Source organism: Phascolarctos cinereus, unplaced genomic scaffold (genome assembly GCF_003287225.1).
Source record: "Phascolarctos cinereus isolate Bilbo 61053 unplaced genomic scaffold, phaCin_HiC Scaffold_7;HRSCAF=346, whole genome shotgun sequence".
NCBI classification, from domain to species: Eukaryota; Metazoa; Chordata; class Mammalia; order Diprotodontia; family Phascolarctidae; genus Phascolarctos; species Phascolarctos cinereus.
Genome location: NW_027556180.1, coordinates 199,781,332 through 199,853,420, shown reverse-complemented (window position 1 = coordinate 199,853,420; position 72,089 = coordinate 199,781,332). Strand labels below are relative to the sequence as shown.

Sequence of the window (72,089 nt, the reverse complement as noted above, 5' to 3'; positions counted from 1 at the left end):
CCCCCACCAAACAAAAGATTCTGACTTCGGGTGGAGAGCAGCAAGGGGAGGGACAAAGAAAGGAAGAAAGGAAGGAAGGAAGGGAACAAAGGAAAGAAAAAGAAGAAAGGGAGGGAGGGAGAAGGGAAGGAAGGAAATTTACAAATATTTCTTTCTAGTTAGAAGAATTAATTTTGCTACTAAAATATAAAAGAGTTAGAGATTATTTTTTTTCTTTGTTAGTTCAGAATCAAACAATTACCAAAGTATTAAAAAAGACTGATTAGTCTGAATAGGTTTGGAAAGTGGAAAACATGGCAGGAAATGACAAAAGCAAGAAGAGTGGGAGGGAGCAGCTGAAAAAAAAAACTTGTTTAGGTAGCTTTAATAATACATACTGGTATCTTGCTTTTATTTTATTAGTTAAAGCAGAAAAAAATTCATATGGAATGTTCTGTAATAAAGCTTCTAAAATCCCCATAGTTCTACTTGATAGGAACCAGAAGGAAAATTTCTTTATAAATATTTTACATTGTTAATATTGTTTAAATGCAGTGTCTTGAGTTTGCCATCTTGAATGAAATTAAGAAAAAAATTATTTGTTATCTAATCTCAAAAACTATGAATGATGTGAAATAAAGCACACCATTAAAATATTCTTTCTAATGCCATCTGGAAGAGATGGTTTTTCTAGCGCCATACCCTAAAATGTAAACTTTCGAGAATGCCAATTATACTAATTTCATAGCCACTATAAAGTCAAGAATCAGCTAAGATGCTGAGAATTGCCTGTAAGCAATATTATGCTTCTCTGTCATCTTAAACTATGCTAAGTTTTATTTTCAGCCTGGGGATTTGAGTAGTCCACAGGTTAATAGGAGAACTCCCTTATGTTTTGACATTTTGGTGGTTTCACAATCAGTACTAGTTTCCTGTAGCAAAAACATAAATTTGTCATGACTCTGAGTCCATGAAAACAAATCAAGATAAATCATCCATGACCACTTAAGGCCAATTGTGACCTTTAGAAGGGGTAATGGAACACTGTAATTAGTTGCTGTTACATGGATCCACGCCTGAAATTTTCACTAATCTGGACTGAGTGGATTGCTTAAGTAAGTATTTGCACGCAAACTAGAGATAGCTGATACCCTTCTGTGCCAAGTGTCACCATAACTTTAAAAATTAAAGATGTAGAGAGCCTCAAGTGGGTTTCACTAGGCAGTCTGATTCAGATTTTATTATCAAAATGGTTTCATAATAAGCATGAAGTGTCCTTTCAGATTAGTCATGCTTCAATAGTTCCCTGCTCTATTTCATTCTGCACCCTTCCTTCCCTCCCCCACCTTTCTCCTTCTGCTGCCTCTAGCCCAATCTCCCTCCTCCTTGTCCTGACACAGAATCATCTCATAGTGTGGACTGAACAAAACAATCTATAAGGGGTTGTTGGTTATAAGCCAGTTCTGAGGTTTGAAAATTACCTGTCAGTTCAGAACTTGTTCAAAATATGGTAATAGGTAGATAAAAATGAAAACACGTCAAATAGGAAGTTCTTTGTTTAAAAAAAAACAAAACCAAAATATAGCCTGCCTCCCCTCACTTCTCATATTGTATGTGTGTGTGTATATATATATATATATATATATTTCATCTATTGTTAGACTACACAAAATCTAGCTTTTTAAAAACTGAGGTACCAAAAAAAATATGCTGTACAGTAGTTTAAGGCAGCTGGGTGGTATGGTGGATAGAGAGGTGTCCTTGGAGTAGGGAAGGGATGAAATGAAATCCTAACTCAGATACTTACTAGCTATGTGACCCTGGGCAAGTTACTTCTTACCCTCTCTCAACCTCAATTTTTCCATTTGTAAAATCTGGATAATTATAGCACCTTCCACTTAGGGTTGTTGTCTTAAGGGTCAAATAAGGGGCATGTGTGTGTGTGTGTGTGTGTGTGTGTGTGTGTGTGTAAAAGATAGATAGATAGATAGATAGACAGACAGACAGACATAGTTGTTGAGTCATTTAAATTGTGTCCAATTCTTATGACCCCATTTGAGGTTTTCTTGGCAAAGGTACTGGAAGGATTTGACATTTCTATAACTCATTATCAACAAGGTAACTGAGGCAAACAGGGGTAGGTGACTTGCTCATGGTCATACAGCTAGTAAGTGTCTGAGGTTGGATTTGAACTTAGGTCTACCTGACTCCAGGCTCAGTGCTCTATCCACTGCCACCTAGCTGACCCTAGGTACTTGTATGTCACTTATAAAATGAACCAATAAAACCTCAAATTATTCAAAATATATCAGAAAAGATATAAAAGTAGTGACAGTATTCAACTTCCTTAACAACTCTGATACGTTTTAGCTATCCTACGGCTAATGTCTTTTCTTTAAATTGGGGCCCTCATGTTAACAGAGGAGAATTTCCAAACAGCAATGGCTGAGAAATCCTATTTGGATTGAATAAATAGATCTATCTGGAAACACAAAGTTTGCAAAAGGAAGAAACACGTTTTGTTACAGCATAACTAAAAAAAAAATACAGGAAATCAGTATTCTTCACAGGAAAATGTGACTCACTGATCTCAAAACAGAAGAAATGTTTCAGTGCATGAGATGAACACAGTTGTGCTGTTAAAATTAATAGAACCCCATATTTTAGGTACCCTGATGAAAAAGAAGAGAGGGGAGGCACGTGTTGATGTCAGACTTTGTGATGACACCAGATTAGCACAAAACACCCAAATTCAGTCCACCATTCTTTGCCTTCTCCAGTGGCAGAGACTGCAGGCAGGAGCCACTATTTCTAGCTATCACATTTTAAAATTTTAACCAGGCAAGGTGAGAAATCCCACAGCCTCCCACCATAGCCCATTCCAGCTTGCTGAATGACCCTCACAAGTCAAGTTCTGTCTTCACTAAACTTCCTTTTAATGCAAATGTTTCACGCACAGTGGAGATGAGAAACCACATTTTTTAGCATTTCTTCATGTACTAGAAAATGATAATTATTCACTTTCAGTCTTCTCCAGAATGAAGAGATTTCTTTTATTTCCTTATAAGACTATTTCCCACCCTGTTCTCCATTTTTTGTTCTTCTTTCTAGTTCCTTCCCATTTTGAACCGTTGGTGTCCAAAACTGAATTTAGCTATAACCACAGAAGCCTATTGTAAAAAACTTGGTGAATTTTTTTTTTAAATATGTGCCCACATTTTTCTCATCTGTGCACAGTGTTGTTTTGGTGTTGCCAAGGAGATAAGGATGTGCGGGGATTCTACTCCTGTACCTCTTCTTTGGAGATTTTTGCTCTAAGAGACCCTAACTATAACTGATCAGCTAGCCCTTGTGAGGGTTTGGTCCTTGTGAGGAACAGAAACTGAGAAACCAGGAGAGTTCTTGAGAGCCAGAGACTGGAGCAGCAGTGTGGTTTTTTCCCAGGATTGGTTGGAGAGGAAAACTGCTCCTAGTGGGGACAAGCACTGTATAGACGTCTGGATAGAACATCGCGCTCAAGCAGAGAAGCTGCCTGGTCGGTTAAAAGATATGTGCGTGTACTGGGGTGCATGGAGGGTGTTTTTAAGAGGGTCTGACACCACTGTTTGCCAGCACAGCATCACTGTTATACTTTAAGGAGCCAAGATTAGTAGTATTTAGCATAGCTTACATATATACTTACTGGCTGTGTGATGCTGGGCAAACCACTTGACATCTTGGTATTCGAGCTTTGAGCCTTGTCAAGGATGGACAAAGATAACCACTTTTTTATTTTTTTTGGAAGCAATCAGGTTTAAGTGACTTGACCAGGGTCACACAGCTAGTAAGTGTCTGATGCTGGATTTGAACTCAGTCCTCCTGACTCCAAAGCCGATGCTTTATACACAGTACCACCTAACTACCCCTGATACCACTCTTAATGAAAAGACATTCCTGCTCTGAGGTTGATCACCACAAACAACACAAACTATCTCTCTAATAATCTTAATTCCTCCCTGGATTCCTCCCTAAACCTGACTGAATTGTATTTAAAGAGGACTAACTGTAAAGGTCTTTTGTTCAGATGAGAGCAGACTTCAGACTCCAGTACTATCAAAATACTATAGCTTAATGTTTCATAACAAAACTGAAGTTTTAGTGCTATATACTAACACAAAATACTTGCGCAGACACATTCTGGCCATGTTATTCTGAATAAGTCATTTAAGTTTTCAGTGCTCTGGGCATATAAGAGAGAGGTTCTTAAATTGTTTTTGTGCCACAGACTCCTTTGGCAGTCTGGTGAAGCTTATGGACCACTTCTCTGAATAATACTTTTGAATGCATAAAATAAAATACATAGCATTGCAAAGAAAATCAATTAATTGTACAAATATTTTAAAAAAAGCTCATGAGACCTCAGGTTAAAAATCCCTGATGTGAAATTTTAGAGCAGATGCCAATCTCTATTAGTAGAGGGAATTTCCATGCCAGGAGTTTCCTATATCATTGAAATCACAAGTTGGTCCAGTCCAAATAAATATGTATCAGGTACGATGCTAGGTACTGGGAATACAAAATAAATAAATAAATCAAATAAAACTAAAATAGTTCCTGCCTTCCAGAAAACTACCTTCTGTCAGAGGAAGACAACATGTACTCATATAAGTATATTCAAAATACAAGTTAATTATAGGGGAAGACACAGGGGGAATCAGGAAAGGCCTTATGTAAAATATAGCATTTGATATGAATATCTCTGATTCCAATTAGTAGTGGTGAGGAGAGAATATATTCCATGCCTGTGCCCAAACACAGAAATGGGAATGATAGGTAGTTTGAGAAGAACAACAAATAGGCCAGTTTGGCTAGGCCTTAGAAGTGATTTCTGACCTTGTGAGTGGCCTTGGGAAAATCTTAGAGCAAAAGACATCAGACTCTCAGAGGTTCAAATACTTTCTTTCAGAGTTCCCAACTTCAGAGTTGGAAGGGATGTAAAATATCTAGATCTATGGTCCTGTGATACCCTATTATATAAACATTCCAAATTTCAGGGACATTGAAGCTACACATGAGCTATTTCTTCAATTAGGTATTTATCTCTCATTGGGTGAAATAAAAATAATTTACTAGTCAACAGGCAATATGTGAAGGGAGATGCCCTGTGTACTCTCTCTTTGGTTTTTATTTACAACTTTTCTTTCCAGTCAAGAGTGATATATATCACCTGAGTTCTTAAAACTTAGGGGAACTCAATGGAATTTTAGCATCCTTAGATAACCAAATCCAGATATTTCTCTTCCTCCATTAGAATGTAAGCTTCTTGCAAGCAGTGACTGTCTTTTTTGCTTGTTTTTGCTTCTTCAGTGCTTAGTACAGTCCCTGGTATGTGCAAAGTGTTTAATAAATCCTTGTGGCCTTGTTTTGCCATAGAGTGTTAAAATGAAGAGGCAGCAAAAATGGCAATATATTCATGACTGGCTAGGAATTCTTTTTTTTTTTCTTTTTGCTCCTAAGAGATTTTCTGTTCTAGACTACTGAATCATTGGATATTTATCTCCCTTAATACAGCTAGATGATGTCAGTCAGCATGAATGTGATAATGTTGCATTTAAAATAACATAACTATAAATCATATCCTATCAATTTACATTTACAAAACTTTTTCTTGCTGTTAAAAATCCCTGAACAGAAATGTTATTTCACCATTTAGAATACACCTTGCTACTTTGTTTTTACCAAATTTCCAAATTAGATGTAGAGCTGTATTATTTGTGGCAGGAGATGCAAAATTTAGATAAGACTCATTTCCTGCTCTCAAGGAACTTAGAGTTTAGTAGAGAGCTAAGAAACCAGGAAAAGATATAATTACCTGATAAGTATATTAGAGAATAATAAAAAAAGAATGAAATAAAGTTTAGTAAGTAATTTTCACGTGCCAAACACTGTGCTAAGGACTAGGGATAAAAATTTAGTAGACGGCTCCTATTCTCAAGGAGCTCACAATCTTATTAGGGAAGATTATACAATAAACTTCATTCATAGGGCAATGAAAAAGCCCCCAAATCTTGAGGATTTATTGGAGAGAAGGGGCAAGACCATAAGTAAGTAGGTCAGATGACAGTGCCAGAGTGCCCTTCAAATGAAGAAATTACAGGAAGGGCAGATGGTAGATAAGAACCCTTCAAATTAAACATGTAAGAAAAGGTAGAACCAATAGGATTTCACAATCTGTGAGGTGAAGGAAAGGGAAGAATAAAAAATGACTTTGATTTAGCAGTTAATTAGAAGTGTGTACTAGAGCTCTGAGAAGTAAAGAGTGAAGATAAGGAATTGGGAGTAACAAGCAAAATTAAATAAAACTGTTCTCTTCAAAGTTACCAGTGTTGCCAAATCTGATGGCTTTTTTTCAGTCTTCATCTTTCTTGACATGTCTGTAGCCTTTGACACTGTTAATTACACTTTTCTCTTTGATCTTTTCTTTCTGGCTTTTCATGATATTGCTGCTTTTAACTGATTCTTCTCCACTGTCTGCTTTGCTGGATTTTTATCCAACTCACACCCACTGATCCTTGGTCCCTTAGAGTTCTGTCTTGGTTCCTTTTTCCTTCTCATTCTATACTATTCCATTTGTTGATCACATCAGCTTCCCTCAATTCAATTAGCATTTCTATTCAGGATTATTTTTAGATCTATTTATCCAGTCCTAACTTCTCTCCTGACCTCTAGTTTTTTTTTCTTTAATTGTCTGTTAAACATCTTGAACTGGATGTCCCATAGATATTTTGAACTGAATATATCCACAACTGAACTCATTATCTTTTCCCCAAAAACCTTTCCTTAATCATAACTTGGGGCAGTTAAGACCTGCGTACAATTCCAGCCTTAGACATTTACTAGCTGTGTGACCCTGGGCAAGTCATTTTAACATCTGTTTGCCTCAGTTTCCTCATCTGTTAAAAAGGTGATGATAATAATAATAATAATATCATCTACTTCCCAGGGTTGTTGTGAGAATCAAAGGAGGTAATATTTGTTAAGGACTTAGCACAGTGCCTGGCACAGAGTAGATGATATATAAATGTTATTATTATTACTATCCTTCCATTCACCCAGGCTTACAACCAAAGTTTCGTTTTTGACTTATCACTTTCTCTCACCTCTATATCCAGTCTGTTGACAAGTTCTGTCAATTTTACCTTCACAATATTTCTTATATGTGCTCCCTTCTTTTCACTAACATTGCCACCATCCTGGTACACCCTCATCACCTCATACCTGAACTATTGCGATAGCTTTCTGGTTGGTCATCCTGCTTCAAGTCTCTTTCTATTCCAATTCATCCTCCATTCATCTGTAAAAGTGATCTTCCTAAAGAACAGATCTGACCACTTTGCCTTACTAGCTGATAAACTCCAATGACTCTGTAATGCCACCAGGATAAAATATAAAATGCTCTGACTTCTAAAGTCCTTCATAACCTGGGTCCTTACTACCTTTCCAATCTTCTTATACCTTACTTTCCTTAATTGTACTCTAAGTTCCAATGACACTCTTTTATGTTCATTATACAAGATACTACATCTCCTGACTCCATGCTTTACTGGCTGTCTCCTATGCCTGGAATTCCCTCTCTCTACTTTTTTGCCTCCTGGCTTCCCTGTCCTTCAAATCTCAGTTAAAATCTCATCTTTTTTCAAGAAGGCTTTATCAGCCTCCCTTAATACTAGTGACTTCCCTCTGAGATTTTCCCTAATTTATCCTATAGTTATCTTGTTTGTACACGATTTTTTTTTTGCATATTAGATTGTGAGCTCCTTGAAGGCAGAGACTGCTTTATCTTTCTTCATATACCAAGAGCTTAGCACAGTGCCTGGGGTATGTGCCTCACAGTGGAATGTCTGACTTCGGGCATTTTAGCCACATTTGCCACATAGTCATATCAGTTCATAGCTCCACCAAAAACAGATCAGTGTGTTTCCTTTTCAACACTGAATATTTCTATCTTTTAACATTGCTGGCTTTCTGGTGTGAGGTGAAACCATAGAATTGTTTTCATTTTGAATTTATCTTAGAGATTTGTAGTAATTTTTCATATGTCTAATTCTTTTGAGAAGTTTGTGTTTATTTCCTTTGGCTTCTTATCTATTATTTATTGGGGAACAGCTCTTGGTCTTATATATTTGGGTCAATTTCTTATACTGGATATTAGATCTTTGTCTGAGATATTTGATACAAAGATTTTTTTTCCCCAATTGATGCTTCATTCTCCTAGCTGCCTCGTTTTTATTCATACAGAACCTTTTCAATTTCACATAACTGAAATAGTTTTTTTTACCTTTAATTAATTCCTCTATGTCTTGTTTGATTAAAAATTCTCCCCCTAGTTCCTAAGGCACACAGAATATTCAAGAGTTTCATGTTGAAATGGATGGTATAAAATTAAAAAATATATATCTAACTATGAAGAAGAAGGAAGTGGAGGAGGAGAAGGAGGAGGAATAAGATAAAAAAAGAGGGGAAAGAGGGAAAAGGAGCAAGAGAAGGTGGGGGGGAGAGGAGGAGGTGGAGGAGAAATGATGAGGCAATGGAGAAAACAAAAGAAAATGTACTTTAGGTGGGAACAACTTAAGATGTGAACTTTGGAGAAACAGTGCTCCCAGGGAGAACGTAACAAGACAAGTGAGCACTCAACAAAAAGCATGGAAGTAAACATTACTGGCATCTTAGGCTCTCTCTTTCTCCATCTCTTTCTGTCTCTGTGTGTGTGTGTGTGTGTGTGTGTGTGTGTGTGTGTGTGTGTGAGAGAGAGAGAGAGAGAGAGAGAGAGAGAGAGAGAGAGAGAGAGAGAGAGAGATCTCATAAACTGTATGAGGCAGAGTTGAACAATTGCTTGGTCCCTTTCCTCAGTCACCCTGGTGTTACCCTCCCTTCCCTTTTTGACTACATGATTAAATAGTTATTTTTAAAAAGAATTCTCTCCATATCCATTCTGAAAAGTTCTGAGAAGTGCCTCCACTCATTTTTCATTATATCTTTATTATTTTTAAATCATATTTAGGTCTCTTAAGTCAAAACTTATCATGTCATATGTGTGATATGCTGGTCTAAACCTTTTTTTTTTTTGCCAAACCATTTTTAATTTTCCCAATTGTTCTTATTACTACTTCCCCCCCACTACTTCTTTCAATATTTTCTTTCTCCAAATTAAATTTATTTTGCCTAACTCTGTAAAGAAAATCCTCAGTAGTATGATTATTATAGTCCTAAGTCTATAAAGTATTTTCTGTAGAATCATTTTTATTTTATTGCTGTGACCCAACCATGAGCAATCAATATCCCTCCAATTATTTAAGTCTTAATTTAATATTATTTACATGTCTCGAAGAATATGCAAACAGAAAAAGAATCCCACCTTAATGATGTCAGGGGAGCTGAAGGCACAAACCAAGAAGAAAATTACTCCAAAGCATCTACAAGCAAAACCTCAGAGGAAAATACATCTTAGGCACAAATTCAATAAGAATTTCTGAGTGAGGTGAAGCAAAATGAAATAAAATAAAATAAACAGTTTAAAATGCATTTATACATGAAATGAGAGCACTTGAGGGAAAAAAATTGAGAGCTGTGGAAGAAAGAATTGGAAAAGAAATTAATAGTGTGGCACAAGAAGTGCCCCAGCAAGAAATACCCTGAAATTAGAATTCATCAAATAGAAACCAATGACTGTATGAGAAAAGAATAAATATTAGAGTCCAAAGGCTGAAAATATAGAAGAAAATGTAAAGTACTTCATAATAATGTAACTGACTTGTTAAAAAAAAAAGGAGAAAAAAATTAAGAATTTTTTGACTCTGAATAGCATGATCTATAGATACAATATTTCAAGAAATCTTAAAAGAAAACTATTTAGATCTCTTAGAATCAGAGAGGGAAAGTGGAAATAGAAAGAATCTACTCCTGAAAGAAACTCTAAACTGAAAACTTCCAGGAACCTTATAGTCAAAATCCAGAGTTTCTAGGTCAAAGAAAAAAGAATATGACAAGCATCCAAGAAAAGAAAGAATTTAAAGACCAACATGCCACAATAATGATCACACACGATTTAGCAACCACAACTATAAAGCAGAGAAGAATTTGGAATATGATATTCCATAAGGTAAAAGATTTAGACTTATTGACAAGAATAAGTTATTCAGCAGAACTGAGTATAATGCTATAGGAGGAAAATATGGATATTTAAGGAAATGAAAGATTTCTAAGCATTCCTGGTGAAAAGACCAGAGCTGTGTAGAAACTTTGAAGTTCAGACACAAATGTTTAGAGAAACATTTTTAAAAGTACACATGAATGAACAATGATAAGGATCTAAGCAAGAATAAGCTTTGTTGTTATTGAGTCATGTCCATGAACCATAGCATGCTAATACTTTTCTTGGCAAAGATGGTGGAGTAGTTTGCCATTTCCTTCTCCAGTGGATTAAGGCAAATAAAGGTTAAGTGACTTGCCCAGGGTCACACAGCTAGTGTCTGAGGCCAGATTTGAACTCAGGTCTCCCTGACTCTCTCTCCATTGATAGATAGATAGAATGATAGATAAAGCCTAGGAGTGGTTCTCTTATATCTTTATTATTTTAAGAGATGAATAGGAAGAGATGGGAAGAGGAATATACCAGGAGAGGAAAGGAGGGAAGAGAAAGTAAGGTTAGTAAAAATGATCTCACATAATCAGAGTACACAAGTCACATCTACACAAACGAGGCATGTGTATGTGTTTGTATGTATATATATGTATATACATATATGTGTGTGCGTGTGTGTGTGTGTGTACACACGCACACACATATGTCCAACTTAATTGTAGCCTTCTAGGGGGAGAGGAAGGGGAAAAAAGAACAAAGTAGAAAATGCACAGCAGAAAACAAAAGTAAACTTATGAGGAAACAAAGAAAAGATGGACAGCTTGGAACACCACATGTAGTATTTATTAAATAGGCTTTCTTAAAATGGAAATTTATTGCTGTATATTTTGAATCCTCTCTTATGTTCTGTGGTACACATGGCAATGCTTTTTTATTTTTTTTTTAATTTTGTATATAAGTTCATAATGTGTTTCTTTTTCTTTTCTTGTGTATTTAAGTTTAAAATAAATTAATAAAAAAGAAAAAAAAAACATACAAGGCAGAAGGGGTTAGGAAACCAGCTGACACGTCAACTTCATTTTCGTCTAAACTGCTTAAAGGAAGGAAAAATGCACATACAAAGTTGGGTATAGATATATTCAACAGGAGAAAAGGAAGGAAAAGGAGAAAGAGAAGAGGGGATTAAAGGAAGGACAAAATAACGCAGGGATTATTCTAAGAAGACTGAAGGTAGAACTCTGAGGGACACTTATGGTTAGAGGGTGTCATCTGAATGGGGATCCAGCAAAAGGGACAGAGGAAAAGCAGTCATATATGACCATAGGAAGAGAACCAGGAGAGAGTGGTATTCCAAAAACCTAGAGAGAATAGAGTATTAAGAAGAGGGTGATTAATAGTGTCAAAGACTGCAGAGAGGTCAAGGAGAATGAAGATTGAGAAAAGACTATTGGATTTGGCAACTAAGAGATCATTGGTAACTTTGGAGAGAACAGAAATGCAACTATAGACCAATATTCCTAATTATTAATTATCAATATTATTGATGCAAGAATTTAAATACAATATTAGCAAGGAACCTACATCATTATATCACAAAGATCATAAACTATGACCATGCTGGATTTATATCTGGAATGCTAGGCTGGTTCAATATTAAGAAAACTATAAACAAAACTGATCATATTTTAAAAAATTGTATGTTTATTTCAATAGATGCAGATAAAGCTTTTGACAAAATAAAACATACATATTTCAGTCAAATGGAGCTTTTCCTAAAATAATAAGTAGCATCTATATAAAAACAAGAGCCAGCATTATCTGTAACATAATTCTAAAAACTAGAAGCTTTTTCAATAAGATTAGGGATAAAGCAAGAGTGTCCATTATCACCATTACTGTTTAATATGGTGCCAGAAATTCTAGTTATAATAATAAGCAAGAAAAACAAGTTGAAGCATAGGCAAAAAGTAAACAGAACTATCACTTTTTGCAGGTCGTTATTCTTTCCAATATACTCAACTATTTCTCATGTTCTTATCATTCCTCATAATAAGTTGGTAACACCTTGCTTTGTGACCTTATTCTTGTCAATCTCTTCATTTACCACTTTTCCAGACAATCCATAACTATCCTCTCCTCACTCCAGAATCATTTCTCAACTAAAGTGATGTGCTGTGGTGGAATGTGAGCAATACTTGGAACGAGGAGTGATCTGGGTTCAGGTCTTATTAGCTACTTGACATTGAACAATGCATCTGACCTCTCAGCTTCAGTTTCCTTATCTATAAAATGCGCATAATAACTACAGTTCTTACCTTATAAACTTGTTGTGAAGATCAGATGAAATAATATGAAGTGATATAGGAAAATCAACTATCAGTGCTTTAAAACACCCTGTAGTCCTTTTAGCTACTTACCATACTCTACTTTTCATATCGTTATTTTTGTGCATTTATTATCTAATAGATGGTAGTCTCCTTGATGAGAGAAATGTTCACCCTGCCTTAGTGCCTTCCACAGCTCAATAAAGATTTTTGGATTTGGATTAGTGAATTGAATTCCACAAACTTTTGTCATTCTATCAATTGCTTAATAATCAATTTGTACTGTTTGTTGTAAGCATGTGTTTTATCACCCCCAACTACTATATATCCTAAGTTCCTTGAAGGAAGGTCTTTTTCTTTTGTTTCTTATTTCTTCCTCCCTCAGAATCTAGTACAGTGCTCTACCCATAATGATATTCAATAAATTCTTACCTATCCACTTGCAAAGTATCATTTTGGGATAACCAAATGTGAATTTTGAGTTTAATAAGACTTTATATTATAAATTTAATTTATTCTTGAATAAATTCAGAAAGATAAGTAGAAACTCATCATGGCAATTTATATACACAAAAGATAACTCATTAACTTTTCATTTCAGGCATCCTGCTCTAGCTATTTTCACAATTATCTCTCTAAATAACCTTAAAATATTGTGTCCAATTAAAAGAATATTGTATAGTGTACATCTATAATCAGAAAAATCACATTTAAAAGAAATTAAGAACCACTGTACTACAACATGAATGATTAGGTTGATTCAGTTTTAGAGTACTTTATAAATGTTATTCAAATCTAATGTAATTAGGATGCGGCTGTATTTAATATTCAGAATATTCCATGCCTTTTTTTTGTTTCTAATCATGATGAATTAAAAGCAACCCAGAGTATGTTCTTCTTTCCTTCCAAATGCTAGAACCTTAATCCAGTTTTAAATAACACCAGCAGTAATGATGTTTGGAGTTAGTGAATGTGTACTTTGATTGAAAAAAACAAACCACCTCTTTGATTTTAGGAATTGATATCACATTACTGTTCTTTCCTGAAAATGACTTACAGGTGAATGAAGCTAATTTATTCCTTTTACTTATTGAGATTAGGTTTTTGTTTTGTTTTGTTTTGTTTTTTAAAGAAACTTCTTATTTTTATTGTTAGGATCCAGGCTACTTGAGAGGGATGAAACGAGAGGAGTAGGTGGCTCCAACACGTTGCTGGCTGTGTTGCACAGGCTTGTAGGTGACAGAGAATTCGCCCAGGTAGTGTGCAGTCATCTCGGGCTTAATTTCTACCTGATTGAAGGTCTTGCCGTTATAGATGCCCACCATACTTCCTACCATCTCTGGCAGGATGATCATGTCCTAAAGCTGTGTCTTTACTACCTCGGGCTTTTCCATGGGTAGGTGCCTCCTTGTTGGCCTTCCTCAGGTGTTTCAGGAGGGAATGCTGTTTACACCACAGACCCCTGTTGAGTGGCTACCACTGTCGGGCACTGTACAACCGCATGAGCTGTTCGTAGGACATATCCAGCAGCCGGTCCAGGTCCACGCCATGGTAGGTGAACTTCTGGAAGGTTCACTTCTTCTTCTGCTCCACTTCCGCCATCATGTCTGCCATCAGGAAAAGCCTGAGGTTAGTTTTCAAACCAGTCTCATAAACTGAATCATAAACTTGCCTGTAAATTAATGATGAAACTCTCGAAATACCACAGGGATAGCTAGGTTTCAAAATCGGTAAATCACTGGGCCTTGAGTCGGGAAGATCTGAGTTCAAACCCAACCTCAAACATTTACTAACTGTATGACTCTTGGTAAGTCACTTAACTGCTATTTACCTCAGTTTCCTCAACTGTAAAACAAGGATAATAACAGCACCAGTCTTGTAGAGTTGTGAGGATCAAATGAGATAATATTTGAAAAGCACTTAGCACAGTGCCTAGTGCGTAGCCAGCACTATATAAATGCTTATTCCCTCACCCCCTTCCTGTTGTAGGCAATTAGTGGCTTGCTAGTGCCAGAAAGCATTCCTCTTGTTTGTCAAAAATTAAAAATTATGAACAAAAATACCCCATATTTTAAAGTATTTTCTCCCTTTTTTATGTCATTGTAATACCACACACCTGTGGGGTGGGCAGGACAGGTAGCATTGCATATATATTACAGCTTTAGAAACTGAGGATCAACAACTGACCCACTTAATATTCAAAGTATTAAATGTAGTATATTCCTTATTATAAATAATTAATAAATGCTTTTAAATTTGTTTTTGTTCATTCTTCATTTATGAGGAGGACCGATGACATCACAGGTGATGTCTTGACTTGTGTTGTGAATTGGATTTAAGTGAGGCAGAGTTGCACAAAGTTGTCAGAGATTCGCTCTCTCTTCCAGAGTCATGAAAGTCCAGTGGGAAGACAAAAGTCAAGACTATTGGCAATAGCGCAGGAAGCAGTGGGTGACCTTGGCATTTTTGATGTCTGACCAAGGTCTAAGGGCTCCACGGCACCCGCTACAAATTGTTCTCATCTGCCCATTCTGCCAGGGGAAGTTTCCGTGTACTTGGGGTAGACACCTCCTAACTCATTGACAGGTGTGAGGCCCGTTGGCTACTCTCAACCTGGTTAAGCCCATCTGCCAAGACGATTTATTGGGATGTGGCTGCTGTACATGCTACAGCTTCTTGGAGCCACAGGTGAGAACTGAGTGCCAGGTAGACACCAAAGATGTATGAGCAGCCCAGAAAAGGGCTTAGCAGTCCCTCTCACTGGAAGTGCTAGTCCTCCCTGAACCTCCCATACGCCCCTGTGTGAGTAAACAGTCTACTCACATCCACCATGAATCTTTCCAGGTTACACGACTCTAATTCTTTGAAGACTGCGATATTACATGTCTTATAGGCACACAGCATCACAAGAAGAATATGTATGTTAAATATATATTGTTTTGAAGCTAAGTTCATGGTTTGGTATGAAATAAGACTGATAAAATATCATTAGAGAATACAGATAGGTTAAATGACCAGGAAATACATATGCCTTGATTTAAGTACTTTGAAAATTGAGGGCTATATAAAGATAAAGTAGAGTAATAATTTTATGTTATTTGGTATGTCCTGCTGTGTTATAATTATTTCACTACTTCAAGGATGTGGGTACCCATAGTTAGATTGGTACTTAGACACCAGACACCCCACCAGCCCTGAAACTGCAGACTTTTCTAGCTTCCTAGGAATGGAAGCGTTTATATTGCTCTAGTATATCCCTCCAAAACTCAGAATCACCAACTCATCACCAAGAAGAGTTGGAGAAAGACTTTTGTAGAGGGTGGTATGATTACTGAAATACATAGATTTGTAATCTTATCAGTTTGTGAGCTCACTCTAATGATGTAGATTGCAATATATCCATACCCGACCATTTTTGTGCAACTCTTATCCATGACCTCCTGTAAGTTTCCACAGGGCTCAATATATTAGAGGCCTTCTTTACTTCCTCTTGACACCCTGAGGGTAACAAAGGAGTACTTTGGCAAGTCACCTGTTGTCCTTGTTGTCTTGCTTTATGACTAGTCCAGTTTTTTATTATCCAATTCCTTGATGACATTGTTTGTATTTGTTCTTTGTTAAAGTCTCTTGCTAGTAATATATGGTAGCCACCTCACACCTTCAATCTGCCTCTGAGTTGTATGATAATGATTTTTAGATTTTCAGAGGTGGGCATATCTTCTGACTTACTGCCATATACAACTAGAAATACCACTATTTTGGCACTTCTCTGATTTTTCCACTTGGAAACTTATTATTGGGAAAACCTTATCATCCTTCAAGATATCATTAGCCTTGGTGTTCTGTCTCATCACCACCATCTGATTGGAGGATGCAACTGTCTTCTTTCACATTATTCCCCTCCACAAGTTCTATAGTCCAGTCTTATTGGCTTACTTGCTATTGCTGACACATGATGGTCCATTTTCAAGACATATATGAGTGGTTCCCCCATACCTGGAATTCTATCTCCCCTTTCCTCTGCCTTTTAGAATCTCTGACTCCCCTTAAGTCTCAGATCAAATGCCATCTCCAGCAGTAGTCTCTTCTTTATTTCCATAGATGCTGGTAGCTTTACTTCAGATGGGACCTTTCATCTACTTTATATGTTGTACTGATTTATTCAAATAAATGTGGTCTCCCCATTAGAATGCAAACTCCTTGAAAGCAAGGATAATTTTTTTTGTTTTTTCTTTGTATTCCAGTGCTTGGCACAATACCTGGAACACAGTAAATGCTTAATAAATGCTTTCTTAATTGATTGATAGAGGGTCATTTAATTTTTTCTTTGTTTCATTATTTTCTAGGCCACACACTCACTCTCTCTCTCTCTCTCTCTCTCTCTCACACACACACACACACACACACACACACAAAATCATCACCAGGTAGCCAGCCTACTGGTGATGTGCCTTTCTAAAATAAGCTAGACTGTTCCTGACAAAGCATTTAGTTTCCTATGGGCACTGTACTTGAAGTGTTCCTAACATAATAGAACCTGCAAAATTTTATATTTCTCTAGAATAACCTTTGAAGATCTAGGTTCATTTCCATTCCATGATGAGATACCATTATAGAAAATTTTGATGATGATGATGATGATATAATTACTTTTCCCCTAATGCCTAGATTTTTACTATAGAGTAGCAAGGATTTTGAGGAGCATTAACATTCTGTAAGGATTAATGGGCTGAAGTAAAGGATTTAAGTCACATGTTAAAAGCACTGGTCTAGAAGCTCTGGTTCCAGTAGCTCTGATTTAGTTTTGTGATCTGTAAAATAGGGATAAAAATACTTTGCGTGCCTTATCTTATAAGAGATTGTTGCTAGGAAAATATTTTAGAAATCCTAAAGTGCCATAGAAATATGAGATTATCATGATTTCTCTTATAGTCTACAATTTTCTAAATTCATTGGAAATAAGAAATCATGTTTACATAAAGCTCTTCTCATTTGTGGAAAGGAGAATGATTCCATGCTTGATACTTGTGTGAGAGCTTGCGAGCAGAGAGACACTTTAAAACATGTGGTTCCAGAACCTCTATGGGGAGAAATACATAAGAAAAGATAATAGACTTTGGAAGGCAAACATATACCTCAGCATATCTTTGATTTCCAGCTTGCCTTCTTGAGAATTTCTTCTTGGGTGAGAATGGGGACTCTCTCTTGAAGTATCATTTCCTCCCTGGAAGAATAAGTTCCCTGATTTCTGTTTTATCTGCTTAGACAAATGACTTTATTTACTATTCACTATTTGTGACAGTATTTTGTGTAACTAAAATTTAGTGGGAAAGAAACAAGCCTTCAATTATAAGTAGCACTCCTTCATCTTTAAAAGAAAATGACCAGGAAAATAGCTTAAACCTAAAAATAAATTCCTCTAGAATTTATTTAGAATATTCTAACAATATTTAAGAGAGTACATAAAGCAATTGTTCTCTCTGAGGAGAGTAGGGTGGTTAGTCTAATAGCTCCAGTCTCTTGCTCTCCTCCAAGTAAGAATCAAAGTCTTCCTTGAAGAGGGCCTTTCAAGATTCCAGAGATAACTTGCATAAAAGCTACATGAACAACACATTTCTTAGATTTATATACATTTGAATGATTTTTAAAAACGTTAAAGCCAAATGAGAGCACAAAATAGTCTATTTAAAGGGATCTTTTAATGGGGTAGAAAGCACTAAAAATAAATCGTCCTGAAACAAATTAAAACTATACAAACCATACACAGTACCATATATAATAATGCTAATAATAGTCATTCCTCCCGAGTGTTTTAAATCAGTGTCTGTGACTCCTGAGTATCATTTAACTAGAAATGCTTTTTAATAGGAAGAAACTAAGTGAATGAGGTTAATTGGAATATTTTACTCCACAATTTAGTTCTTGTCTTTGGTTATAGTTATTTTCACTGATGAATAGGTGAAATAATGTGATTTGTGTGATTTATTTCATCCTTTCTCTTTCTCAAAGCCCACTTCACAGTCAGTTCCTTTGATTGCTATTTGTCATTGACACAGTAACCAAGTGTGAAGTATCATACTAGGTGTTGAGAAGGGGTTTTAAAAAAAAGATCAGATAAACTTCTCAAGGACCAGGAAAATTCTGGTGAGAGTATAATGATATGCATACAAAATGCCACTGAAACTTTTGAAGGACATTGTGTAAGAAACTATATTTCATATATTTTCTCATCCCTTCCCATTTTTTCCCAGCAGGTTGTCCCTTTAATTCTTGCTGCTTAATTGTTTGTCAGTCATGTCCCATAAATGAACCCATTTGGGGTTTTCTTGGATATTGGAGTGGAAATGTCCTTCTCCAGCTAATTTTACAGATGAAGAAGTGAGGCAAACAGGGTTAAATTACTTTCCCAGGGCCATGCAGCTAATAATCATCTGAGGTCAGATTTGAACTCAAGAAAAGTGAGTCTTCCTGACTTCAGACCTGGTCCTCTATTCTCTGCACCATCTAGCTGCCTGCTCCCTTGATTATCTCTTCTCAATATCTAATGTCCTACCACTATCCACTGCTTGCTTCCTTTCTGCTTGCAAATATGGCCAAATCTTTCCCATGCTAAATAAAAATAAAGCAAAAACAAAGCACAAAATTTCACTAGAATCTACCGTCCTCTCACACTATCAGCTTACATGTTTCTTTCTTAGCCAAATTCCTAGAGAAAGCTGCCGATATTCATTGCCTCTGGTTAAAGGAATCTTTTTTTAACTCACTCTTTGCAGTCTGGATTCTGATGTCATCACTGAAATGAATTGTCCTCTCTAAAGTTACCCATAGAGACATTGCAAATGTGATGATCTTTTCTCAGTCCTCATCCTACTTGACCTCTTTGCTCCACTTGATCACTTGATCATCCTCTCCTCCTACACACTTTTCTATCTGGGTTTTTTATAACACTACTATTCTCTCTTGCTTCTCTTCCTACTTGTCTGATGGACTCTCTTTGTCTCTTTTGATAGGTCTTCATTCATATCATGTTCCCTAACTGTAAGTATCCTTAAAGGTTCTGCATTTGAGCTCTTTTTTTATACTCTATCTCCATAATCTCATTAGCTTCCATGGGTTTAATTATCATTCCCTCAAGATAACTCTCAAGATTTAAGTAAACAGGCTCAGCCTATCCCCAGAATGTTACCTACTGACTATTGCACATTTCAAGCTGGATACCCTAGAGAGCTCTAAAATGCAACATCTCTCTGAAGAAATGCTCTAAATCATTATTGATTAGAGAAATATAAATTAAAACAACTTTGAGATACCATATCACACCTTTCAGATCAGCTAAAAAGAAGGAAGCAACAAATGTTGGAGGGGGTGTGGAAAAACTGGGACACTAATTGGGACACTAAATTGGTGGAACTATGAATTGATCCAACCATTTTGGAGAGCAACCTGGAATTATGCCCAATGTGTCACTGAACTGTCTGTACCTTTTGACTCAGCAATACCACCACCAGATCTGTTTCCAAAGATGGTTAGGGGGAAAAATCCTATATGTTCTAAGATATTTATAGCAGCTCTGTTCGTGGTGACAAAGAACTGGAAGTTGAGGGGATGACCATCAATTGGGGAATGGCTAAACAAGTTATGGTATACGAGTTATGGTATATGATCATGATGGAATATTACTGTGTTATAAGAAACGATGAGCTCGATGATCTTAGAAAGCCATGGATAGGTTTGCATGAAATAATGAAGAGTGAAATGAGGAGAACCAAGAGAACATTGTATTCAGTTACAGAACTATTGTTTAAGAACAGCTTTGAGCAACTAAGTCATTTTGACTATAATAAATACCCAAATTATCTACAAGGAACTTATGCAGAAAGATGCTGTCTACATCCAGAGAAAGAACTGATAAATAGAAGTATATATAGAATGATTTTACACACACATATACACACATTTATGTCTAATGGTAGCAGTCTCTGGGGGGAGGGAAGAAAAAAGGAAAAAAAAAGAAATTTTCATTATAATTTTATTATATATTTAAAAGTAATAGCAAGTTGTACATAACAGATTTGCAGTTTCATCTGCAATCTTTTTTTTTTCTTTCCTATTCTACTATGTTACAGAAATACTTGTTGTATTTCTTAAGTTCAGAATAAAATAAATAAAATTTTAAAATGTAATTGGGAAATAGAGAACAAAATAAAATAAAATATAATTAAAACATCTTTAAAAATGTAACTCAGGAAAATAAATTAAAAAGAAAATAAAATGCAGCATCTCCAAAACAGAAATTTTCTTCAAACCTACATTTTATAAACTTCTCTAATTCTCTCAAAAGCATCACCATTTTCTAGTCTACCAAGTTCAAAACTCATCATTATCTTCAACTCCTCACTCCCTCTCACCTCACATATCCAAATTACTTACCAAATCCTGCCATTTCTATAGCCATATCTCTTTTATCTAACCCGTTGTATTTGAAAATGCAGCCGCCACTTTAGTTCAGATCCCCATTATTTTTCACTAGACTAATTCAATAGCATTCTAAGTAGTCTCTCTGCCGCATCTCTCCCCACTCTAGTCCATCCTCCATGATTTCCAAAGTGACATTCTCCTCTACTCAATAAGCTCCAGTGGTTTCCTGTTGTTTCTAGGATAAAATATAAATTTTTCTGTTTTAGCTTTGACTACAAACTTGTCCTTAGCCCAACTTTCCAGCCTCATTGTACTTGATTCCTATTCCCATATTCTGTAATACCATCAAACTTTCTGTCTGTCTTTCACAATTAATAGTCCATCTCCAGTATCTGTGTCTTTGAATTGGCCATTTTCTATGCTGTCACAGGTGCTCTTCATAGTGAGCACCACTTTCTACGTGAAACATTTTCCAGTCCAACTAATTGCTAAAACCTCCTTTTCTTTACCTGTCTTGTGTTTAACTAGTTTGCATTTATTTGTATCCATTCTTTTTATATTTATTCTCTCTGTTTATATATGTGCTTGTTGCAAGCTCCCTGAGAGCAGGGACTGTTTAGTTCTTCATATTTGCCCTTGAGTGCCTAGTACAATATCTAGCATATAGTAGATTTTACATAAAAATTTGTTGATATATGTTTCGTATGCAGATTTATAAGCTATGAGAAGCAACACAATATATTGGGCTGGGGACTGGAAATGGAGTCAAGAAGATCCAAATTCAGCTCCTGCTTCTGCAATGTATCAACTATGTGACCATGGAAAAGACAATTAACCTTCCAGTGATCCAGCCAGTTTTCTAAGTCTAAGATGGTAGAGAGAATCTCCTTACTGAGAATTTTCTGTACCAACAAAATCAAATGTCCATCTTCTTCACAAAAAAAAGAATTTATATGAAATACATGCATAATGTATACTATGACCTATTGTCCAGATTATGATGAATTTTTGGATCTATAACCGATAGATTTATCTATTAGTTTCTTGAAAGGACAGTGCAAATGGACCCTAAATTGGGCCAGAATTAAACAAGCAGGAAAGAGCAAGATAGATTACCTTTAGGAAATTACAGAGCTAGTGACCTCAAACTTCTCTCAGAAACAGAAGTCCATTTTTTTAATCTCAATATTCTTGTACGTGTGAACAAGCTATGACATAAATCAAATGAAGAACTTCAAAGAAAATAACCCAAAGGTATTATCAATGAAGTGAATAATAGAAAAAAAAAGTAGGCTGGACACATGGCAAGGGACAATTGAGTGAACTCCTTGTGGTGCCTTTATGGAAGATAATAGATAAAAGAGTTGCATAGGGATAGGTAGGCATAAATAGTTGGAATCGATATTTGGGTAGTAGTGATTGGGGACATCAGATTGATGAAAATAGCTAGCATTTATATAGTGATTAGCAGTCTGTTACACGTACAAAGCACATATATATAGTATATTATTTATGTTATACATAATCATATATGATAAATACATATATTAGAAAATCTATACACAAATGTGTATATGTGTATATGTGTGTATATATACATATGTAAATAAAATCAAATGATGCTCAGATAATAAATTTCTAAACAATTTGTGAACTAAGATTTTCCTGCCCTGCTGACTCCAAGTGCAGAACTCTGTCCATCCACTTTTGTATTGTGAGTATTTATAGCAGGAGTGAGCTGGTGATTTTTTGCTAAGGGGTATTTGAGACAACAAATCTGGAATGGTCCTTATGAGTCCTTATACCTAGGAGCTTGTATTGAAGATGACTGGTGATTGAGTTGAGTAGAACCACCAACTGGTCTATAAGAGAGGAAAGGAGAAAGACTACCTGTCTCATTTGGGTCTTCTCTATTGGAATTCTTTGCTAGCACTATCTTGTTTTTTAGATCTCCAGGAATGGTGAAAGGAGATTTCTCTTTCCTGCCTCTCTTCCAATGACAATGGTAGCTATAAACTGGATTATTTGCTTGACTACATGAACTTGAGTCCCTGGTGATTTTCTTATGCCTTACTGTCCACCCCTGGATGCTCCCCATCCTCCACCCCCCGCCCCATCCCCAACAAACCAATATCTATCAATCCAGAGAAATACTTTTCCAGACTTTTCAGTAACTGATCAATGGTAAGTGATCTCAGTAACATCCTACTTCTTAAGAGTAGAACACCACTTCTTGAAAAAATGCAGCCATTTATTAAGCATATTCTATCCACCATACTTCACAAATATTATCTCATTTGATCTTCACAACAATCTTGTGAGATAGGTGCTATTATAACTTCCATTTTACAGATAAGAAAACTGAGGCAGACAAAGGTTAAGTAACTTACCCAGAGTCACAGAGCTAGTAAGTATTTGAGGCTGATTTGAATTTAAGTCTTCCTAACTCCAGGCCTACTTCTACCCTACCGCCAAGCTTCCTGTAAGAAATCAACCAAAAAAAGCCCCAGGCCATGACTTTGATCTGAAGCTCTCAAACCATTTTGGTCTCAAGACTCCTTTATGCACTCTTTTGTTTTTAGTATTTTGTTTTATAGCTTTTGTTTATAGTGTTGTAACTAGCAATATTTACCATATTAGAAATTGAACTTTTTAAAATCTGAATTTAAATTTCAAAATATATATACTTATTCATTCATTTAAAAATAATAACAATAAAGCCATTACATATTAATAGAAATAAAACATTTATTAAAAATAACTATCATTTCGCAAAACAAAATAAAATTAGTGAGGATGGTAGTCTTATTACATATTATTGCAGGTTTCCTTAATGTCTGGATTAATAGAAGACAAATTATCATATCTGCTTCTGCAATCAATTTGGCATGATAAGCCAACTTGGCGTGAAATAAATGAAGAAAATCCAACCTCACATAAATATGTAGTTGGAAAAAGGGAAGGGTATTTTCACTGCAAATAATATGAAAATAATTTTGACCTTGCCAATCTCCTGAAAGGATCTTGAGGTTTGTGTACTGTGCTGAGAACAACTGTCTTGGATTGGCCTCTAGAGACAATACTTTCAGTTGCTCTATAGTTGATCTAGATCTCATTAGTTACACAGATAGGGCAGATCTGGAGTGAAAGTGAAATACCTGTTTAGAAGTTCCATAAGAAACATTTACTTTTGGGGTGTGTGGAAGTGGGGAGGGAGTATAATGAATATAATGGGAATATTGACAATTTTCATATCATCTGCATTTATAGGTGTGAACTTTTGAATGCTTTTTTTCATCTTAAATATTTTCTATGGTAGAGGTGGTATCTTATGGTCAATATTCATTTTATAAGTGGATCGTTTTATACATGGAACTCTTTTTCTAGAAAAGACTCTGTTGCCTACTTTTAAAAAGAGCTTTTCCCAAGGGTAATGAGAGACAGAGACAGAGGGTGAGAGAGGGAAAAAGAGAGGAGGGAAAGGGGAGGGGGTGAAGAAAAGAGAGACAGACAGAGAGAGAGAGCTGTAATGTGTGAATAGTGAGGTAATATAGTGTAAAAAACTAGTGATTAGGATAGACTTTGATTAATAAAAGAAGGCTTCTTGGAAGAGGTTAGTTGGCCCTCAGTATTAATGAAGTGATAGACATAAGGTGAAATAAAAAAAAAAGTGGAGGCATTTTAGGAATATATTCTGTGAACAAGAATTTTGTATAGGAGGTAGGAAATAAATTAGTTTGATGACAGCAGAATATATCCTATTTATGGGAAATCTTTTTTTTTCTTTCTTTGGCTAGGCCATGGGGTTAAGTGACTTGCCCAGGGTCACACAACTAGTAAGTGTCAAAGGCTAGATTTGAACTCAGGTCCTCCTGACTGCAAGGCCGAAGCTCTATCCACTGCACCACCTAACTGCCCTGGAATTCTTTTTTCTAAAGTAATACTTTACAAAAACATTTCTTTGTTTTAAGATTTCCCCAAATTAATAATTTAACATGTTTTCAGATTAGTTTTTAAAATGAAGATCTACTCAATGCATTTTAATATACATTTTATTGATGTATATTTTTTTACATCACCATAGTTTCCCTCAGTATCTCTCTACTTGTGACCCTCCCCTGCTCCCCATAATCATATAATATAACAAATAATATTTTTAGGAGGCCAAAAAAGAGAAAAAATTTAAAAATCAGCATAATTGAGCAATATATTGAAAAAATCTGAAAATATACATATACTTATGGACCTCTCAAAGGGATTCTCATACCTCTTCTTTTGAACAATTACAAATACTTTTGTAACAATTTTTTTTGGTGAGGTTGTTTTTTCCACTTACATTGTTGTGGTCATTGTGTGTATTGTATTCTTGGCTCTGCTTACTTCATTTCACATCAATTCGTGTGGATCTTTCCATGTTTCTCTGTACTGGTCACATTTATCACTTCTTACAGTACAATAATATTCAATTACATTCATGTACCACAATTTATTTATCTACATGCCCAATTCATGGAATTGGTTTCTAGTTCTTTGCTATCACAAAAAGTGCTGCTGTAAATATTTTGGTGAATATAAGAACTTTCTTCTTGTCAGTGGTTTCTTTGGGGTATAAGACTAGTGAGGGTAATCTCTGGGTCAAAGTGTAGAGATATTTTAGTAATTTTATTTGCATAATTCTGAATTGCTTTTCAAAATGGCTGTAGTAATGTAATACTAACAAATGTACTAATGTGCGTATCTTCCCACAACCTCTGTAAGATTGATTAGTCCCATTCTTTGTCATTGTCAATCTTGTAGTATATAAAACTTTATAGTAGTTTTGGTTTGCATTTCTCTTACATGAATTGGAGGAGGTAGCTAAGAGGAAAGAGAAATTCCCAAGGCCTAGAAAATTCTCATATGGCAGGGCCATATTTTTTAATTCCACATTAAGATATGATAACCTCAAATCTTGAAGTCTTTTTTCCTTTAGACCCCCTAGGAGTGATGTTCTGATCTGAGGGCATATTTCCAAATTATTTGGTATTTGATAAAATACTTCCAAAACTCTCCATTTTTCTCTCCTAAATGCTTAAGATTTCCCTGGGACAATTGAATGGGTTATTCAAATCACCCTAGCTTTTAATTTCTCCTTTCACCGTAGGCTTGAGTGGGAAAAGCTGTGCAGTCTCCTATTTTCTCCTACATTACCTCTGGGAATTTCACTCCTTAGTGAAGGTGAGCAAGTAGGAATAACATTCTCTATCTAGCTAATTTTAGGTGCTTCTGGGAATTTACACTGCAGAATCTTTGTAACTAAAAAGTTATTCCTTCAAGGATTTTGTCTTTACTTTCCTCAGCTTTTCAATAATGAGAATTATCTCTGTGATGTTGTGAACTGCATACTTGCAAGTTTGATTTCCCTATACTGGATGACACAAGGTATTGGCAGTGTAGTATAGGAATAGAAGGGTTTAGGGTCAGAGAGTTGACTTTCCCAACTTCCGATATGGAAACTTTAGGACTTGCTTCTATATGTGTGACAGCCCAGAGCTGAGAGGATGTGACATTTTTCTAGATGTGACTAGACGTTGTTTGGCAGGGAAGTGTGGAGTGCTGCCTCAGTTAAAAGAGAAGAATTCAAGCTTCAAATCTGGTCTCTTGTTTCTTTGGCTCTCTTGTATGCTAGGTCCCTACTTTCTCTAAAATACCCCAGCAAATGTCTATGCTCTTTCCACTTAGCTTGACCAGCTTACTCTCACTAGAATTTGGGCTTAACTAGGTAAACTTGCTCTTGGGTCCCAGCTACCCTGTTCTGCTTTTTATTTCCTTCCTTCAGTACCTGATTGAACATTTTTTATTTGGATTTGGGGTAACTGTGATTTTGAGAGGTTCAGAGGTCCTGGGTCCCATTGGTTGGAACTTTCTGATAGCGAGCAGTTTCTAATCAAAGATGATAATTATCAACAAGAAATCTGGCTCAAGCCCAGCCAGCTACCTTCCATCCCTTTCCCATTACACCTTTAGTTGACATACCTGAATAAGGTATGTCAGCCTACTTCTCACTGGCCGCACTCATGCTCTCCCTAAAACCTGCTGGACTCCCCCCATGTGAGTTTTCTCCATAATTACAATAATAGCTTTTTGAGAGACTGTCTTTGCTTGCATGTAATACATAGTAAGGGCTTAAAACATGCTTTTTCATTCATTAAACATATTTTTAAGCAAAATTTTGAGTGTGAAGAATGAAATATAAGTATGATCTTTGCCCTCAGTTTATAACCTAGCAGTGGAGGTAAAATGTATTCCATAATACAAGTTAGATTGCATAAGTGCTACTGGAGTCAGAGTAAGGGGAATTTATTTCCAACTGTGGAATCAGATGAACCAAGATTGTATAAAAAACTATTGTCAAATTAGGTTTTAACATATGTTAAAATAAACATTGTCATTCATTGTTCAGTATTCCTGAATGACATAAGATCATAGAATTATATATTCAAGTTGGAAGGGACCTGAGAGGTCATTTAGACCATATTTTCATTCTGCAAATGAGGGAACTGAGGCACAGAGAGTTACTTGCTTAAGATCACACAGGTAGTAAGACTTTGTGTTTTTAATTAGCAAGGTTGGATGCTTTCCATTTGAACCTCATAGATATTTTTTGTACATATATGTTTTCCCCATCCCCACAAACCTAGAGTTTATGCATTTTAAATTGAAAAAGCATGAGGTTTTGATAGCTACCAAAGGAAAGGTTAATCAGTTATTCTGCCCTGATAGACTGTGATAAAATTAGATAAAAAATCCAGACCATTTTAAGGTCCAGAGGCCAAATAACAAACTAATGAGATAATTGCAGGACTTACAGAGGCTATTATAATTTGTAAAAGGCTGAAAATACATTTTTCCTGGGATGAAAGTGTCTTTTGATCCCTCAGAATGCTTTTGACTACATTTAAAGTTTAACTGATGGTTCAGTACTATCATACTAACAAGATGACTTTTTCTGTTAAACATGATCCAAAGCCTTTACATGGGATTTAAACAAAGCATAAATGTAATAAAAATATTTTTTAAAAGTGCTCCATAGCCTTTAAAAATGAAAAGGAACAAATGACAGCAGCTCATAATTAAGATAATCTTGAGTTGTTGGAAACTGATGAGTTGGATCTCTTGTAAATGCTATGTTTAAAAAGCAACATGATTGGGGGGCGGAGCCAAGATGGCAGCGTGAAAGCAGTGACTTGCTTGAGCTCTCCTCCAAACCCCTCCAAATACTCATAAAAAAATGGCTCTAAACAAATTCTGAAGCAGCAGAACCCACAAAAAGACAGAGTGAAACAAATTTCCAGCCCAAGACAACCTGGATGGTTGATCAGAAAGGTATATCGCGCCGGGCTGGGAGCACAGTGTGGGAACACAGGCCGCAGCGAACCTGGAGCAGGCCTCAGAGGAGTGAATCTCGGGCAGCTGTGGAGGTTTCCTGACTCCTCAATCCATGAATGCCAAAGATAACTTGCAAGGTCAGTGGGAAAAGTCTGTTTCTATCGGTGCTGAGAAAGGAAGGCAGGGTTTCAGCTTCATTCCCTGGGGGGGGGGGGGGGGGGCAGCTGCTTCCCGAGCTTCTGGCCCACAGACTGAGGGGGAATCCAGTGGCTGATCAGAGAGGGATTGCAGGCATCTCTTTGCCAGTGCTGAGGCAGGAATCTCTTGCTTTGCCTGTGTTTGGATCTGGGTCACAGTTCTGGGTGGTGGTGCTGGGGTGAGGAGGAGCGCTGGTGTGGTGGAGCTTGTAGTGGCTGTACAGAGGAACCCCTCCTCACAGTTACAAGACAGAAAGGAGTACTTGTGGTCACAGGCCAGGAAAGGATTAAACACCTAGCCCCTTATCATACCACCTTGGAAGAACTGAAAATTTACAGGTCCCTACAAGTATCTCTGAAAACAGCTGTACAAACCCCCGAAGCTTGGGACAGTACATTCTCCACATTGGAAGCAGACTCTTACCTTAACAAAGAGTTTAAAACTCAAGTAATTGGCCGGATCATGAGCAAGCAGCACAAAAAGTCAGTCAGACTATATTATCTTACTTTGGTGAAAAGAAGATCAAAATATACAACCAGAAGAAGACAACAAAGTCAAAGCTCCTACATCCAAAGCCTCCAAGAAAAATATGAATCAGTCCCAGGCCTTGGAAGAGCTCAAAAGGGATTTTGAGAAGCAAGTAAGGAAGTAGAGGAAAAACTGGGAAGAGAAATGAGAGTGATGCAAGAAAATCATGAAAAACAAGTCAACAGCTTGCTAAAGGAGACCCAAAAAAAACTGAAGAAAATAACACCTTAAAAAATAGCCTAACCCAAATGGCAAAAGAGGTCCAAAAAGCCAATGAGGAGAAAAATGCCCTAAAAGAAAAATTGGCCAAATGGAAAAGGAAGTCCAAAAATTACTGAAGAAAATACTTCCTTAAAAATTAGAATAGCAATTGGAAGCTAGTGACTTTATGAGAAATCAAGACACTGTAAAACAAATCCAAAAGAATGAAAAATTAGAAAACAATGTGAAATATCTCATTGGAAAAACAACTGACCTGGAAAATAGATCCAGGAGAGAGAATTTAAAAATTATTGGACTATCTGAAAGCCATGATCAAAAAAAAGCCTAGACATCATCTTTCAAGAAATTATCAAGGAAAACTGCCCTGATATTTAGAACCAGAGGGCAAAATAGAAATTGAAAGAATCCACAGATCTCCTCCTGAAAGAGATCCCCAAAGGAAAACTCCTAGGAATATTGTAGCCAAATTCCAGAGTTCCCAGGTCAAGGAGAAAATATTACAAGCTGCCAGAAGGAAACAATTCAAGTACTGTGGAAACACAATCAGGATAACACAAGATTTAGCAGCTTCTACATTAAAGGACTGCAGGGCATGGAATATAATATTCTGGAGAGGCAAAGGAGATAGGATTACAACCAAGAATCACCTACCCAGCAAAACTGAGTATAATCCTTCAGGGGAAAAAATGGTCATTCAGTGAAATAGAGGACTTTCAAGCATTCCTGATGAAAAGACCAGAGCTGAATAGAAAATTTGACTTTCAAATACAGGACTCAAGTGGAACATGAAGAGGTAAACAGGAAAGAGAAATCATAAGAGACTTATTAAGATTGAACTGTTTATTCCTGCATGGAAAGATGATATTTATAACTCATGAGACTTTGTCAGTATTAGGGTAGTTGAAGGAAAAAAATTATATGTATGTATATGTAGATAGATAGAGGGCACAGGGTGAGTTGAAGATTAAGGGGTCATATCTGGAGAATAAAATTAAGGGATGAGAGAGGATTATCTGGAGAAGAAGAAAGGGAGAGGTAGAATGGGGTAAATTATCTCACAAAAAAAACAGAAAAGTCTCTTACAGTGGAGGGGAAAGGGGAAGGTGAGAGGGAATGAGTGAATCTTATTCTCATAGGATTTGGCTTAAGGAGGGAATAACATACACATTCAATTGGGTATGGAAATCTGTCTTACCCTACAGGAAAATAGGGGAGAAGGGGACAAGAGAGCAGGGGGATGATAGAGAGGAGGGCAGATTGGGAAAGGGGTAATCAGAAGTAAATACTTCTGAGGAGGGACAGGGTCAAAAGAAAGAATAGAATAAATGGGAGGGCAGGATAGGATTAAGGGAAATAGAGTTAGTTTTTCACAACATGTCTACTATGGAAGTGTTTTACATAACTGCACATGTACAGCCTATATTGAGTTGCTTGCCTTTTCAATGAGGGTGGATGAGGAGGGAGGAAGAGAGAAAATTTGAAACCTAAAGTTTTAAAAACATATGTTTAAAAAAATGTTTTCACATGCTACTGGGAAATAAGAAATACAGGAAATGGGGTACAGAAGTCTATCCTGGCCTCAGGAAAATAGAAAGGGAAAGGGGATAAGAGAAGGGGAGAGAGATAGAAGAGAGGACAGACTAGGGGAAGGGATACTCAGAATGCATGCCATCTTGGGGTGGGGGGAGGGGGGAGGGGGGGTGAAAATTTGGAACCCAAAAACTTGTGGAAGTGAATGTTGAAAACTAAAAATAAATGAATTTGTATTTAAAAAAAAGCAACATGATCCTTGTCAGTCACCTTAATGGATAGTTACATATTATACTAAAACAAGTTGGAAATATAAAATCTTACCCTCCATAGGGTTTTTTGTTGTTTGAGGAGGGAGGATGGGTCTGGACCTTTCATTGAGCTTTCATTGTTGTAAGGAACCCTCCCACTTAGTAAATTCTCTTCACCAAAGTGTATTAGCAAATCTTGTATTATATACAGTTTTAAGGAGCTACCCATAGTCACACAGCCAATATGTGTCAAAGGCAGGAACAAAATCCAGGTCTTTCTGCTTCCAAGACCAGCCTACTGTCAACTGGGCCATGCTGTTTTCTCAGTAATTGTATTTATATGAGCTCTAAAATTAGGTTTTAAAAACCTGTATTAGAAAATGTGTTAATAGGATTTTAATAATAAAAAATAAAACTCTCTGTCATATCTTCAGTTATTTGTCACTGAATAGGAAAATAAGTCTGATTCCAGTCAGAATGTCTCATTTTTACACTGAGGGAAGAACTTCCTTGCAAAGAGATGATGTTCAGAATGTTTAAAGGCAAAACCTTAAATAGTTCTTTAGATTTATTTGTTTAAAATTCACTGCTTAATTCAACAAAGGTACTATTAATTAAAGCTCACAATGATTAATGCCTTTTTATTATCAGGTCATAGCAGCTCTCTTTCAAATTTGCAAAGGCAAATCTAGCTTTTTTTCCCCCCACTCATTTAATTTTCCATTTTTCCATTTGGTGTCCTGCTAATATAATGTTAATGGAATCTGACTTTGTGGTTTGATATCAGTGTACTACTTCTAAAAGTGCACCCTGCTCCAAAGCCACCTAAAAATTGACTTTAGTGGAAGGCTATTAACAGACCCCATTAATGTCACTGCTTAATTAGTAGCAGATGGCATTGAATTCATGGTATGTTGCCCTCAGTTAAATGAAAATCATTATATCTCAGGTTTGGCTTTTGAAGGAGCTAAGTCAAGTTATCTACCCCTCCTATTCAGATCAATGTGAAAACTTTCAAGAAGAGGCTATTGGTGGAGGCTATTGTGAACCTAATATTAAATATTGCTTAGACATCTGCACACTGCTTGACTATGAGTGGCTCTTGATTATGTACTGGTTTCATACTGTGTTTGAACTAGAAGATTGAGACAAAGTAGTGTCACCCCCAAGAAATGTGATTTTTGAAGTCAAAGTAATTTTCTAATCATTACAAGAAAAAGAAAATAGAACATTTTTGGAGTATTTTCAAGGCCTTAAAAACCAACCTCAAAAGGCAGCATGGTGTCATGGATAAAGAATCAGTCTTGTGCTATGGTAAGTTCTGGGTATATAAAGAAAGGCAAAAGATAGTCCCAACTTTCAAGGAGTTCATAGTCTAATGGAGACAAAATGGAAAGAGAAGGGAACAAGCATTTATATAGCACCTACTATATGGAGCATCTAGATGTCACAGTGGCTAGAGTACAGAACCTAATCAGGAAGCCTCATGATTTCAGACACTAACTACTTGTGTGACCTTGAGCAAGTCATTTAACCCTGTTTGCCTCAGTTCTCTCATCTATTAAATAAGCTGGAGAAGGAAATGGTAAACCACTTCAGTATCTTTGCCAAGAATACCCCAAATGGGGCATGAAGAGTTGGATACAACTGAAATGACTGAACACATTGTATCCCAGGCTCTGTGCTAAGTGTGTGTGTGTGTGTGTGTGTGTGTGTGTGTGTTTAAAAGTGTCTCATTTGATTCCTGCAAGGTGGGTACTATATTATCATCCCCATTTTACAGTTTTAGAGGTGGGGAGCTTTGGATGTGTCACTTAACTTCTCAGTATCTCAGACAAATCTCTAAGAATTTAAGTTAGTAATAGGTTGCCTATTTTCATTAATGGAGAAAATTTCCACACTGGGAGTTTTCTGTCTTGATGAAATCACAAATCTGATACACACACATATAAACTACAATCACACACATATAACATTAATTGTTCAGAAATTTTTTAAATTACAAAACACTTAAAACTTAGTTTCTTATTGAAGTTATTCTTTTCATATTATCATAGTATTTTAAATATCTTTTATGATAATAAAAATCAATATCTTCCTGAACTAAGGGAAAAAAGAATCTCTCTCTTTAAGAAACAGTTCAAGGGGAAGATTATGATTACTACCCCTGCTTATTTATTTATTTTTTACTCCAGCTGAAGCATAGTAGATTCTTTTTTACTCTGTATGTGTCTCTCTGCTTCATGTATATTTCTTGTAAACAACATATCTTAAGATTCTGGTTTTTAATCCCATTCTGCTATTTGCTTTCCATTTTATAGGTGAGTTCATCCCATTCACATTCACAATTATGATTACTATGTGTCACCCTCCATTCTACTTTTTTCCATGTTTTCCTTCTTTCTCTCTCCTTTCAATCTGTCCCTCCTCAAAAGTATTTTGCTTCTGACCACTATGCAATAGTAAATTAACATAATAATCTACTGTTTGATAAACCCAAAGATCCAAACTCTGGGGACACTCACTGTTTGATAAAAACTGCTAGGAAAATTGGAAAGAAGTTTGGCAGAAAGTAGGTAGAGATCAGTACTTCACACTATATACCAAGATAAGGTCAAAATGAATATATAATTTAGACATAAAGGGTGATATCATAAACAAAGGAAGGGAGGATGTAATAGTTTACCTGTCAGATCTATGAATTAGGGAAGATTTTATGACCAAACAAAGGATAGAGAGCATTAAGGGATTTAAAATTTTGATTACAAAAAGGTTTTACACAAACAAAACCAGTGCAGCTAAGATTAGAAGGTTAGGAGAAGGTGAAGCCAAGATGGCGGAATAAAGGCAAGGATTCACCTGAACTCTCCAAATTTCCCTCCAAACAACTTTAAAATAATGCCTCAAAACAAATTTTGGAGTGGCAGAACCAATGAAAGGATGGGTTAAACAATTTTCCAGCCCAAGACAACTTAGCAGGCTGGCAGAAAAGTCTGTCTCACCGGGGTGAGAGTGGAGCACAGTTGAGTTCATACTGTTCCCTGGCAAGCCAGCAGCAGGCTTTGGGGTCACTGAACCAGCAGCTTCAGGAGCTCTCAGCTCATGGATGGTAAGGACAACTTGTCAGAAAGAGATTACAGGGGAACCTTTGTTGGCACTGGTTACAGGACTCTGTTGCATTGCCCATATGCAGTTCTGGGTTGCAGTCCCAGAAACAGTAGGTAAAACAGCACACTAGAACATGTGGCCACAGGGGAGCTGGGACCTTGGTCAGAGTTCCAGAATGGAAAAGAGTACTTGTGGTTGTTTACAAACCATAGAACAGGTCAGAAGAACGGTGACAACACCGCTCCTTAAATCATACCGTGATGGAAGAAGTGAAAACTTAGAAACTTCAGAGACAGCTCTTAACATAGCAGCAAGAAAGGCCTGCAGCTTGAGACAGTGACCCCCTCCATGACCAGGAGCAGAGCCGAATTTTAACATAAAGTTAAAAGTAAAGAAACAAGCTGGAAAAATGAACAAGCAACAGGAACAACAAACCTGCCCATAGAAGTTACCATGGTGACAGGGAAGGTCAAAACACACATTCAGAAGATAACAAAGTCGAAGTAGACATGCCAAGCCTCAAGGAAAAGTGTGGATTGATCTCAGGTTCTGAAAGAATTCTTGGAAGAACTCAAAAAGGATTTAAAAACAAAATAAGAGAGATAGAGAAAAAAATGAGAAAAGAAATGAAAGAGATACAAGAAAATCATGGGAACAGAATCAACAGCTTGTTAAAGGAGGCACAAAAAAATACTGAGGCACAAAAATTCACTGAATAGAAGAATTCTTTAGAAAGCAGAATTTGCCAAATGGAAAAAGAGGTACAAAAGTACACTAAAAAAAGAACTTTTAAAAAAGTAAAATAGGAAAAATGGAAAAGGAGGTACAAAAGCTAGCTGAAGAAAATAATTCCTTAAATATCAGGATCTAGAGGCAGCTAGGTGGCACAGTTGATAGAGCTCTGGCCTTGGAGTCAGGAGGACCTGAGTTCGAATCTGGCTTCAGAGACCAGACACTTACTAGCTGTATGACCCTGGGCGAGTCACTTAACCCTAATTGTCTCACCAAAAAGCAAAAAATAAAATAAAATAAAATTGAGCAAGTGGAAGCCTATGACTCCATGAGACATCAAGAAACAATAAAACCATTTTGAAAGAATGAAAACAAAATAGAAGAAAATGTGAAATATCTCATTGGAAAAACAATTGACCTTGAAAATAGATTGGAGAGATAATTTAAGAATTATTTAGACTACCTGAAAGCCATGATAAAAAAAGAGCCTAGATATCAAACTTCAAGAAATTATCAAGAAAAATTGCCAAAAGAACCAAAGAGTAAAATAACAATGGAAAGAATCCACCAATCACCTACTGAAAGAGATCCCAAAATGAAAACTTCTAGGCATATTATAGCCAAATTCCAGAGCTCCCAGGTCAAGGAGAAAATATTTCAATCAGCCAGACAAAAAAAATATCAGATATTGTGGAGCCACAGTCAGGATAATACAAGATTTAACAACTTCTCTGTTAAAGGATCATAGAGGTTGGAATATGGTATTCCAGAGGGCAAAGTACTAGGATTATAATCAAGAATCACCTACCCAGCAAAACTGAGAATAATCCCACAGGGGAAAAATTTGGCATGTAGCAAAATAGAGAACTTGCAAGCATTCTTGATGAAAAGACCAAAGCTGAATAGAAAATTTAACTTTCAAGTACAAGACCCAAGAGAAGCATAAAAAGGTAAACATTAAAAGAGTTTTGAATCCTAAGGGATTCAATAAAGTTAAACTGCTTACATTCCTACATGGGAGGATAATACTTATAACTCCTAAGAGCTTTATTGGCAGTTAGAAGGAGTATACATAGACAGAGAGCATGGGTGTAAGTTAACTATGATGGAATGATGTCTAAAAATATGAAATTTTAAAAATCTAAAAAAAATTAAAAAAAATAAGGGATAAGGAAGAGGGAAGCATTGTGAGAAGGAGGAAGGGAGAGGTAGAATGTAGTGAATTATCTCACATAAAAGAGATGCAGAAGAGCTTAGACAATGGTAGGGAAGATGGAGGTGTGGCAGACAATACTTGAACCTTATTCTCATGAGAATTAGCTCAAAGACAAAATAACATAGACACTCAGTTGAGTATAGAAATCTATCTTACCCTCCAAGGAAGTAGGAGGGGAAAGGGATAAGAGAAGGAAGTGGGGTGATAGAAGGAAGGGTGGATTGGAAGAGCCAGTGGTCAGAAGCAAAACACTTTTGAAGAAGTACAGGATGAAAGGAGAGAGAGAAAGAGAGAGAGGGATAAATAAGAGAAAATAGGCTACAGTTCCCCCATAGTTAGTAATACACAGTTAGTAATCATAACCAGGAAAAAAATTGCCACAAGTTTCTCTGATAAAGGCCTCATTTCTCAAATATATAGAGAACTGAGTTGAATTTATAAAAAGAAAAAAATGTCATTCCTCAATTGATAATGGCCAAAGGATACGAACAGGTAATTTTCAGACAAAAAAATCAAAGTCACATTAAAAAATGGTCTAAACCACTATTAATTAGAGAAATGCGAATTAATACAAATCTGTGGTATCACCTCACATCTGTTAGGTTGGCTAATATGACAAAAATGGAAAATGACAACTGTTGGAAGGGATGTGGAAAAATTGGAACACCAAAGCATTGTTGGTGGGGTGTGAACTGATCCAAACATTCTGGAGAGCAATTTGGAGCTATGTCTAAAGGGTTATAGAACTGTGCGTACCCTCTTATCCAGAAATACCACTGCTAGGAGTGTATCCCAAACATATCAAAAAAGAAAAGAAAAGAAAAGAAAAGGACCTATATATAAACATATTTATAACAGCTCTTTTATAACAATGTTATAAACATAACTTTATAACAGTGATGGTAAAAAAAAAAGGAAATTGAAGGGAATGACATCAATTAGTGAGTGACTAAACAGATTGTGGCATATGATTGTGATGGAATACTATTGTGCTGTAAGAAATGATGAACAGGATGCTTTCAGAAAAACCTGGAAAGACTTACATGAACTGGTGCAAAGTAAAATGAGCAGAACCAAGAGAGTAGTGTACACAGTAACAATATTGTATGATGATCTATTGTGGGTGGCTTAGCTATTTTCAGCACTACAATGATCTAAGACAATTCTGAGGGATTTAAGATGAAAAATGTAAGACACCTCCAGAGAAAGAACTGATGGAATCTGAATGCAGATTTCAAACTTTATTTTTCTTTTTGTTGTTGGGTTTGTCTTTTTTATTTTTTTTTCTTTCACAACATGACAAATATGGAAATATGTTTTGCATGACTGCACATATATAATCTATATCAAATTGCTTTCCTTCTCAATTGGGAGAGGGAGCAAGAAAGGGAGAGAATTTGATACTTAAAATTAAAAAAAAAAGAATGCTAAAAATTGTTTGTATGTTTAAGTGGAAAAAAATAAAATATTTTTTAAAAGCAGTTCAAGTTCCATCTTCTGCAAGAAGTCTTTGCCAGTTCCCCCAATTGCTAGAGCTTCCCTCACAAACTACCTTGACATTATATATATTATATATATATTTGTATTTGTTAGCCTTATTTTATGTTGTATACATTTTTATATGTACTTCTTGTATTCCCAGTAGTTGGAACAGTATCTAGCAATTGGTAGATGCTTAATAAGTATTCATTCAGTGATTGATTGATAGACATTAGAATGTTGCAGCATTTAAAAATTTCTTATTGCCATTATTTTCCTCAAATATTAAGCATTTTTGCAGATTGAGGCATATTTTTTCACTTTTATTTTGCTTTTTCTTTTGGTCTATTTATTCATTTACAACATGACTAATATGGAAATATGTTTTACATGACTGCATATGTACAACCTATTATCAAATTGCTAATTTTCTTAGGGAGAGGAAAGGTAAGGAAGGGAAAAAACTTAGAACTCAAAATTTAAAAAAAATTAATGTTAAAAATTATCTTTACATGTAATTGGGAAAAATAAAATACTATTAAAAACAAAAGCAAATATTTAGCATTTTTATATGAGCATGTGAACTGTGAAATAGAAATACGATGAATATTCACTTAGATGAATGCAATGGCATGGAAGCTACGTTGTTATTGAAATCTTTTTATCATAAAACCAAGATAGTAATTTATAAATGATGTTTCATCAATTGCAAAACCAGAAAAAGCAATATTATGTCCATGTCTAACCTATAAAATAATCCTTGATTTTAGTGATGTGTTCTTACTTTGTTTACTCGAAATGTAGCAATAAACATAGAATATAATCAGCAGGTCCCTTAATTCTAAAGACAGCTTTTCTTTAGATTGTTACTGTTTGTACAGCTGCCCTTTGCAGTGGTTTATACCATGCTTCCTCGTGCTGTTCTCATTGCTGTCTTAAAATTTGAACCTGCTTTGAGAAAGAAAATTCTTTTGCATACTTTACTTACCTTTGTAAATGGGAACTACTGGCTCCATCACTGATATTGTCCATTTTATCTTTTTAAAATGCTCTACTCTTATTATTTTTTCTAAGCTGTCATTACTTTTTAATTGGAAAGAAAATGTTACCTTTGCAAGGTTGTGCCAAGAAGAAATATTCAAATGCTTGCTGAAATGTTTTATCTTTTTTGTTTTTTTTGCTGTGGAAACTTTATTTTTGAGTGAGTATGGGGAAAATTGAGTTATAAATTGATTTGTTGGTTTGGAAGCCACAAAGGCTAAAGAAAAAAAGACTTAAGACTTCAAGAGATTTGTGATTTTGTTGGTATAGCCTGCTTCCCTAATTCCTTCAGGCTTTAGTGGATTTGAAAGGTATCTTAAGGGTCATTTAGTCCAATATTTCATTTTACAAATGAGAAAACCAAGGCCCAGGGAAGTAAAGGGGTAATCTGACATTTTGGGTAAATTACTATGAATAAGGAATAATTTTGATATGGTTTCATTTTGTAACAGCAGTAATCATGTGTATGGATTTCTGCTGACATTAGGACAACTCAGGAGTCTGACCTTGATGAGATAAAACCAGATCAAGTTGGTTTTTCCACCTTTCCGTAATTTTTTCCCATTTGAGTGCTAGATTTCATATACATATAGATTTTACCATTCTCTTTTTTTGTATGTTTTTAATACTGTAGTTTTAAAGAATGGATATTGCTCCAAGTAAATGTGTGAAAATTGTAGCTCAAAGAGCCCTTCAATGATTGTTAAAGATATTTTAACAGCAGTGGCTGTTAAATGTGGCAAAACCAAGTATTTCAACAATAGTTTCAACCCACATTGAAATGAGACCTGTCACACCAAAGTGGAATGCTGCTTTTATCTCTCAGTCTCTGTGTCTCTGTCTCTCTATCTATGCTGATGATCATTTGATTGACCTCCCTCATCAACTCCTAGGAAGAAGTATGATAGATAATTTTGAGCTCATAAAGAACTATCAGCAGTTGAAAATACAAATATGGAATTTAGAAGAGAGATTAGAAGTAGAAATATGAATTTGGAAGCCATCTCCCTAAAGGTGATAGTTGAAGCATAGGAATGAATAAATTGTTAAGGGAGAGAGTTCAGAGAGGATAAAGGAGCCAAAATCAAACCCATGGTGGGGCATGCACATTAAGCATTTCCTGACAGGAGTCAGTCATGATTGAAATAGAGGAGCAGTTCAGGAGACAAGAACCAAGAGAGCATAGCTGAGAGAGGAGAGAGCCTGTTCAATAGTTTTGGTTTGCATTGTCCAAAGATAAAGAGAGTTTAAGGAAGGTGACTGAAAAAAAGTTAATTAGATTTGATAATTAGAAAGTCATTGGTGATCTTTGAGGGAACAGTTTTAGTAGTGGTGGTGTTGGTATGAAGAAAATGAAAGCATTTAGGTGCTGGTAAGAAATTATTAAGTGGAAGTATTTTAATAATTTTTACAGAAAGAAAATATGGTCACTCTCAAGTCTCCCTGCCACCAAGGGTGCAAACTCTTACTATGAACAATGGACTACTGCTGCTGTGATGTCAGGGTGACCTTAGGTCATTTGTCTGGGACAGGGAACTACAGTGTTGATACAGTCCTGATACAGGTGTTTAAGGAAGCACATCTACTTTTTTCCTCATCCTCAGGGCACAGTCCTCTGAGGAAAGTCTACTCTTTTTCTGATACTTATTTTGCTCCAGATGCTTTGCTTTTTTATCAGAAGCTCCTTAGTCCCCTTAGATTTTCCCTATGAGGGAGACTTGTATCCATCAAAGTCATTTGGATTTGGATTTGCAGAAGTTACTGCTATTGGGGATATTTGAAGTAACATGCTTCTTCCTCTTCTTGAAACTCCTACTGGTAAGGGGTATTTCAGACTTAGGCCTGGGCAGGAAGGAATAAGGGGGAGGTGTCATTGATTATTAGTAGCAAATGGCAGAAGAAAAGGGCTAAGACTTTTGAGATCAACAGTTGAAAAGATCCGTCAGTCTTCAAAGTCAGAGTAGAGGAAATTCTCAGGTTTTGTTTTTCCTTAGATCTAGAAAGCAGTTTCCTTCTTGCTATCCCATAAGCTTGGCCAAGAGAACATTTGTATTGGAGAGAATGGAAAGCAGGAGGACTCTGTGTAGGAGTATATTCTAAATGACCAAGATCACTGAATTCCTTTCCTGGTTTTTATGACCTTTCATGGTATCTCTGATAGTCCTAAAATGGAAATCACACATTCAAGTTAAAAAATGAATTCAATACATATTTACTAATTGCTTATGAAGCAAGGTCAGTGTCTAGGCACTGAGGTCAAAAGATAAAATTGAAAGATTCTTTGCCTTCAAGGAGCTTATTATATTAAACACAACATGAAGACAGTTATCTGTACCTTTAGTTTAAAAGATATGCCATACTGGGGGGGAGAAGGAATGGTGTCCCAAAATACCACACCACCCCATCGATTGGTATAAAAACTCAAAAATCATGGTTATAGCAACCATTCTGTTTTAATTCAATACCAGATTTCTAGGAGATATATTAACTTGTTAAATAAGTATTTGGCATTTCAAAACCAGAAAGGTTGTTAAATATCTTTGAGATCCTAGATTTAACTAGCTGCTCATCATAACCTGAAGGTTGTATAGTCTTTGTTTCTTCTAAGGCCTTAGGCTAGGCACATGAGCTTATGGTTTCAGTGACTCACAAACGTCTATAAATATGGCTCACTGAAATTAGGGTGCTTCAATAAGAGGGTTCACAAAGGGAGTTCCCAGTGCTTCTTAGGAATTCTTGCCTTCTATGGACCTGCTGGGTGAGATTTTCAGAAAGTAATAAACTAAGTGTTTTCTAAACTTTGAACCAAGAATTTTTGTCCAGGCTGTCAATTTATACTTCACATGAAAAATGGTTGTTACATTTTTATAGTACTTTGTAGTTTACAAATCACACTTGTATATACATCCATAACAGTTGGAAACATGAGTATGGAATTTAGAAGAGATATTAGGAATGGAGATATAAATTTGGAAGTCATTTGCCTAAAGGTGATAATTGAAGGCATAGGAATGAATAAATTGCCAAGGGAGAGAGTGTAGAGTAAGAGGATAAGAAGAGCAAGATCCCAACTATGGTGGTGAGGAGGGGAGATCCAAATAAAGGATTTCCTAAAAGGAGGAGTCAGCAGTGAACAAAGTAAAGGAGCAGTTTGGAAGAAGAACCAAGGGAGTGTAGCTGAAGTAGAATACGTTCAGTAGAACACACTATATCTATATATCTAAATGTAGATATAGATATAGATAAAGCTAGATTGAGGTCTAGATATATAGATATTATCTACCTTTTTCACTGAAATAGCTACTTATCTTTCAGAGGCAGTATTTTGCATATATATATATATATATATATATATATATATATGAGAGAGAGAGAGAGAGTGAGAGAGGCAGTATAATATATGTGTGTGTGTAATATATGTGTGTGTATGTGTGTGTATTGCTGTTGTCAAGTTGTTTCAGTTATATACAACTCTTCATGACCTCATGTGGGGTTTTCTTGGCAAAGACACTAAAATGACTTGCCATTTCCTTCTCCAGCTCATTTTAAAGATGGGGACACTGAGACAAACAAGGGTTGAGTTATTTGCCCAGGATCACACAGCTAGTAAGCATCTGAGGTCAGATTTGAACTCAGGAAGATGAGTTTTCTTGACTTCACTCTATCTGCTATATCACCTAGCAATATCTATATCTATACCCATATCCATATCCATATCTATATCTAGATATATCTAGATGTCTATACACACACACACACACACACACATATGTTTACACAAAGGTAAATGGATTCAATTTTCTATGTAATAATATTTTTTTTCCTTTTTGACCATTCCTTTTTCACCTTAAATATATATAAAAGTCATGGAGAAATGCTTAATTATGAATATATGTACATAGATGGGACCAAAAGTACCTCAGCAGGTTCAGAAACTTGGTGCATTGCTCAAAAAAGACCCAAACAAACAACCCACAGAACCTGGGGTTGAGGAGACCATCTAATAAACCATCTTATTGGTGGCTATGAGATAGAACTGTTGTATTTTTTTGTGAGCCAGCAGCATAAGGTCAGCTTCAAGTAACTGGTACCTCAGAGATGAAAGAGATAACTTTGACTGCCAGTTGACAATGGGCAGCTCTATGATGTCAGGATGATCTTAGGTCCTGCGAATATGATGGCATCACAGGGTTCAGTCTCAGTTAGTACAGGTGTCTGAGGAAGAAGTGTGTGTCTAGTTTTCTCAATGTCCTGGAACATAATCTTCTCTGGTGAGAATGCTCTATTTCTGAATGGAATGGGTTTTGTTTATCTCATTTGCTTCATTTTCATATATATATGTGTGTGTGTGTGTGTGTGTGTGTGTGTGTGTGTGTGTGTGTGTGTGTACAATAATGGAAGAAGGCAGAAAATAACCAAATAAACAGAAAGCTAGATTATTTAAGGAGGGGACTTTATAGATAATCAAATCTCATGTATTTTTTTTTTAAGGCAACTGTGGCATTAGAGAGCCAGCTTCCAACTTAAGAAGATGGGTTCAAATCTCACCAATGAGATGCTAGGTCGTGTGATCCACTAGCAACTCAAAATTTAGTATATAGAGGAATTTCTCTTACTGGGAGTCTCCTAAACAAATATGCATGGATGGATTGGATATATGTGCAATCCAAAAAAGAAAATTACTTTAAAGTAGTGTTTGATGTATTTTTTTATACCATAGTATAAAAATAGTAGTATAGCATATATGCTACATAGTATAGTATATATACTACAATCTGCCATCCCTGAATATGACATTAAGAAAACACATTTAACCAAGACTGAAAAACAAAATAATAATCTGAAGGACTTTAAATGAAAAGTTTATATCGTAGAGGCAGTATAAGGAACCATAGAGGGTTCTTAAGGGGAGTAACATTGTTGGTAAAGTTTTGGGAAGATTCTTTTGTAGTTTTATGGTAGATGGATTGAAGAGGGAGACTGACTGGAAATCAGAAATCCAATTAGGAGTCTTTTGCAATAGTACAAATAGGAGGGATAATGAGAATCTGAATGAGGATGGCAGTCTGATTTTAGAAAAGAGAATAGATTCTGAGATTTTAAGGTAAAATCAATAAAACTTTGCAACTGACTCAGCAATGGTGGTGAAGATGAACAAAGAGTTGAAAATGACTCCTGATTATTGAAAATCTGGATGACTGGAAGGATGGTGGCACCTTCAATAAAAATAGAGGGTGGAGAAGAGGAATAGGTTAGGATTTGTCCATCCTGTCTCCAAATTGCTCTGCTTTCTGTTAGACTGTGAACTCCTTGAATAGGAACTGTTTTATTTTGTTTCGACAAAGGAAACCAGTTACAGTATATTGAAATAGTTATTGAAAAACAATTTTTTTTAAATTCGTGGACCAGGCTCTGATAAGAACCTCTGGGCTTACAATATCAAAAAATTTAAAAATAACCTTTATTTTACTTCACTTGTTTTTAAAATGTGTGTAACAAGGACACTTTTGAGGTCTGAGTCAAGTCTGAATCTGAGGTTATTTTGAAAAATTAAGCCATGTATCAAGTAGAGAAGGTAGACAACCAGAAAGTAGGCAATGAAATCAAAATCAAGCTGAAACAGAATCTCAGCTAAAGTAAGCCTTGAGAGTCAGAGATAGTCCAATTTGCTCATGGCTAAGAACCCGTGCTATAATATCACCAGCCTTCTAAAATTTGCTTGAATTGAAGACCTATAGGGAGTTCACTATCTCCTGAGGCTAACTGGACTGCTTTTAGATTGTATCATTAGAAACTGAAATCTGCTTAACCAGTTCTAGCCATTGCTTCAAGTTCTGCCCTCAGGGCCCAAGCAGAATATATCTAATCCCCTTCTATGTGACTTTATACTGGTTAGGTCCCTGAGTGGAATTCTCTCCCTCCTCACCTCAGTCTCTTGGTTTCCCAGGGGCTTTCTTCAGGTCTCAGCTCAAATCTTATCTTCTGCAAGAGGTCTTTTACCTGTCCTCATAGCTTCTAATGTCTTCTCTGAGCTTACTTCTCATCATACCTTACACACCTAGTTATATCATGTACCTTGTTAGAATGTTGAACTCATTGAGAGCAAGGATTATTTTTACTTTTCTTTGTATTTATAGTGTTTGATACAGCTGCTGGCACATAGTGAGGATTAAATAAATGCTTTTATTGATTTTTGTGTGAGTCCAGTCATTTATCAAGTAATTTATGGCCATCCATGTATATTTGTGAGTATCTAAGAACAACAAGAGTCTCAGCTTTTAACTCATTTAAAGTAGCTAGGTATGTACTATTACTGTGTCTAGGTCACTTAGACTTCAGTTCCCTCATTACTATGCCCCATGTACCGTCTCCAGTTTAAACAATATTTTTTTAGTAAAGAAGGATGATTAATTCTGTAAAAACAGAGGATGAATAATTCTGCTTTCTTTCTATTTTCTTTTTAATCTATGTATCTCTTCCCAAGCAGTAATCCTTTTAATTCCTTGTTTTCTTCTTGCTCTGAATAAGGAACAAATAAAGAAAATAAAATACATAAATAAGGAAAAGAAAAACAAAAGTTCTATTGTAATCAGTTGGCCATGGAATCATAGAATATTAGAGTTAATCTAATCTAAGCCACTTATTTTATAGATAAGGAAATTAAGGACATGATAATTGTGAGAAAATCATAGCATTTTAGATTACAGCAATAAAGGGGGGACCTCTGAGGTCAACCTCTTCATTTTACAAATGAAACTGCTCCAGAAAAATTTAAGTGACTTTGCCCCCCAAGGGGCAAGAATTAAAGATAGGATTTGAAGGTCAGGCCTTGTGATTCTAAATTGAGTACTCACCCACCTCACATTTGACAAGTTTTAGCTAGTTTTGGGCTTTAGCTAAATAAAATAATTATAAAGCACCATTAAGACAGATATCAGGGATCTCACTGATATGAAGCATAATAGGGGCAGTTGAAAACCACTCTCCAGGGAAGTGAACCCAGATGTAAGAGTGTCTTTAGTCTTTAAAAGTGGCCTCTGGACACTTTATACCTTTGTTTTAATAGGTCTTGCTTCCTGAAGAAAACATCTCTAGGACATTGAAGAGAGGAAGAAGAAGGAAACTGCCTGATGGTGAGAACTCAGGTTTTCAGCCTCAAAAGCTTCTTCTCTCATCTTATGTTTGCTAGCTACTTAAAAATCCACTTGGACATTTTCCCCCTATGTCTAATTCAATTCAGCAAAAGTTTACTAAGCATTCCTTATGTTCAGGTACCAGGTAAAGATTAAATGAAAGTAGGGGCAGCTAGGTGGCACAGTGGATAGAGCTTCAGGAGGATTCAGGAGGACCTGAGTTCAAATCCTGTCTCAGACCCTGGACAAGTCACTTCACCCCATTGCCTAACCAAAAAAAAAAAAAAAAGGATTAAATGAAAGTAGTCTCTGCCCTCAAAGAGTTAATATAACTTCTGGGATGTATGAGGTATCCAGGGAGGACTAGCCCTTCTTGTTTGAGGTGTTGCCAAGCCCTTTTCAGGGTTTCTCATCCACCTTTGGCGTCTATCTTTCAACCAACCCTCACCTGTGGCTCGAAGAAGCTGTAGCATGCATTCCCCAGTAAAACCATCGTAGCTGACAGGTTAAACCAGATTCAGGGTAACCAACAGGTCTACACCAAGCATGTAAAAACTTCCTCTGATGGGATGGGAAGATAAGAACAATTTGTTCCAATGGCCATAAAGGTGGCTGGCAGAAGTGGATGCTGTGGAGTGCTTAGATTTGGTCAGATATCAAAGATGCCACGGTGAATCCCAGGCCATTGCCAGTCAGTCTTGACTTTAGTCTTTCCACTGGACTTTGATGACTCTGTAAGAGAGAGCGAGGCTGACAACTTTGCATAACTCTGTCTCACTTAAATCCAATTTATGTTCAAGTCAAAAGACATCACTCATACCATTTTACCATTTTTACCTACCTTGAAGTCCTGTGGCAATAGGTGAGGGATGAAGCAGCAAGTGCAGATACACTTGGAGCTATAATCACAACTTTGCACACAGGCAGCCCTTCAAGGCATAGGGTAATCTCACTAGACTGAAGCAGCAGCAGGATTTGGCAGTCCCTTGGGTGCCTGAGTAGCCTTTTAAAAAATAGTATTTTATTTTTTCCAATACATGTAGAGACAATTTTTAACATTCTTTTTTTTTTTTAATTTTGAGTTCCAGATTTTCTCCCTTCCTTTTTCCCCTTCACTCTCCCTAAAAGTATAAATAATTTGATATGATTATTATATGCACACTCATGTAAAAATATTTTCATATTAGTCATTTTGTGACAGAAGAAACAGACAAAAAGGGAAAACACACACACACACACAGAAGTGAAAATAGCATGCTTCTGGAAAGATGATATTTGTAACTCATGAGACCTTTGTCAGTATTAGGGTAGTTGGAGGGAAAAATAGATAGATAGATAGATAGATAGATAGATAGATAGATAGATAGATAGATAGATAGATAGATAGATAGATGGCACAAGCTGAGTTGAAAATGAAGGGGTGATATCTAAAAAATAAAATTAAGGGATGAGAGAGGATTATGCTGAGAGGAGAAAGGGAAAGGTAAAATAGAGTAAATTATCTCACATAAAACAGATAAGAAAAAGCTTTTACAATGGAGGGGGAGTATGGGAAGGTGAGAGGGAATGAGTGAATCTTATTCTCATCAGATTTGGCTTAAGGAGTGAATAACATACACACTCAATTGGGTGTGGAAATGTATCTTACCCTATGGGAAAATAGGGGGGAAGGGGATGAGAGAGGCAGGGATGATAGAAGGCAGGGCAGATTGGGAAAGAGGGTAATCAGAAGCAAACATTTCTGGGGAGACACAGGGTCAAAAGAGAGAATAGAATAAACGGGGGGCAGGATAAAGGGAAATATAGTTAGTTTTTCACAACATGACTACTATGGAAGTGTTTTGCGTGACTACATGTGTATAACCTGTATTGAGTTGCTTGCTTTCTCACTGAGGGTGGGTGGGGAAGGAGGAAGGGAAAGAATTTGAAACCCAAAGTTTTAAAAACAAATGTTAAAAATTGTTTTTACATGCAACTGGGAAATAAGATATACAGGCAAAGGGGTATAGAAATCTATCCTACTCTACAGGAAAATAGAAGGGAGGAAAGGGGATAAAAGAAGAGGGGGGGTGATGGGAGAGAGAGCAGATTAGGGGAAGGGGCATTCAGAATGCATGCCATCTTGAGGTGGGGGAGGGGTGAGATAGGGAGAAAATTTGAAACTCGAAATCTTGTGGAAGTGAATGTTGAAAACTAAAAATAAATTAAGAATTAGAAAAAATAAAAATAATAAAAATGTCAAAAGATAAAAAAAATAGTATGCTTCAATCTACAGACTACATCAGTTCTTTTTCTGTATGTGTTTAACATTTTCTATTATGAGTACTTTGGAATCATCTTGGATTATTGTATTGCCGAGAAGAGCTGTTATTCATAATTGATCATTGTGTAATGTTGCTGTTATTGTGTACAATATTCTCCTGGTTCTGTTTACTTCACTTTATATCAATCCATGTAAGTCTTTCCAGGTTTTTCTGAAATCCACCTCGAATAGCCTATTTTAAGGACCTTACTGTTTACCTCCTGATAGCATGAGGGAAAGGGCTAGAAAAGGTGCCTTAAAAATCATCTACTTCACCTAACCTAACCCTGGCCTGCTTATTCCAGCAGATGGGGATCCTACCCTGTGTCCAAACACAAAAAAAATGTACAAAAACTTTTGTGAAGATGATTCCACTCACTATGGGTACATGGAATGTGCAGATGCTTATGGACAACATGAAATCCAGTAGACCTGAAAGGTGAAAAGTAGCTATCTCATCCAAATAGCAGTCCTGATTAAAACATGGTAGGCAAATGAAGGCCAGTTCACTGAAGTCAGAGCTGGATACCTGTTTTTCTGGAGTGGCTGCAGTGATAGGGAGTTTCACAGTCAAATCTAGTCAACAAACTTGTATGCCTCCTAAGAAAGTGAATGGCAAAAAATAAAAAATTTTTAAGAAGTGAATGACAGCTCATGACAACATAATTGCCACTTGTAGGAAAGTGCCATGCCACCATTATTTGTGTGTATGCTCTCACCATGAAGAACCCTGATGAGGTCAAAGAAAAATTTGGTGAAGTCTGGGAAATCCTCACCAACAATGTACTGAAAAGTGGCAGCCTGAAGGCAAGATAACTACTAAAAGACTTAATGTCAACAGATTATAGTGGTTCTCCTAGCTAAACAATTTGTTGCTAACTTGGAGGGAAGCCTGAGCCAACACAGGATGGGCAAAAGTGGAGCAGAAAAGGACTGGGCAGCTTTCAGAGATTGGTATATAGAGCAATACATTTACCCATTTGGCTCAGAATACCTACAAATATCAAGACTGGTTTGATGAAAATGATGGGGAAATTCAGAAGCTGTTAAATGAAAAATGAAAACTCCACAGAGTTTAACAGCAGGATAGTTTGTCTCTAAGGAGGCAACATTTATATTGCATGCCTCCTAAGAAAGTGAATGACAGCTCGTGACAATGTGATTGCCACTTGAAGGGAAGTGCCATGCCACCATTATCTGTGTGACTTCATCAAGGGTAAAGTGTAAGCAAAGCTTAGATAGATGCAGGATTTTGAGCTCAATAAGAAGGCAGACAAAATTCAGTTTATGCTGGTAGTAACAATCCAAAGTGCTTTTATAATGTCTTGAAAGCTATTTATGGGCCAAACTCCTATGATGCATCTCAACTACTTAGTGATGATGGAGCCACATGGATTAGTGGTAAGGACATGATGCTGGAGAGATGGGCTGAACACTTCCACGAAGTTCTCAGCAGATCTCATCAACCAACCAACAAGCTTTGTATATCTCAGATTGAAGTCAATCCCTCTCTAGCCAAATTTCCAACTGAAGAAGAGGTTTTGAATGCCATTAGGCTCCTCTCATGTGGCAAAGTGCCTGGTACAGATTCTATTCCAGCTGAGATTTACAAGGCAGGAGATCCACTGCTTACACAAAAGCTGACAGAAATCCTTTTTGGTCTGGTTATATTGCTAGATGGAGTTATCCTCCAGGAGTTCAAGGATGTCTCCATTGTCCATCTCTGTGGAGGAAAAGGAAATAGGTTATACTGTGATAACCACAAGGGGGTCTCTTACAAGAGTCCTCCTTAATGAGCTGATCCTTCACCTGGAAGAGGGCCAGTGTGGTTTTAGAAAGGGCTGAGGAATAGTAGATATGATGTTTGCTATCTGACAACTCCAAGAGAAATGCCAGGAGCAGAACACAGGTCTGTACACAATGTTTGTAGATCTGACCAAGGCCTTTGATTCTGTCAGTGATGAGGGCTTGTGGAAGATTGTGTCAAAATTTGGTTGCCCAGAGAAGTTCATTGGTATTGTATGCCAGTTTCATGATGGCATGCTTGCATGAGTTCTGGATAATGAATGATGCTGTCTGACTTTCTCAGTCACCAGTGGAGTGAAGCAGTACTGTGGGCTTGTTCCCATGCTTTTTAGCACATTTTTCCACAATGTCATCAGACACCTTCAGTAAGGATGAAAATGGCATCAAGATCAGCTACTGCACTAACAGTAAATTATTTAACTTGAGAAGGCTACAAGCCAAGACTTAAAGTGGAAAAGAGTTAATGTGCAACTTTTTGTTTGTAGATGATTGTGCATTCAATGGAGCCTCTGAGGCTGAGATGCAGCAGAATACACAGAACGATTCTCTGCCACTTGTGCTAATTTTGCCTGACAATCAACACCAAGAAAACAGAAGTGCTCCTGCCAGCCAGCACTACACCATCCATACATGGAACTTTTGATTACAGCAAATGGAGAAATCTTGAATGCTATGTATAAGCTCACTTGCCTTGGCAGCAGTATACTTTCCAGGGATGTCTAGATAGATGATGAAATTGATGCATGCGTTGCCAGAGCTGGCTCAGTATTTGGGAGGCTCTGAAGGAAAATGTGGGGACAAAAAAGAGGTATTAGGCTGTCTAGCAAACTGAAGATCTTCAGAGCTGTTGTGTGGACCTCATTGTATGCCTGTGAAATCTGGATGACATTACCAGCACCATGCCAGGAAACTGAATTGCTTTCACTTGAATTGTCTTTCGGAAGATTCCGACGGTCACTTGGCAAGATAAGGCATTAGACAATGAATTTTATTTCTCAAGCTAAACTGTCAATCATTCAAACTCTACTGCAGAGAGCACAACTCTGATGGGCTAGCCACATTGTTTGAATGTGAAATATACATTAGCCTAAAAAACTATTTTGTGGAGAACTCACACAAGGCAAGTTCTGATATGGCAGTCAGAAAAAGTAATACAAGGACACTCTCAAGGTGTCTCTGAAGAACTTTGGAACCAGTTGTGAGACCTGGGAGACACTGGCATAGGACATTCCAGCATGACTTACCCACATCAAAGAAGGCACTGTGCTCTATAAACAAAGTGGGTTTTGTAGTAGCTCAAAAGAATTGTGAGATGTGCAGATTTAGAAACATCTCCACTCCAAATGTTCATATGAACTATCCATACTTCTGAGGAAAGCCGCATCTTCATAGATAAAGAAAAGTGATTTCTGGAGGTGGAAGAAAGTTACCAGAAGGGGATCAAGGGGACCAGGAAAGATATGCTATAGGAGAGTAGTACCTTAGCTTAATCTTGAAGGGAAATAGGGATTGTAAAAGGAAGAGCTTACAATGATGAGGGGAAGTGTTCTAAGAAGGGTGGGGTGCAACTTGTGCAAAGGCTGGGAGGTGGGGGATGGAATGACATGTACAAGGAACCATGAGCAGGCTGACTACTTGGGCTAGAATACAGAGTGCATGAAGGGGAGTAACAGAGTATTCAATAGGTCTTGAAAGGTAGACTGCTAAATCTAAAGGGCTTTAAGTTGTCAAGGAGTAGAGTTTAGTTTAGAAATGTTATCCTAATGGCATTAAGAAACCACTAGAGCTTCTTTGGTAAGGAAATGCCCTGACCAGACCTTTACTTTAGAAATGTTTGACAATCATACGAAAGAGAGATTAAAAAAGGAAAGACTGAATATTGGAGGCGTCCCTTCTGAAGGCGAGGCTATTATGGAAGCCCAGGTAAGAGATGATGACAGCCTGAACTAAGGTAGTCATGCTGAGTATAAAAGAAAGGAAGCAGGTCAAAGATGTTATGTATTATTGACAATACTTGTCAAATAAGGGTAGAGAGGATGAGCTCAGTTAAGAGTTGAGCCATGACCTTGAGGTTATGAACTTAGGTGACTGGTTTTGATAGTTGTGCCTATGGCAGAAAGAGGAAAGTTAGGAATAAGAGTTGGTTTTTGAGTATGGTAGCAGCAATATCCTAGGGCCTTATCCCATGAAGGCTAGGCATATATTATAATTTATTGAAACTGTACTTAAACCACACTTAACCCAATACTTAGTTGGCTCAGGGAGCTAAATATTAAGGCTATTTTTATGTAGCTTCATGGGTAGCCTAGGTATCAAAAGTCAGGGCACATGGAATCACCTGCCTCTTCCCTCAGACTTCCAGCCAGCAGACCAGTATGAGCAACATTGGTATGGAGAAGCTATGCTTAGCTGCATCAGTGCTGTATCTTCACTGAATTGCTTTCTTTTCTATCCTGAATATTCTTCCCTTGCCTAGAGCTAAATAAATGTCCTTTTAACTCTTAGATGTTCTATGAGTACCTTGTTTCATTCCAATCTCAAAACTCATCATACTAGTTTGACTCAGAACTAATCTTACTTCATATATAGAAGAAAGAAAGTGGTTTTTAAAATTTTTTTAGGCAATTGGGATTAAGTGACTTGCCCAGGGTCACACGGCTAGTAAGTGTCAAGTGTTTAGTCTGAGGCCAGATTTGAACTCAGGTCCTCCTGACTTCAGGGCTGGTGCTCTATCCACTGCACCACCTAGCTGCCCCTAGAAAGTGAGTTTTGTCTTGGACTTGTTGAATTTAACATGAGCAGGGGATATCAGGTGGAGATGTCCAGCAGGCAGTTGATGATGGTGGTTCCCTATCTATACAATGACTTATGATACATTGCCCTTGTATAATAAATTTTCTGTCATAGTCCCATAGCCATAGTCTGGCATAGTTCAAATGCCTCCTATTCCATTTCTCACTTTTCCCAAGTTGTCTTCCCTATACATGTTGCTCGTGTTTCTTTTATACCTTTGATCTTGCACACCCAGCCTCTATAGAAGTCAATAAATTCTTTTCAGCTCACATCCTGTTGGTCTCTTTCAGGACTACCCTGTGTTGCTGAGAAAACCTGGAGGCTACAATCCTTAAATCAAAGGATAGAAAGGTAAAGTAGAAATTCCCTTGCCTTATTCCAATGGGTCCCAGTTTTCACAAGGACCAGTGTAGTTAATGGACCATAGAAACCAATATGGTTAATGGATGAGAAAGAGTGCACATGAACTATGACCTCATAGGGTTTTATTTTTGGCCTGTGTGCTCATGAATAGTATCCTTCTTTCAAAATGAATGTTTTCTCATTACTTTCTAGCATCAAATTTCCTCTTTCTGGGTTAAAAATTAATGAAACATTTTCTATTTGAATTTTCAAGTTAGTTTCTGGAACAGACAACATTCTGGTTCAGCTGATATCCTGTGGAACTATGTGTTACCTCCTTTTGGTTCAGCTATCAGTCTGACTTCTTAATGTTTTCCCTCTTTGCTACTTCAGGAGGAAGCTTATTGACAAGTTGATCAACAAAACCAGGGGAACAGAGCTAAGTTATCATCCACCATCTTATTGCCGCAATTATCCTGTGTTAGGAGGACAATTACTAGGTGGAAGTCAAAAAGTCTGGCAAAGTAGATTCTTAAAGAGGCCTTTGGACTTCCAGGTCTTGTTAAGAAGCCTAATAAGTATTAAAGCATCGTATTCCCAAGTCAAGCACTCTCAGAAAAGACTCCACCAAGTAATATCATCAAGTCATACCTGCCAGATTGCACATTTACCCTTCACTAAACATCCCCAGTTCATGTCTACCCCAGCACTCTGCCTCTGTCATCAAGCTAGGTCAACATCATACCTTAAACATTGGGCCATGGCTCCACTGAAATCCAAGTACCAGGTTATGATTCTGCAAAGTCCCAAACAGTCCAAGATCATGCCTAATAAAGAACCTTCATGGAGTTTATTTTACCTTAAACCATGTATAGTGGATGGTGTGGTTATCCCTAATGAAACTGTTAAGAACATAGTCAATTCCATCCCCCAGAGCAGAATCCGTAGAGACATCCGAAAGCAGATTCTCTTGAGGTGGATGAGGGGGCATCCTAATCCTCACCCTGGCCCACGTTTGTCTTCATCTTATACAGTCTGCTTAGTTTGTGCCTCCTGGATCCGATATGGCTGTTCTCATGTTAAGGGAAGAAAGGACCCTAATGGAGCAAAATTAGTAGCCATACCCACACCTCTGCCTGGTTCTGAGGGGGAAATGGGTGTGAGGTTAGTTCTCCAAATTCCACAACCAAAACCAAGCTCCATTTCTTGCCTTCCACATCCTAACTATGAAGAACAGAGTCCTCAGGCCCCTGCAGAAGAATGTGACCCTGTGATCACACCTGAGGAAGAGAGGAGTCAGGAGGCTCTTATCCTCATTGAGGCTACTACTACATTCCAGGCTCCCACCTTTGCAATACAATCCGTGACTCCTGCCATTGAACCCCAGAGTATCAACCAGCAGTTCCAGGGTGTTAAATGGCTGCTTTATATAAAAACAATGACTGGACTTCTGCCTCAGTATCTATCTTCTTCACTTTCCTCCTCCTCCTCATCTTCCTCCTCTTCATCATCATCTTCCTCAGACTGTGTGTCCTGTGAATCATTTATTAATCATCGACTCCCTCCAGGAGTCTATTGGCTTGATTTTATCTACAGCAAAGATTACCAAGCAAGGGAAAGAAGAATCTCTGAAAGACACCAGCCCTCAGGAGGAAAAATGCCTGCAAACAGCACCACCAAAAAACTGCCTAAAGAAAAAGCACCAACAGGATCTGGGACATTTCTCAAAACAGTCCTGGAAAAATTCCGAAGTAACATTTTCAAATTAAATTGACATCTTTTCTCCTTAAAAATATTCATACCCCCTTGTGAATCTCTGAAATATGAGGGGGTTTACACTCATTTCTTTTTCATTCGTATTCAGGCTGGGAGACATTGATCATAGCTCTTTTTCCTCGGAGGTGGGGGGGTTACAAGTTCCTGAGTTATTAATGATGATCCCAATAATCAGGAAGAACAATCTCTATATTCTCCCTTGTTTTTTCCCTCTCATCTTCTAGCTTCTAGTCAGACCAATTCAGAGTGAATGAAACCAAAGACCACATTCTTTGCCTTGTCTGTAATAATACAAAGACTATACTTTATATGTGAATGTATTTTTAAATTTTCTTGCTTCATGGGGCTTTATAAAGAACACTTATCAAATCTGTAAGGTTACTGTTGGTTATTTTCCCTAGTGTCAGTTCTGGGCAAATAAAATCTGTACCTACACATCTCATTGCTTCCATATTCAGCATTCTCTTCACAGTATGCTTTTTTTTTTTAACTCTCCTTGAAGGATTATTTAGGACTAATGTCCACTCCAGTGATACTGCCCAATCTGCATTTTCAGGGTTTTGCCAGGAGTAATGAATAGACTGCCAGTTATTGCATCATTTTTTCCTCCTCACATGGGGCAGAGGTTTGAATTGAAATCCTGTTTGAATGAAAAATGATTGAAGAAGATATTAAATGCTTTTAGAGTATAGACTGCACCGAGCTCAGAATTGTTACTTTCTTAAGGGCTACCAAATTTTGGCTCCTATATGTATGGACTTGGTACTCTCCAGAGGCCCCAAAAACTCAATACATTTTTTTCTAATCTCAAATTCACTCCTTTCCCCTGTCCTTCAGAAAGTCATTCAATTGCATGGCAAGTTCAAACAAGGCTTCCGAGTCTCTAGTTACATCTTTCCTTTAAATCCTTAGATCTTTCCAAAGGAAATTCCCAACACTAATGCCTTTTCTTAGCTCAGGATGATTTCTACTTGGTGAAAGTCTTTAAGATGAGCTAACAATGAGGGTAGTTGTCCTAGTACTGGCTATCACTGTTACTCCTGTTGTGAAAGGGGTACCCCCAAATGCCCAAGAACCAAGCCTTACTGAGGGGTTGAGAACTTCCCAAGAGGGAGCTTACCTTTCTCCACCAAAGGGATATGCATTCTAAGGAAGCCTCTCATTTCCTCTATCACTAAGACTGTCCCTAAAAATCTGTCACAAGAGAGTGAGGCTGTGTTGTGGAAGCTCAAAACATTGGTGAAGGAATCCTTTAGAGCAGGGCTTCTCAAACTTTTTCCACTCTCCACCCCTTTTCACCCGAGAAATTTTTACACAACCCTAGGCCTGTAGGTATGTAAAATAGATATACAAATCAAACATCTACTGATAATAAATCATAAAGAAATTTATTTTAAAGCAATGCTCTGTTTTACATTTAATTTTAGTATTTATTAAAGATGAAAGCAAATTTGCATACTAATGAGATGGATGTGTTTGTTTTTACATAAAGAATTAAATCTTGGCAGAATATTTGATGCTGCAGGATGTAGAGCATCTTCAACTTTTTCAGAGTTGATCGATGTTTTGATTTTATAATCATCAATGCTAAGAACACCACTTTGCATAAATACATAGTACAAAATGGCAGAAGCATGTTTAATGCCATTTTAAGAATTGTTAGAAATTCTGTCCTAATCCCAAGCCAAAATTCATTTAATGGTTTTGTATGTCCAGTAAGAGCACTGCAATTCATAACATAAAATAATTTTGAATCTAAACCAAGGTGTTTCTGGCAGCATTTGTTGGCGTTGCATGGTGTGATGGCATGCGCAATGCAAAGTGTACATGCTGTTTGTTCAGAATTAAGGCTGCAGTGAAGTTGTGCAATGAAACACTGGCAAGAGCTGCCAGAAACACTGCAGATTCATTAAGCATTTGATTTTGAATTAAGTTTTGGTCATTGTGTGTTCAGAAAACTTTTACTCTTGACAAATTTTTTGCAACTACCATATTCAGTTATACGACTCGGTATGAGATCGCAACCCACAGTTTAAGAAATTCCACTTTAGAGCAGGAGTTCTTAACCTGGGGTCCATGAAATATTTCAATATACTGTAATTTTTCTTTGTAATCTTTGTATTTTATTTTATGCATTCAAAATCATTATTCAAAGAAGGGGTCCATAGGCTTCACCAGCCTGCCAAAGAATTCTATGACACAAAACTCTTGGCTTTTAAAGAAAGGCATTGATATTCCGGTAGATCTACATGGGAGCAGGGATACTATAACTTGGCTTACTGAGGCCATTGTGAATGAATAAGCTGAGACATTACTTTGGTGGTAATGACATGTAGTTCCTGAACTTTCTACAGAGGAATAACTCACATTTCATGTTTATAGAAATTTTAGGCCAGAGATAAACATGATTTTAAAGTGAGGAGGCAGAATACCAGTACAAAGGCTGTATTAGAAATAGAGCTGAGCCTGTCTCTAAATGGCCTCCTCACAGACTAAGTTTTTCAAAGAACACTGACCTCTTGTCACATATGGCCAAAAGATACTGCACATGCAAAGAAGTGTCCTATAGGGAAACACACTCCCCAAATTATCTTCCTTGCCAGTCACTGGACCTGCATAGAGAATGAATAGATGCACCTACAAAAAGGGAAGTTTCTTGTAGGGAAAATGCAGAAAGTGCAGCTTTGGAAAAAAACCTTTCTGTGAATACAAACTACCAAAAGGCACAGAAATCAGTCAGCCAAATTAAATCTAATAGAAATAGTAACTGCCCTTCCTTTTCTTCAAATAACCCCCTGCAATTGTGGCACGATGTAGCTCAACTGTAGAAGTTTCACTACCATCCATTAAGTTTCATATTGCTTTTGGGCTTGAATGTTGTTAAATTTCTTCAGATCCACAACTGAGCCTTTGTCAATGTAATTCTGTAACATGTCATGTTACACATGAATTCAAAAAAAAGAACATTTAATGAAACATACCAGCAAGAGAAATCCCAGGCAATTTCATCCATTCCAAGTGTCTGCATATATCCAAGGGAGTACTGGCCAACTTCCTGATTAATCCTTTAGTCACCAAAGAATTGCAGGAGAAAGTTGTGGTTAGATCATTTGTGGCACTGGAATAGTAGATGAGTTTCTAATGCTACTCTACTTGAAGTCTCTGCTATTCCACAGACGAAGAATAAGTGAACAGCAAGGACTTCAAGTTAAGATGGCCAGCAGCCTGCCTCTTACACTTACCCCAGTTCAAACCTAAAAATTGTACCATCTCAAATAATGATCAGTTGTCCAAAGAGAAAGTATAGTAACCATCTCAGAACTGCACAAAAGTCAGCCAGAAATCCAAATAAAGGAATGGAATAAGCATTTATTAAATACTTACTAGGTGCCTGGCACTGTCCTAAGTGCTTTACAAATATCTCATTTGAACCTTGCTATAACTGTAGGTTGATACTGTTATCCCTATTTTACAGTTGAGGAAACTGAGGCATAAAGGTTAAGTGACTTGCCAAGGGTCACATAGCTATTAAGAGTCCTACTAGAGAAGCTGAACCACACAGGTAAATGCCTCCCAATGTGGACCAATGACTGTTTGGGGACCCCTGAATCCTGTGACAATATATCCAGGCTCTGATGAAGAAACCTCATGGTGGTTCAACACTCATAGTTCAGGGGCCTTAGAGGTATCTGAGAGTGTTAGGAACCAGAAGGGAATGGAAATAGTCATGTCCAGATACCTGTGTTAATGTTCATGGCACTGTTCATCACACTCTGGCTTGAGATGACATTAGGCCCTGTGATCCAGGGCTCTGAAACTCTAGAAGATCTAGAGGAATCTAAAATTCCTATTGTTAATCTGAGCGCAAACATACCCGAAGAATGGGAGGTCATGGCAAGTGACTTAGGTGGAGACCAGTCAGGGTTGACTACCATACCAAGGAAAAACCCTAAGTGGCATAAAGTCCTACTCAAAAACCTAAGACTGGAGACAGGAGTAAACAAAGGAAGACTGTAATGAGTTATTATAGATCCAGAAGCTTACAAACACCGAACTAGGTGTTTATTTTAAAGTAAGAAAATTTTGAAAGTAATATATGTACATGTATGTGAATTAGCAAACAAAAGAAAACCCTAAAAAGCTTAGGAATGATAAGGATTATAGGAAGAATGGTAAACTGATTGAAGTTTTTTGTGTTACAAAACAATTTCAGGGGCAGCTAGGTGGCACAGTGGATGGAGCACCGGCCCTGAAGTCAGGAGGATCTGAGTTCAAATCCAGCCTCAGACCAAACACTTGACACTTACTAGCTGTGTGACCCTGGGCAAGTCACTTAACCTCAATTGCCTTACAAAAACAAAAAACAAACAAAAAACAAACAAAAAAACAAAACAAAACAATTTCAGTTGAAAATATAATAGTGTTGGGGCAGCTAGGTGGGGCAGTGGATAGAGCACCAGCCCTGAAGTCAGGAGGACCTGAGTTCAAATCTGACCTCAGACGAAACACTTGACACTAGCTGTGTGACCCTGGGCAAGTCACTTAACCCCAATTGCCTAAAAAAAAAAAAAAAGAACCAACAAACAAAAAAAACAAACTGAAAATATAATAGTGTTTTTGACTTCATGCTTGGTCGATACAAGCTTAGTAACATACCTGAAAAGTTACTTAAAATCAGTTATATTTAGAATCTTTTATGTACTGTACTTCATTTAACATCACGTAGTAAGTTTTCACTGCATTTATAGCTCATAAAGTTCTCTAAAACATTGTATACATGATTATATTCATGTACCACAATTTCTTTAGCCATTTTTTATGTATGTGGGGACTTTTTTTTAATTGATATCTTCCTTGCTTTATATTCTCTACATGTCTTTGGTTTTTAAACGTATTTCTTGTAGTATCTCTATTTCCCTTAAACCCTTATACATCTTAACCTATCAAATAATCAGGATCATGTTCATGCCAAGGTAGCTAGTTAAGCAAGTATAGTTATCCAAAACTTCATAATCCTAAACCATCTCTTACTAGAAAAAATATATACCTTTGTGCGGTTATTAACTCCATCTCCTACTGTACATACATTAACAAATAAGGAAGGAAGATATCAATAAAAAGAAAGTCCCCACATACATAAAAAATGGCTAAAGAAATTGTGGTACATGAATGTAATTGAATACTACTGTGCTGCACAAAATGATGTACGTGATGAATACAGAAAAGAGTGGGAAGATCTACATGAATTGATATAGAGTGAAGGAAGCCAAGCCAAGAAAACAATGTTGTTGTTCATCTTTTTTTTTTCTGGAAGAGGACCCATGACATTATGATGTTGGAGTCAGGGTACAGTGTATTCTGCTATGACTGATCAGTTCAATATGAGCTCAGAAGATTGTGTCACAGGTCAGGCACAAATAGACTAAATATTTGAGATGGAGATTTCTCTTTGATGAGGGCATACCATGCTGGATGGTCATGTGCCAGTATCTCCCATGTCTTACAATCAATGCTAAAGTTCTTCAGAGAGACTGTTCTTATACTGCTTCTTCTGACCTCCGTGTGAGTAAACACACTATTGTATTCTGTAAATAGCGATAGTGGCACCCCCTGCCTTCACTCTCTGTCCTCTATTTTGCACCCCACCTCCAACCCAGGAGAGCTCATATCTGTCCCAATGCTTATCTCTCGTTCTTTAAAGTTATTATTTCTGTTGTTGTTTTTTACTGTTCACCTATTCTCTATAAGCCAGTACTAAGACAAAACTATGGTTAGCTCAAAGAATTATTGTTCTGTAAAGTATTTTCTTTGCTCAAGACTAGAACGATGAACTGAATCTCATAAAATATAGTTTTGAGATAAACATTGCATCCTATTCTTAGTTTAAAAAAAAATTCATACATACAAATGAAAAACTAAGTGTAGCTAGACAATAATTTATGTGGAAAAAAATCTGGGAATGTTAGTGGAGTGCAAGTTCAATATCAGTCAACAGTGATGTATTCAAAAAAGCTAATAAAATTTTAGGCTATACTGAGAAAAGTATAATGCCAGAGCCAGAAAAGTGAATCCCTCTCTATATGCCATGATGACACATCTGGAGTGTTGTATTCAGTTCTGGTCAACATATTTATTGGCTAAGATGAGTACATCCAGAGGAGGGCCAACAGGATAGTGAAAGAATTAAAGACTGCCGTAGGAGGATTAGTTGGAGGAATGGGGAATATTTAGCCAGTATAGGAGTCAGTAGGGAAATAATCGATGTTTTCAAGTAATTGAAAAGCTATCAAATAAATGAAAGAGAGATTAGAAGTATTCTCTTTGGCTCTAGAAAGCATAACTAGGAAAACTATAAAAAGAAAGATTTAGGCTCAATTTAAGAAGAAAACTACCAGGAGCAGCTAGGTGGCACAGTGGATAAAGCATCAGCCCTGGAGTCAGGAAGCCCTGAGTTCAAATCTGGCCTCAAACACATAACATTTACTAGCTGTATGACCCTGGGCAAGTCACTTAATCCCATTGCCTAGAGAAAACTACCTAACAAAAAGAGTTATGCAAAAATGAGATGATCTGCCTTGGGAAGTAGTAACTTCTCCTTACTAGTGGTGTTTTGCAATTGCTGACACTTATTCATATAAGGCTTTCAAATGTACATCATGGTCTACATACATTGTCTTCTTTGGTTCTCAGAATAACCCTGTGAGGTAAATACTATGGGAAATCATAATTTAAAAAAGAGTACATTTAAGTTTGGAGAGATTAAATGATTTGCCCACAGTCAGTCAGTAAGCAAATGTTAAAGGTGGGATATAAATACATGTCTTCCTAAGTCTGAGGCTAGCATGCTATGTACTATTTCATTCTGTGATATAGGCTGGAAGAGGACTTGGGAATGTTATAGAGATGGATTCTTTTCAGATGCAAATTTGAGTAAATGGAATCTGAACCTGCCTCTGATTCTGAGGTTATGTGACTCTGGGCCACCAGTTATCCTTGGGCAATGGAGAATAAATCTTAGGATATTTGATTTGTCTATCATTTTCTAGCTCACTTCAAAGACATTTTGAAAGCAAAAGCATCGCTGTTATTTTAATATTTGTACATAATAATTGAAGGCCGTATGCTTATTTAATTGCTTGTTTGGTTTTTTTTTCTCCCTAGTAATGTAGGATAAGTAAAAGTCTAATTTGCTTTGCAAATTATTTGCAGGTTAAATATTTCTATTGGCATTCATTCACTCTGATTACTTGTTTTTGTTTTGGCTTCCTGAATCTTATTCACAAAAGGGTAGTACAAATTTAATTATAAATCATATTGAGTAACTTATCCAAAATATTCTCTTGTCTAATGTTCTAATTTATTTATTGTCTTCTGTACTCTAGAGTCATTACTATTATCATTATTATTTGTATAATTAAGTGTGTGTGTGGGAAGGGTTTGGGGAGCTAATAGCAACTATTATTCACTATTGCTTGATATTTCCAGCTACTTTAAAGAGGAAGCTTTTTGTTGCTTGAGTTTTTTTTTTAATAGGATAGGAATGAATTATCTGAAAGATTCTCTTGGTTTCCCATTTCATTGTGTTAAATATCTACAATATATCATATATCATACTGACTTTTATCTCTGAACTAAAGTAAATAGTCTAACAATACTAAATGGATCATTACCTCTTGAGAATCAATATTAATTTGCAATCCAAGGGTATTTCATGTTGTATATATGATTTTTAGTCTCTAGAGTAATATTACTGAAACCAGAAATGTTCATATCATATTTGAATATTATTTTTAGATTAACAATATTCAACATAAATTTGGATACTTATTTCATACATTTGTCTGAGATATTTTACAAGACTTTTCCCTCAGTATGCTGCTTCCCTTCTAAACTTAATGTGCATTTCTTTTATTCTTGCAAAAGCTTTCCAATTGCAAGTAACTGAAATTATCCATTTTCTCTTTTATGATTGCTTCTAGCCCTTATTTGTTTGAGAACTGATGCCCCTAGGAGATCTTGATAGAACAACTCTTTAGTGACTGAAGGAATAAGACAACAAATCTTGTCAGAATTCTTCGCAAATTCAGCACTTCTTGACTCCCCACACTTTTTTTTTTAATCTTTACAACAATCTTTCCAGGTAGGTGATACTGTTATCATCATTTTACAGATAAAGAATCTGTGCCTGAGGGAAGTTAAGAAGCTTGCCTGAGGCCACAAACCTGATTGAGGCAGAAGTTGAACTAAGGTCTTTTTGACCCCATGAGCAGCATTATCTGCTAAACCACCTAATTGTTTCATCAACGGAATTTTGTCACTGGAATATACTACAGACCACCTGGATAGAATGAAGACATATATGAGAATTTGGGAATAGATTACAATCCTAACCAAATTATAATTATGAAGTCACCAAGTCTTTATTGCTTAAGTGGGAAAGCAAGACAAAAAAGACTGTCCTCTTCTTCTCTAGTTCATTAGACCCTTGGTACTTTGGTATGATTTTACTCATAGCTTAACCTATAGCTCTCATGTAGGATTTCCTCAAAAAGGGGAAGTAAAACAGTACTTGGTGTGCAATATGAATCAGTTATGGAAAGCTAAATTATTCCTACACAAAATATAAATGCTTAACATAAAAGACACAGTAGTACTTAGATAGGATTCCATACTTAGCATTACAAATGGCCGAAAAGCTGGTACTTAAAACCTCATCAGAATGTAAATTACTGCTAATTAAGCAGTTTTCATTTCACTTAGTCCTTACATCATCCAAACATCTCCTAGTATATGTTTGCTGGTAAAACTACCAGGCTTAGAGCAATCCTTTGGTCAGTGGCTTTTCTTTCCAAGAACAACAAAGCAGTTGCCATAGACTCCTTCTGATGAGGATGAGATCTAGAACTCAAAAAGGAAAAACCCTGGACTTTCCCATATGGCCAAATCTCTGATGTTCACCTGAGGCTATAAGCAATTGGTCTTTCATACACCACCCTTAACCTAGCCTAGCCCTCCATTGTCTTACCTCCCTATGGCCCCTGGCCACTTTCCACCCTTAATCCTAGCTAGGCTCCATCCTCCCTTGGCCTTGTGGGCCAGGACCCTGGCATTCTATTACCTCACAGTTCCCCCTTCCTTCCCAAACTACTTGGCCACTCCTAGATCTCTCCCACAGACTTTCTGTATATAAGGTCCATCTTTTCTCCATTAAGGTGCTCAGATTCTTACAATCTAGCCACTGCTCAGATTCTTATAATCTAGCCAATAGCTCACTAATGTTCAGACTCTTTAAGAGTCTGCTCAATATGATGGATGTTCTAATAAACCATGTCTTTGGCTGAAAGAAGGCTTGGGTCGAATTCTTTCAAGCAGGACCAGCATGTCATGATTTCGGGGTCCCAGCACCCCTAAGCCAACACTTCTTTGCTGCCATTTAGTTCTCACCCAACAACACCTCTAGCTGTCTAGAACTTACAAGGTCACCTCCTTTGGCTAAGATCAGAAAAGAACAATCACAAAAGGAAACAGTCCAAATATTCTCTAAGCAGGATGTGTGTTGTATTTAGATACCATGCAGCCACATGAAGACTAGGGGTGGAGAAGCGAGGGGATACATGTGGCAGTAAGACAAGCTGCTAGGCCTTCTTTCTGGAAGCAACTTTAAAAAGTCCTTCTGTGATACTCAGCCAGATAGAAAGAGAAAATTGGAGAAGAGTGTTGCTCTCTTTTATATTTCCATTGAATCTACTGCCAAAAAAGGAAATTCTCCACCATCTTAAAATGCAAATCCTTTCACTTGAGTCAAGCACACCCCAGAGCACCATTGTGGGCAACTGGAACCTTCAACGATACCTCTAAGCATGTTTCATGTAGTGGCTCCTAGAGGAGAATTCAAATTCATTGTACTGTATTTTCTAACTTATGCATTAACAACACTTTGACCTTTTGGCAAATCTTTTAACCTTCCTATAGGTGTGTTTCTCTCTATATGTAACCCTACAGCAATGTTATCTTTCCAAAAGAAATGAAAGATTTAGAAGGAAAAAAGATACTGAATTTAAAAACATACTGCTAGACTCTTCTAAATAAAAATGTAACTTTCATAGTTGAAAGCATTATCATAGCCAAGTAATATGTAACTTTATAAAGTATGTTTAAATGTTTTGAGTAGTTAAGCTTTGGTATATGTGAACTATCACACTCAGTGAAGGAAGAATTTTTAACTAGAACAAATGAGTTAAACTTTTTTTTTTTCAGTTGAGAGCTACAGATAAAAGAAACACTCTTCTGTTAGAACTGGCTGCAGTACTAGACAATGAATGAAAATTGCAAGCTGCTAAGATGGGTGGCAGCTGGCTTAAAGTTAAGTCATTAATGGGAATGTTTAAATTTCCTAGCTGAAGAACTTACTAGGTACTATCCTTCTTAATGGCTTTCTTTCTATCACTAATAATATAGTATGACTCCAAGCTATTTAAAAAGAATACCCTTTTTCACTCATCATTGAATAACTAAACTTTTTTTAGTTGACTGGGAAGCTGTATGGTAATATTTCAGCTCATTTTCATATCCTAAAGTACTGCAATTAACACTTCTCCGAGGAGAGATTCTAACCCTTCACTGTTACCTATGTGGGCATGTCTCACATTGGAGTGTAATGCCTCGTGAAAGTTTGAGAATGTGATTTTGAAACAAAGCTTTCCTCACTGTATTGATTAATACAAGATTGAGAGAAATAATTTACTTTGAACACAATATGTACTTCTTAAAACATTTCAGTTTTGTGTGTACATGATAGCAAATGTGTTTTGAAGCTTCATTGATAGCTTCACTTTTTACACCATAATTATTTCTTGATGTACCCCACTCCTATGCATCTTCTCTTGTAACAAAGAAAGTGTTAAACAAAATTCACCAATTCAATGACCAAGTTTCGCAGTATATGCAATATCTCTCACTTTTAGTCCTCTACCTCTCTTTTAGGAGGAGGGAAGTACATTTCATAATGTCCTCAGGTATCAAGACTTATCATTAACAACAAATATTCTGAAAGTATGTTTTTAGGCATATATAGCTAGCAGTATATTGTAATAAAATGATCAAAGGAATTCCTTGCTCTGTTGCACTGTGGTACCTCCTATGGAACTGGGCATGTGATCTGACCCTTTTCTATGGGACATATGCTCTGGCCTTTTGTTGAAGGACATGTGTTTTGTACCTTGCAACTACCTTTTGATTCCTATAACTGGGGGGTTCTATTGAAGACTATTGGTGACAAGGCCAAAAGGAACCTCCCCACCTCTGGAGGCTAAAATCAGTTGTAAAGAATATACAATGACAAATCTAATAGAATATGGTCTTAGTTTCATTAACAAAAATCTCTAAGTTACAATAGTCATTGCCTCTTAGTGGTTCCAACTCTCCAGGGTGCTCCCCCGTGACTATGGACAGGCATAAAAATGCAGAAACAGCATTTGTAACTTTCTCCATGTGCCAAATGGTGCACCCAATCTATGCACTGGTTCTCCTGTACACAGTAGGGTTATGTTATATAACAATAATAGGAATAGATTTATTACTGGGGGCAGCCTTGCAAACTACCATGGGGAAATTCAGGTGACATTTGCTTTAGCCAATTCCAGAATTGCTTCTGATATGTCTTGTTGCCCTCCCTATAGTTTATATTCTTTAATGTTCACCACTCTCTGTGGTAGTGGGAGAGAAATGGGTGTCCATTTGGCAAAACCCCAAAGGAGAGCTTTTACAGTATTACCCATAACCTGAATTTCTCTATGGTAATTTGCAAGGCTGCCCCCAATAATAAATGTATTCCTATTTTATTTTCAAGGATTGGTAAAATATGCAAAATGTTCTTGGTGGGGAGCGGGGCAAATGCCCAATTTGTAACACAACTTGAGATCTCTTCACTGGAATTACAGTGCATCATCAATGTAAACAAAGATATCAGGCTATCTATGTGGATTTTCCATGAGTAGAGTGCATTCAGCTTTAATGTCTGCTAGGGTGAGGAGTGTCTGTTTATTATGCCATGATCAATGCAAAGTTACTCTTACATATGGCCTCCAGTCTCCCTCAATACACCTTTAACCTGATCCCTAATCTCTCACAGGTTTAGGTGTCTTCTGGGTAGCAAGGGATAGGTACAAGGGTTTTGTCTTCTTCCTCATGTCTAGAGCCTTACTTTCTTCAGGAGGGACTGATGGAGTTCTTTTTGTATATTGCTAATGGGGTTTTAGCATTCTTTACCTCTTTAGTAACACTAAAGATAATTAAATTATCTTCCTTTTCATGGCATCCCAGCTCAGGTCAAGCCACATTTAATTCTTCTTTGGCCCATTTGTTTGCTACAGTCTTTTCTGACTTCCCTTATATGGGTATTATTACTCTAGTGGAATTTAGATCCTGGATCTCAGATGACTTAGCCAGTGCTCCCCCAAAGTCATAGGCCAATGCCCTTACCAGGAGGCCTAAAACAGCTAACAAGAGTCCTTTCCAATTAGTAGGGGCTAACTTTAAAAATTTGTTCCCCTCACTAACTGTAACAGGTTCTGCATCAGACCCGTGGAGCACAGGGAACATCTCCCATGGGAAAATATGACAGGTTGCACGGCCATTTCTTGTCCCTAAGGCATTAATAATCAAATCTAATATGGAATGATTCCACTAAATTCCTCTCGAACCATTCAACCGTTGTTGTAAGGCTGGGTGTGTGGTGACACTTCTCATCCTTTCAGTTTTAGACCCAGATAACTTAATTCCATCTGCTCCACTATCTCAAAACCAAATCATTCACCCAGGAATGTATTCTTTTGGTTTCTTTTCCAATATGCTTCTGCTTTATCTCATACCTGTCAAACGTGGTGTGATTGCAGAAGGTTCACATCCTCCAACTCCACCTCAGGCTCTAATACTACCCCCTACTCCTTATCTGAATCCATTTCTTCCAGGGCCTATGTCCCCAGGTTCCAATTCTTAGATGTTTAAGAGCTCTGACCTTAACTCTTAGTATGGGGTGCCCTCTAGTCCTCACAAAATGATTTGCTAAGGTGGAGAGGTGTTTTTTCCCCCTTTCACTCTTTCCAATCATAACCTTCATCAATTGGTAAGTGACAGTCTGCGATCTCTTTCTAGTCCTAGGTCTTTTTAAAATTTACGCACTGGAGTCTCAGTAGTTAACTGTTTCTCAATCATAGTACAAAGCAGTTAATAATGGCCAAGTTATTTTAGTAAATAATTGGAGCCCTAATCTCTTCACCAACATATGGCAATTTCATCTTTGCTAGCAGGGTGCTCAATCCTTATGGAGCCTTGGGAGCATCTCACCACTTGCTAGGTGGCCCACATAAATCAGCAATTCATGCTACCAGCACCCAGTGGCTTGTGGACAGCCATTCAGGAATCTCCCTGGAGATTTTCTCCCTTCCCCAGCCCATTTCCTGGGAATTCTGCTGACTACGTCTATTGTGGTAGACACCTCACTAGGACTGGGACACTGAAGTGTCCTATTGCATCTGCTTGTGATGCAGGAATTCTGAAGAAAAAGGCATATAAAATCAGGGTGATCAGTCTAAGCTTTATTAGGGGATTTACTTACAGGAAACCCCTGCAGTTAATGCCTTGTGATGGACAGCAAGCAAGAAGAGTATCCCCATGGTGAATGTCTTTGCAGAAGCTTTGTTCTTAAGCTATTTATGTTTTTTTTTAATGAAACTGCTTAAAAAGCAAATATATTGGTGGAGGAGAATGTGGTCAAAGTAAGGAAAATTTAAAAATATTTAGCCAAGACAGAGTTGACTACTAACCACACATCATTCTTAATCTAGTAAGAATATTTATGAATTTCTTGCTCCTAATTGCAATATAACCTACACTAACCACCTATCACTGAAAGCCGCCAAGCTGCCCTGGCTAAAGCAGCAAAATATCCCATGAAACAGAGAGAAGATGGCATGTGTCTGACAGTTCAAACCATAGTGACCACCACCTCCTCTCAGATATAGGTAGAGATAGCCTGGTACCCTAAACACAAGAACTCTCAGTTTAACAGTGGTCCCCACTAGCCCTACCTCTAACTCAGCCCTTGCAGATATCATAAAGGAGAACAGCTCTTGTGGAAAAAGGACTGCTACCCATGGAATCACTAACACCAATTATTGATCAGCTGGCACTGATGGGCAGACAAGTTCAAGAGCCCTGAGAACAGTGGCATCCTACAGACCCTCATCCCAGGCTTCCAGCCTGGTCCCCATAGCCACAGGCCAGGGAAGTAACTATTGTAGACATGTGACTTAGCAATTTGTTCTGCAGGTGCCCTTACTTCCTCACCAACTACAGCTACTGAAGACCCAGAAAAAGATAGTTTTTGCTACCAAGTTCAATATCAGGAACTAATCTGATATCATTGATGAAAACTACATTAAAGAATAATTAACATCTAATTTGCTGTTGTACCCTAGGTACCATAGGGCCTTTCCATCTAAAATGTTGCTGAAATTTTCCCACATTAGAATGTGAGTTCCTTGAGAACAGAGATTATCTTGCTATTCTATTTGTATCCCTAGCACTTAGCATAATGCTTTATACATAGCAAACAGTAGATGTTAAATTATTCATTAATATTATTATTGGTAACTATAATTTTGATTTTGCTATTTATGATTATTTGTGTATTATAAGCACTCACTATTTTGATTTGTCAATATAATTTGTCCTACATGTTATTTAGACATTTAGTCACTGAATGAAGTCTGTCATGTGATATTGTACATTGTGCTGTATCTACTACACGTAAAGTTAATGTAGATTTGATTTAAACGCCATGGAATAATTACCTTTGATGTTAGAATAATCATTCTTGATGAAATTCATCTAAATGTTTGCGATATCTATTTGTATATATCAAGTGTATCTCAAATGATTTTTTCAAGGGACTATGAAATTTTTCATCATGGGGAAGAAAGTTACCCTTCTCTCTCTCCCGCCCACCCCCTCACTAAAGATGTTGTTACTAAATTAAGGGAGGACCAAAAAGGAGGGACAGGGTTACCTCAGAAGCTGTAGGTATCCCCAATTGATAAATGGTCAAAGGATATGAACAGGCAGTTCTCAGATGAAATTAAAGCCATCTATAGTCATATGAAAAAATGCTCTAAATCACCATTGATTAGAGAAATGCAAATTAAAACAACTCTGAGGTACCACATCACACCTATCAGATTGGCCAACATGACAAAACAGGAAACTGGTGAATGTTGGAGAAGATGTGGGAAAATTGGAAGACTAATGCATTATTGGTGGAGTTGAGAAATGATCCAACCATTTTGGAGAGCAATTTGGAACTATGCCCAAAGGGCTACAAAAATGTGCATACCCTTTGACCCAGCAATAGCACTTCTAAGGCTGTATATCCCAAAGAGATCATACAAATGGGAAAAGGACCCACATGTACAAAAATATTTATAGTAGTTCTTTTTGTGGTGGCAAAGAATTGGAAATTGAGAGGATGCCCATCAATTGGGGAATGGCTGAGCAAGTTGTAGTATGTGAATGTAATGGAATACTATTGTGCTATAAGAAATGATGAACAGGCTGACTTCAGAAAAACCTGGAAAGACTTGTATGGTCTGATGCTGAGTGAAGTGAGCAGAACCAAGAGAACGTTGTACACAATAATAGGCACATTGTGTGATGACTAATATTGATAAACTTAACCCTTCCCAGCAGCACAAGGATCTCAAACATCTCCAAAAGCCTTGTGATGGAAAATGCTATCCACATCCAAAGAAAGAACAATGGAGTTTGAATGCAGATCGAAGCATACCATTTGCTATTTTTTTTTCTTCTGTTGAGTTTTGTTTCTGGTGGTTCCTCCTATTGGATCTAATTCTTATTTCCAGCATCACTAATGTGAAAATATGTTTAATAGGAACGTATATGTGTAGCCTATATTAGATTGTGCGCCGTCTTGGGGAGGGTGGTGGGGAGGAAGGGGGAGAAAAATTTTAAACTCAAAAGCATATGGAAGTGATTATTGATAAATCAAAATAAATTAATTTAAAAAATAAGCTGTAGGTAATTCTGAGTTCCAGTGGCTGTAAAAAAAACTTTCTGCAGAGAAGCCAAGGTGGCTAGATGAAAGATGAATATAAAGCCACAGCATGGCCCTGGATTCCAATTCTATGTTAGCTGACTGAGCAGGGAGTTGTATAACTATCAGTTACTGTGGGTATTTTGGGTAGTTTTTACTTTCTTCTTCTTCCATACTATCTTACTTATTGATTTCATCATCTTCCATCAGTTCAATTATCATTTCTATACTGATAATTTCTGGATCAATACATATCTATACAGATAATTTGCCAATCCTTAGCTTTCTCCTGAGTTCCAGGTTCACCAGTTTAACTTTTGGCCTTCTCAAATGCAACATGTCTAAAACAGAGCTCATTGGTTTTCTCTTCAAATTCTTCCCTCTCCCCACCTTTCTTATTACTTTCCTACAAATCCATTCTCCCAGTCACCCTTAGTGTGTCAACTGCTCTTTTACATTCACTCCACATATTCAATCTATCAAGTCTTGCTTTTTTACATTCAATCAAAACATCTCTTGTGAATACCTTTCTCTACACTCACACAGTTACCATTCTGGTGTGGGCCTTTATGAATTCTCACCTTCTAACTAGCCTGCCTGCCACATCTCTCACTACTCTAACCTAACCTCCACTTAGCTGTGAAAGTGCTTTCTTAAAATGCAGGTCTGACCATGTCATCTTCCTATTCAATAAACTCACAATGTTGCTCCCTATTACAGGACTAGATACAAAATCCTCTGTTTGGCATTTAAAGTGTTTCACAAACAGGAATCGTCCTACCTTTCTAGCTGTCTTACACTTAAATCCCATAGACTTTATGATCCTGATGCATTGGCCTTTCTTGTGGTTCATTGCACACAATACTATTTCATGACCCTGTGCCTTTCGCTTACTGTATCCCCAACCTGGAATACTCTGCCTTCCTCCTTTCTACCTCTTGGCTTCCCTGGCTTCCTTCAAGACTGAGCTCAAGACTCATCTGCAAGAAGGCTTCCTGATCCACTCCCTACTACTTTGTGCCTTCCCTCTGAGAATACTCCCTATTTGCCTCCCATTTATGTTCTCTCTCTTTCTTCATGTATACACACACACACACACACACACACACACACACACACACATATACATTTGTGCATATATGATTTAGTTTGCATGTTGCCATGTCTTTTAGACTGTGATCCCCTTGAAGGCTAGGACTATTTATATCTTTCTTTGTATCCCCATTATTTAGAACAGTGTCTGACACAAGTGGAAATGTTTAATAAATGCTTTTTGATTGATTGACTAGCTGACTGAATAAGGAGACTGGGATGG

At 37.0% G+C, this 72,089-nt stretch overlaps 1 protein-coding gene and 1 pseudogene across 1 annotated transcript; one reads left to right on the top strand and one right to left on the bottom strand.

Annotated features, from left to right (window-relative positions):
• Nucleotides 1–13,586: 13,586 nt before the first annotated feature.
• Nucleotides 13,587–14,025, bottom strand: LOC110199848 (small ribosomal subunit protein uS19 pseudogene; annotated as a pseudogene).
• A 28,754-nt stretch (nt 14,026–42,779) lies between these two features.
• Nucleotides 42,780–55,103, top strand: CSNK2A2IP (casein kinase 2 subunit alpha' interacting protein). Its single transcript, XM_078147446.1, has 4 exons — nt 42,780–42,785; nt 45,581–45,647; nt 52,839–52,899; nt 53,284–55,103. Exon 4 carries the CDS (start codon nt 53,585–53,587, stop codon nt 54,662–54,664), a length of 1,080 nt encoding a protein of 359 aa, XP_078003572.1. The 5' UTR covers nt 42,780–42,785; nt 45,581–45,647; nt 52,839–52,899; nt 53,284–53,584; the 3' UTR covers nt 54,665–55,103.
• The last annotated feature ends 16,986 nt before the right edge of the window (nt 55,104–72,089 follow it).

What these genes read in the sequence shown, in the direction of transcription:
- CSNK2A2IP (XM_078147446.1), top strand. Translation starts at nt 53,585, where the DNA reads ATGTCTACCCCAGCACTCTGCCTCTGTCATCAAGCTAGGTCAACATCA.